Raw genomic sequence first — 72,089 nt, 5'->3', positions numbered from 1 at the left:
CTGGTCGTGCTTTCTTTCTACACTCTCAGGGTAACGCATTACCTGGAGACAGAAGAGAAATGGAGAATAGATGTATTCAGGCATTCTGTGTTCACTTGTACCTCTCCCAAAGACTTATTGATCTGCTATTTCTTTGTATGTGTGAACCAGAGATTCCCAAAACACAACAATCTCACCTGCAGCAGGGTGGCTACCCCTTCCAAAGCTTGTCGATCTGCATCCTCATTGTCGGCATAACGCACAAATATAAGACCAAGCCCCTCCCAGAAATCTGCCAGAAGCTCTTGAAAGACATCTCGGCTGTCTGTAGCTTCCTCTTCACCCTGCAGGCCTGCCCTTTTCTCCCAGGAAACAAGCATTTCAGTGACCGAAAAGAAAAGAGGCCCATTTTGAAGGGAGGGATTTCCGAGAGCCTTTTCCAGCAGAGGAAGCAGCTATAAAAAAAAACAGACAAAAAACAATGTAAGACAGGTAGAAGACATAAGTAGATCGGAAATGATGGGAATATATATGTAACTCTATGATCCCACCTGCTGTGAAATAAGTATTGTTCGTATTTTTTTCTGCTCCTCCTCTTCTTCTGCATTTTGCAGTATGCAGTACCTCAAACACTCAACAACAGAGGTCACGATGACTGCACTTTCCGACGGGCTTGTTGCTGCGCGCTCACTAGACAGACTGAGAAACAGACACCGGGTTATAGTAGGATATAGAAAATATAGTTAAAAACAAGTGTATTCAAATGTATACTTTTAAATCTAAATCTCCTACACAGGGTCTATGCAGGAATCCTGAAGTCAAATTGAATACCTTTCAAGACCTTTTTTAAGACCTCATCGCCACTTGGAGTTTTAACCGGTTACCTTGGCGACACACTTTACCTCACATTGACTATATACAGTATTGATTGTCCTTCCTCCTCATCTTCCAACCATTTGGACGCTAACTTGCATTTCCCCATAACGATGTTGCTTAACAACCGGCGTAAACGGACCTTCGCACTATCAAGCAGTGAGCGTGCGATGTCCTGTTCAGATGACGTCACATCCAACGGGGTGCCATAAATAACCTACACAGAATCTCACTACACACCTACGCAGTGATTACATTCAGGCAGACTGTGGAATACAACCTCTTTGGACCATTTATATACTTATTGAAAACAAGCTACAAAATGTAATGCCTTGGAAAATGCTGTTTAATACTTTTTAATAGCCTTAATTTTCACTAAATTGATTTATCAACTTTTAATACTTTTTAAGACCCCGCGGACACCCTGCTACAAGATAATCAAATACTGCTCTTTGTGAAAAACTGTGTTCCACTGCTGGAAAAATTGTCTAATGAGTAAATTATATATATAAATAATTTTCTTAGAATATACATTTGCAAAGAATCATTGATTTGATGAACATCATTGTCTAAAATGATTGCAATATATGTGCATCATCTACAGAAAGATTCCATTTCAATTTTTTTTTTTTTTTTTTTTTTTAAAGAACATTTATTTATCAACTATCCAGAGCATAAAATAAAAACGAATTACCCTTGTATTAATGAGGAGAAGAAGGTGGTGAGAAAGTCCAAGGTCGGATCGGTGACCTGTTGGGGCAGTTTGCTGAGGAGTGGCATTAGATTAGGGTGGAGGGATTTAGCCATTCCCTTGCCCCCTTCTTTTAATAGTGCCCAAAGTTTAGGTAAGAAGCCCTTCTTAGCGTTCACGTGTGTCCAGCAATCCTGAAATGGGAGCAGGAAAATTGACAATGTGATAAATTGGCACCACAACAAAATAAAACATCTCCACATTGGTATTACTGTAATAATGGAGGATAGAAAACCCTATAGAACACCTAACAATATAACAGCAGTAGCAAAAGCTTACAGGGATGGTAGACACCACATGAAGAACAGCCTCCCACACAGGGGGCAGCACTATGGGGTCCGTGTCGTCGATGCTGAGGAGAACAGCGGGGCAGAGTCGAGCGGCTTCAGCCTGCACCAAATCTGGAGTGTACTCACACAGAGCACACACCATCTCAAAAAAGGCCCCTCGCACCTGTGGAGCAACACATAGGAGTTAGGGCTGCACGATATATTGTGTCGTGACGATAATCGCGATATTCACATCGCAGGACGTGCGATTTAAAACATTTTTTAAATTATTATTTTTTTCTTCTTTTTTTAGGACTTGCGATATTAAGTAGGCAAATTAACTCAAACACGTCCCGTTACAATTATTTTTCTGCTTGCTACAAAATGAAAACTTGCGCGGCTCTCATGTCAGGGGTACTTGAGTGAGTGACATGCAGGCTCTGCATGCACAGCAAACCACCAATCACAATCAAACCTCCAAAGCAAACGGACCAGGTGATTAAAGGTAAAAACACTGAATAAAGTCGTTTCATGTGTTTCTCCAGGGCAGTTCGGCGCTGCTAACCGAGCTAGCTCAGCTTGTTGCTCTGATAACTTAAGATCCAGACGTCCGTGACTAAAATCCTTCATCATCCGGTTAAATATACCAATTGTATCATTAAAGTTCAAGAAAGGATGGTTTGCGGGGAAAAAAACTTTTCTTCAATTCCTGTATGTTTTCATATCGCAATATATATCGCAGGGGGGGGGAAATCGCAATGTCAGTTTTTTCCAATATCGTGCAGCCCTAATGGGAGTGATTATTCTCCAAAACAGATCATCACAGGTGTCATTTGAAAGCACACACAGATGTAATTCAGCATCTCTCGGTTTTATCGTTAACAAAATATAAACTAAAAAGATACATTTATCTTTGAAGGATAGAGCATATCTACATAATCTGTGTTTAATGAGAAAGACGTTTTTATCCAGAACATGTAAACATAGCTACATTCATGTAATAATAACACCTTTTATTAAACAAAAGATACACTCAGATATGTATCCCACTTTAACTCAACTCCAATGGGTGCAAGGAATAATAGTGAACTTGGTGGCTTAGGAAAAATAGGGTTATGCACTGGGATGTGGCATATTATCCTGTACACATTTTCACAAGTTCACTCAAGGTCTTATGATGAATATATGAAATTCAAGTGAAACATTCCTTATAGTAGTTATGTGAAAGGACATTATGTGCAGTGCATACTAGGTCAACAAATGCATCAGTCTTACTCAATGCCAGTACCTGAGGTGTCTTGTGTTTGCCGTACTTCCAGAACTTCCCAGAGTTGAGAAGATGTGTTAGTCTCTCCTCCAGGGCCGTCCTGTCGCTCGGCAGCAGCAGCGAGAGCAATCTCTTCACCCCCAACAGAGAGCTGGTCAGCATGCGCACATATTTGCCTTCTCTCTCCTCCTCTGTCACACTTCTGGAGAACAAAAGGAACCAGGGCCTCAGTAAATAATAATAATTTGTCCATTTATTATCATTGTGCCAACATAATTGAGACAAATGGAGAACATAACATAAAGCAAATAATGAGCTAAACTTACTGTGGATCGCTCAGCGTGTCTGCCGTTTCCTTTAACAAAACATCTTGAAGTACCTGTAATACAAAAATAACCTTTTTACGTTAATTTCAGTTCATTAGATTACAAAACCCCTCGTTCCCCCTCCAACCACTACTCACGTTTAGCATCTCATCCTTGCAGAAGCTGAGAGCCTCGGGCTGTTTGCTGGGGGAGAACGCAGCCTGGAAGGCCTGGCACGCCGCAGAGGCTGCAGGTGTGTAAGTGTCACACTGGGACAGGATCCAGTGGCCCATCAAGCTCTTCAGAAAGGGGGCCAAGCTGCGGCGCACTTTCAGCACCAGCTGCTCAAAGGCCTGCTGGGTGGCCTCCCTGATCCGCCGATCATGGTCCTGATAGACATGACGATCAAGACCAAATTATCTTAATGTACACACCCCGAACACTTGCACAAATTAAAGTCTCATTTAAATGAAATCTGTAGTTTGAGTGTGCTTCCATCCAGCCTGAGTTATTCCCAATCATTTGAAATGGGATGCCTTCAATGGCAGGATGGATTTCATTGATCAAAATGTATAATAGTAGCTTGAGTGCTTAGTTTTGCGTTAAACATGCATCGTTTCCAGAATGTGAAAAATTATTTGATAAAGATACAGAAAGGGATATTTTATGAATGTGTGTTGAAGGACCATCTCACCACTGATATCTTGCAGTAAATCCTCGGCCAGTACGGCAGGACGCCTTTCACCTCTTCAGCATCCCGTTCCTGGCACATGGATCCAAAGTCCTGCACAGCCTGAGGTAAGCATAAAGCATTAAAGGTCACCTATTGTGCAAAATCCACCTTTTCATGTATTTTATACATAAACATGTGTCCCCTTTGTGTAAAGACATTCTGAAAGTTTCAGGAAAAAAGATTAGCTCACTTTTTGTCCTGATCCATTTATATAAAATCCTGTCTGAAAATGTCGGATTTTGGCCACTTTATGATGTCATAACGATTTTTCGGCTTGTGTAAACATTAGCCAATCACCAACACCCTAACCCTAACCTTATCACCTGAATCTCCTCCTAGAGCACCATTGAGTTCTTTTGAACCAAATCTCTCTCAGAGGGGCGTGGGGAGGGGCTCCTTATTTTCATCTAAAGTAACAGACACAGAATCAGCACATTTGAAACAGGGCTGAAACCGAGGGGTTTATGGGATGCTACAATGATCTGTTTGGTATTTAGAGCCAAACACTTCAGAGACATGTTTTGTATGAGATCTAAAATATATTGATGAAAAACAGTATATTAGGGGACCTTTAAGACACACACCTGGACCAACAAGCCCCTGAAGTGATATCCCAAGGAGTGTTTTCAACGTGTGTGTACTGTGTTTTAAGTTACATAAAGTGGTATGTTGTAGAATTCTATAAACTGAAATGGATGTTATATGCGACCAGAAAGTTAGTAACAGTTTAAACTCACTTTCAGTCTGGTAACAACATCCCTCTTTGACAGTTTCCTGAGCACCAGGCGGAAATCTGCATCCACCAGGTTGTCTATCTCCTCCGCCCCGTGGACAGCGGGGACATAACTCAGCTCCGAGTTGACCGTCGTGTCGAAGCCCACAAAGCCCGGGATGACGCCTCCCTCCCGGGTAAGTGCCTCCGCAGCTCGGCCGCTACTGGACGGCTAGTAAAGGCAGGGGGAAATGGGCGTATAGAACATTAATCATCTCATTAAACATTAGCTAGAAGAAAACGTGGTGGCCGTAAAACAGCTGGGACACACGTAGCCTAAACTAGCTGTGAATGTGAAGTTTACATTAGCTTGTGCTCGTGTTGACAGCTAGCAATCTCACTTTAACACTGTAACGTTAGCTAAGGGTAGACAATACAGTACTATACAGATATTGGTACTTACCCGGACATTTCCTTTGGTTCGTTGTTTATTCTTACCCCCCATTGATACGCATTAATGTTAAACGTATCCAATGGTACAGAGCGGAAAGACACTGGTGGTGTTCATGTGACGGAACTGACGACTTCCCGTCCTGATCTTTCAAAATAAAGTGGCATCCACAGACTTCATGAATAATATCTGACTGTACTGATAAAACGCAGCTTTCCCCTATGCATTTCCCAGTCAGCTATAAATATACACCAACATTTTCCATATCATGTGATCCAAAAATGACAAAACTAACAAGGACTACAAATTAAGAATATTTAAATGTATACAAAATAATTCATAAAAATGTGTTATGAGTTTAATTATAATTCCGTACAACATAAGTACAGTCCTAAATATCATTAATCATGCATTTTTCACTGTACTTTGTAAATCATGGCTTGTGTTATTGCAGTGTCATTTGAGATGAGCATAGATAACATGAACTCCAAAAATATCCACTATGGCATTGTCTGCAGAACAACTTGGACTATTTATCACTTATTAAAAATGTTAATGCATACTTTCCAGATAACATGAAATGTTTAAAACTCAACACTTGTTTTTTTCAAATATCCTCATCTTTCAGCAACAAAAATCAGAACCAAAGCAGATTTGAGCTCTGTGCTTTTTATTCACAGAAACAGATTCCTTACTGTACTTTCATACAAACACTTCAATGTGGCTCCAAATTCCGAAGTTAACCATTTTTTAATCAAAGTGGAAGTTAAGCTATTGGGTTCATCTTGAAGCTGACAGTGAGTATTAATTTAAATGCAAACAGCCAACTGCATTTTTAATAGATATTTTATAAGCTCATATGAAACAACTAAATCATTCATTTGAACCAGTTTGATTCTGTGTTTGGTCTGTATTAGTGAATATTAAATATTCAGCCATATAGATCAGACTGTTCTTACCCAAACACCAGCTGAAAATGAAATAAAAAAGGATCAGGTTGACTTTGGTGATGATTTTTTGAATAATAATTTGCTAATGTTATTACATGAGGCTTGAGGAATTATGAATCTATCAAATAAGTCTCCCCTGCAAAGCAAGTTATCACATTACAAAGTATTGGCCTATTTAAGATGTTTTAATTAAAGCAAATATAGAAGTGTATTGCCATTCACTTCCAATGTATATGCCTTTACGATGAAATTAATGGTTATTTCTTAATTCGTTTATTTTGATACAACCTAACCACAGGTTTCAAAATATTCTCCATAAATGTAATATCCAACTTTTCCAAGGTCCTTGCTGCTTCATTTAAGCTAACTTTAAAGTGTTAGTGACTCGATGACATTTGAAAAAAAACAAAATTGCAATTTTAAAAAAAAATCACCAAAAACAAGATCAATTTAAGTAACTGGTTAAAAATAGTGATTTTCCACCTCTTTGTTTCAAATCATAGAACACAATCTAAATACATCTCTCTTTGTATAATATTTGATAAGGCTACACAACAATACACACTCAATTGCATCCATTAAAAGGTGCACATTTAGAAATGATCAGAGAGTTATGATTACAAATTCTTTCACCTCTTAAATCAGGTATCACGGTGCCTATTTCAAAAAAGATTAGTTGGTGATTTTCGCCCTGTCCTGAAAGCAATCAGACAGGTAACCAGAGTTCAGTCAATAAAACTTAAAAGGTGACTTTCAAAATTAAGAAACATTTGGACCAAAGGAATGCTGTTGAAGCCAAACTGAATTCATCTTTTACAATAAACCATGTTTTTGGTTATCTGTAGTTTTGGTAAACACACCATATAAAGGTTGATACCTTACTATTACCATCCATAATCTGCAGAACAGTTTAGTATTACAATTAAATGTAAAATGTTTCAATTGCTTTATTATTATTAAAGGTCACCTATTATGCATAATCCACTTTTTCCATGTCTTTTCTACATAAACATGTGTCCCCTCTGTGTAAAGACATTCTGAAAGTTTCAGGAAAAAAGATTCTCTCTTTTTGTCCTGATCCAACAACCTGTCTGAAAATGAGCCGATCAGATTTTGCTCACTTTATGATGTCATAACGATTTTTTTGGCTTGTGTAACCATTAGCCAATCACCAATCAAGGTAACCCCCCCCCCCCCTCCCCTTATCACCTGAATCTCCTCCTAGAACACCATTATGTTCTTTTTAACCAAATATCTCGCAGAATCTGACCCAGAATCAGCACTTTTGAAACAGAGGGGATTATGGGATGCTACAATGACATGTTTGTATATATCTGGGACCTATAATATATTGATGAAAAACTGTATAATAGGGGACCTTTAATGTGTAAAGGGTTTTTAAGTGTAAAAATGTTTCATATATATTTTGCAAGTCACCTGTTTCACACAACCCCAGGCTGTGAACGTGTGCAGCATCATGCTTGACACTCATGACGTCCTGCTTTGGACACATCTAGGGCCCGACATCTTCTAAAGCATTACCCCATCTAATAACACGACTTCACAACTCCTGAGCTGTTATAACACCTTAAAAAAGATCCTTCAGTTACTCAGAAATAACAGCCACACTGTCCATTGAGGTAACCCCTAACATCCCCTCCCACAGCCTGATCCCAGGTCAGCCCAGTAGGATGTCGGCTCCTGGTGGAAGCACTGTGGTGAAACGAGGGTCCAGCTTGGGCACAAAGCCTTTAAAGTCCCTGGAGGCTTGAGTCCCAAACACATCTAGCAAATGCCGGTTCATCAGCCCAAATCTAGGAAAGGAGACAGACAGATTAAACTTAACATGGACAGAAAAACGATGATAAGATTGTTAAAGCATAGTTTGACCGCTGTACTCTTACCTGCCCTTAGTCAAACGCAGCAGGAACTTCCAGTATGTAGGCCTGAGGTTCTGCACTTCCATCACAGCCTGTGTAAAAGTAACAAGTCATGCATTAATCCATTACTCAGCAGACAAAACAAAAATTAAATAATACCTCTGTGAGCAGGTCTGTGGGTTGTTGTTTGTGTCACTTACGGCTTGGAAACAGATTGCCGTGGAGATGGCATAGATGACCGTGTCTGCATGAGGAAAGTAAGGGAACCGTCCGGACTCGATGCCCTTAAAGTAAACGGTCTAAAAGCAGAAATGAAAGCGTGTGCTGTTAATGTTTACCGGTCCAATGCAGATACATTTTCAGATAGGCAGACGCATAAAGTAAAATGTTATTAAATGCTTATCTGGCCTTATGTTAACTACCATGTCATTAAAATGTATACAGGGGCTTTATAGTATAAGACTGTAGACTTCCCCTCAGACAAAGTTGGAAAAAGGAACCCCCTCCCATAGTTTGCTTTGTTTCACTAATTCCTAAAGGATCATGATTATGTTATTTGATCCCATAGATTCCCTTGCAGGAAACCGACCAGCGTCCGTTTAGTTGTTTACAAGTAAATGTATTTTTGCGAAAAATTAATACTTAATTTTCTCATACAGTGCAAAACTAAACTATAGCTGACATACATGAAATAAGGGAAGTTATCAATAAACCTGTACATTGATATGTTACAAATTGTTTCCTGTTTATTTATTATTTGAGAAACTATTTGCTATGATATTTAGAAAATACTGTTAGTCTATATTTTCAATTATTGGTTCTCAAAAATGTTATTTCTCTTTTTACTGTCACTTGAGATATTATTTTACCTCCACGAGCTTTGAGAAGAGATACATGGATATCGACGTGCTCTTGTAGAAGAACATCGAGGTACCAGCCAGGAAGCCTTGAAAGATGGGATACAGAAAAAGAGAAATTGTCAGATAATATAAGATGAGACAATCTTTAGGAAGATAATATTTGTGAACAGTTTACACCATAATGTCTCACCAGCTATCAGTGCATGGAGTTCATCATCAATGTTGCGCAGCCAGCGCAGCAAGCAGCTTGTTCCCTGATTAGAACAAAAACAGTGTTCCCAACATAACTACATTGTACCAGTATTGGTAGCTGACGGGGTAATGGGACTTTGGACTGTTGGAGGGCAAGGGGGGGTTGTTTATATGACAACACAAGACATGCTGAGAAAGGGAAAAGGTTAAAATGTAAGAACTATGCGTGTGAGGATATGAGAGACAGAAATCAGAGATTAGCAATCAAATAGTTCTAAAAGGAGATGATGCCTCCGTTTGTATTGTTAACCTAAAAGCAAGAATTGCACAACATGAAGGTAAATGAAACAAAAGAAGCTCTCACAGAAAAAACCACCAGGATGAAATGTACCTTGTAGATGCTGACGAAGGATCCTAGAAAGGCCCCTAGCTGGAAGTTCTCCTTGTTGTAGAAGAGTGACGGGAGGCGTGAGGGTTTAGTAAACATGTGTCTGAACGCTGAAGGCACCTTAAGACAACACTGAATCAGGTAGCCAACACTGAACATCCTGACAAATCCCTGGACGATGAAAAAAGAGAAAAAGTAATAAATATTGTGTTATTATTATTATTATGTATGGGTGTATAATAAAACCATAATCATAACTGAAGTGTCTTACTTTCACACAGTAGGAAATGCAGTTGTCTTGGTAGTGTTTGCAACATCTGTGTCTTGGACCCTTTTTGCATCTGGATTGTTAAAAAAAAAAGTCAGTAATTTACATTTGAAATCTTTGTGTCAGTGTAAAAGTTGTGTATCCTCTCACATCGATTCTATCAGCTCCCTGGTGTAGGCTAGCAGAGTTTTCCTGCTGGAGTCGGGTCTTTCTGCTGACGCCTGTGAAGGCTCAGACTCTATAGCAGCTGTCCTCTCGAGGGGTCTGATCTGTTCTGACGCTACAGAGTGAGTTGGAATCTCTTCTTTCCCGATGATGAACCTGTCACAGGGAATTCACACTTAAGCTTTGTGAGCTTTACCAAATAACTCTCAGTCAATCTGAATCAAGACATCACAAACAGAGATGACTTACTTTAATGCAGAGAAGGTAAACCCCTTGAGACCATCTTTCCTCCTGTGGCATAAACACAAAATGTAATTTAAACACCTTTGTTTTTAGTACCTAATTAACCAATGTTTCACATTTCACTTTAGGTGTCTGACCTGAAGAGGAACGTGTAGAGAGATGCCGTTATGCAGAACAAAAGCACCTAAGGGGAAACGCAGACGGAAAGAGATCATCCAGGTCTTCTGGGCCCAGGAGTTCAAAACTTTTAATCTCTATCTGATCAGATCAGATTTTGAAATCCCATTTTTTGTGATCCAGGATCAGACAAGTCGGCCAAATGTTGTCCCTGGAGTTCAAAGCAATTCAGGATAGGATCACCCTGATCCAGATTACGATTTTTCAAGATGACTATCTTGAATATCAGTGCTTTAATCCTACCGATCGCTATCTAGTGGACATGAAAAAGAATACAAGGAAGACAAGAGACCACATTGCAGAGACATCTATTGTCCGCAATTACATTTGAAAGGTGACGACAGATGATGGACTTTTTTTTTGTTGAAGATATTTTTTCTTTAATCTAAATTATATTTGTGATTGACAATATTTGTTGTGATACTTTTATGAGCATAAACATTTATGTCATCAACATTTGGTTGAAAACAAAATAGGCCACCAAAAACGTGACCAGAAAATGAAAAATAAAATTGATTTGCCATGAAGGCTAAAAATGGTGTATTATTTCAGTTAACACACTTTGCCCTCTTATTTATATTGAAACATATTTTTAAATAAATGGTACAGTACATTTTGCTCTGGTAATCCACTGGAAATCCACCCCTCCGGTGGGATCAGGATAATCTAGTTTTTTGGGATCAAACTGATCCCAATCCTGTGTTGTCGGTTTGAACTACCCGTTTTGAAGATTTGATCCAGATTAAAGCTTGGATTGGATTTCCTGATCTGATCGGATATCAAAGTGATCCTAATCCTGTTTTTTTGGTTTTGAACTCCCCAAAATCTAAATCTGATCTGATACGGATTAAACATTTTGAACTCTTGGGCCCTGGTTAGCATCGGGTCATGGGACTTATTTCACAACTATGAAGGGTAAATAAATAAAATGGCTCTCTATTTAAGCAAGTGGGCACAAGGTGATAAGTTCTGTTTGTATTCTGAGCTGGGGTCATTTAACATTTAAAACAGTAAACTGCTAAAAATGTAAAGCACCCCTTTAATGTTTTAAGGTAATGCCCTTTGGTGCCCACCAAGCATTTGTTTTAATACTCTACACTTATTAAGTCACAAAGCCCCCATATAAAGCTCTATCTATCCCCCTTGTTGTCTTACCTCGCCGTGCTTGATGGGTTTAACGATCCCTCGTGTCACTGCCATACGGAACAAAGTCTCAGTGGCCTAAAAACAAGATGACACTGTCACATATACACTGTGTGGCGAAGACAGAAATTTATTTTTATATAAATTATGTAAAATAATTGTTAAGGTACAGAGTATCTCTTACAATATTTGTCATGTATATTGTCAGCATCCCTCTCCTGGTGGGGGGAGGAAATGGAGAGACACATTAATAGTCAGTTAACATAACTAATACTCACAGGGCCATGTCTGATACTTGAGATGCATCCATTAACTTTATTTAAGTCTCTTACCTTTTCTTGCGCTCCAGGAGGATGGCGATATAGGAGGCAGGCAGCGCCGAGCCAAACCCGGCAGACCAGGGGTAGAACCCTCCAAGCAGTTTCCTTAAGTTGGAAATAAACACAACTATATTTCAATATCTTTTTACTTTAGAGTGGACTCTGTAACGCTGTCAGAACAAGTTATCTTTAAAGAAGCAATTGTTTGGCCAAATCTTTCTTTAACCTTTTTAAATCAAGATAGATAGATAGATAGATAGATAGATAGATAGATAGATAGATAGATAGATAGATAGATAGATAGATAGATAGATAGATAGATAGATAGATAGATAGATAGATAGATACTTTGTTGATCCCAATTTGGGAAATTCTGTCGTCACAGAAGCAGAAGTGTGTACAATACTTGAAATACTTTAAAAAATAGAAAAGAGAATTAACAATTAAAAGTCAAATAAAAAATATAACAAATAAACAATATAAACAAAACAATATAAAATATTCTTGATAATAAAAGTAAAAGATAAGACTTTATTCATCCCGAAGGAAATTGTTGTGCCAGAGTAACAAAATACAATAAATACAAACAACACAGCAGCAAAACTGTACACTAAAAGTGCAGTAGTAAAAAATACTACAGGATCCAAAATACAGGTCTTTTATAAGAAAGGAGAAACTCAAACTATATCAAAAGGGGAAATGTGATTTAAATGGCATATTTTAAATAACTGTCAGTATTTGGCAAGTGTACTTTAGTAATGTGCAGAACTTTAAGCTTAAATGTTACGTTGTGGGATCAATAAACACTTATCTTATCTTTACAAGAGGCAAAGGGCAAACTAAACTCTGAAAACTTTGAAAAAACAACACTATGATATAATGAAAAACCATTCAAAACTACACTGAGATAAAAACAATAACAATTAAAAAAAAACACACATTCACCTGATTTGTAGGCTGTGTATCTGTGGGACATATTTTTGAACACTGACCTGAGAATGCAGAAGAAAACAATGTAGAGCCCTCCATTGGCAGTGAGGAAAGAGGTAGACCACAGGATCTCTGGGAGAAGCCTTTTTAAATAGTAATCCTTCTTCCTTCTCCTTAGCACTGCTGCTATCTGTAATAATTAGAGAAGAGTGGCACTCACTGTTGTTGGTGTTCACATTTGGATAGTTGCATGAGATTTGAGAAAACTTTAAAAAATGTTGTGCAATTGAATAACACTTTCCCTTTGCAGCTGATGATGGTTTGTATGATGCTTGCAATGGACCAAACACTGGAGCAACAACAATTCGTCGGACGGCTTTAACTTATCACAGGGTGTGTTGTACTTGACTATCGTTACTGTTTATTTGCCTGCCTGCCTGTCTGTCTGTCACTCATGCAATGTATTTGCTCTATCACCCAGTATGTGCATATGCAGGAACTTGACCTCAGTCCTCAAGTGCAAACGAGCGAAGTTCAAGCTAGTCTTACTCTTTACGATGTTTTCTCAAAACTACAGTAGAGCCCTACTTGGTTAGCTAGCTAACTTTAGCTTCAGAGTCAACGTTTTGCAGGCAAAACAGCAAAACTTACCAGGTAAAGAGGGGCGTATATTTTGAAGGACACCTCCAAAGCACCTCTTGCTACATCCAATGCAGACTGCACACACGAAGGGTCCCAGGTATGCCCGATCTCGTAGCAGCTGTGTGGTAATTTACTGAGAGCGGCCATGTCTGTACGGTCTGTACTCTGACAACCAGAGTTATGAGGCGGCGACCCGCAGCGCGTTCACTGTGAGGGGAGCGCGGTCAGGCGCTTTGAACGTGCACGCGCTGAAGGGACTGGCACATTTTTATTGGAGATAGTGATTGTTGTTCGTGTCCAGTTCTCTACAGTAGAGCACTTGCTCATCCCCTCAGATTTTGTAGGTGATTGTGTATGAATTAACATTGATATAAATATTTACTTAATCACCATTCATCAATTCATTCATCCAAAGTTACAGTAAAATAAAAAAGACCCTGACTCGGACAATACACAATCCAACATGTCCAACAGAAGAGAATCAGTTATATTGTTTGTACACATGGTACTTTACATATATATATATCTGTTTGTTTAAGGTGTCCAGGTGATGCAGACAGGCTGGACCAGAGAGTGAGAGACAGAACTGGACTCCTCACAGCAGTGAACTTCAGCACAGGTACAAAGACTCTTTTTTTCTTACTGTACAAAGAATCAAGAAAGATATTTAAATGAATGTTTAAATGAATGAAGTATTGACTTGAATACACTGATATATATTCCAATAAACAATACTAAATACCAGATCACCTACACATCAGTTAAGTTGAGGGGTTTTTCCATGCAAAAAGTTACATTTAGATATTTAGCAATATGACTTTGTCAGCTTTCTAATGTAATGTATTGAAGGCAAAGATGTATCTCTCAATATTGTCTGTAAAAAACGTGGTAAAAGTTATTCTTTCAGTGAGACAACAGAGCAAGCTTCTACAGTTGCACTACGTTTTGATAACAGTTACATATTATTTTGATAATAACATATATTTCAATGTTGATGAATTTCATACTGTTCATTCATAATCTGATTGTCTTTGTAGCTCATTGTTTAAATAAAAAAAAAACATTACAATTACAAAATAATTATATCTACAGCCCCTAAACACACAAACACACCACTTTCATAAATAACACACTTGTTCTGCAATAATATGTTTTATGTTTCCTGTCATTTTTGTTAGGAAAGGACATGCCTGAAAGACACGACATGTTCTCCTTCTCTGAGGGTCAAGAAGAACATCCAAGAGGATCATTAAAAGCTGATACTATGAGATGTTAAGACCAGTACAGGACATTCACTATAAACAACTTTTATTGTAAAAACAGTCAGCTGATCGAATGCAGCTATTTCCACATCTACACTCCATCAGCTGATTATTTCTATTTGCCTCACTTTATGAGCTTCACATCACTTGTGCCTTGTACCGCAGAGTTTGCAACGTCACAAATAAATGGGGCCAAGCTTCAGTTAGATGTGAATGTGTAATCTAACATGTTTAGTAAGAATAATGGACAAAAGGAATGCAAATACAAATACAGTTTATTGAAATGTGAACCAAAAGTTAATCAAATGTTTTAAATAAAAAGCACATATGGACAGAAGGTGTAAACCTATTACATGTATAAGTAAACACATTTAGTCAAATAACGTGACAGACTAGGCCTGTGCAGTTGGTATCAGTTTTGCCCAGCATGGGCTCCTTCATCAGCCCTGGTCCTCCTCGCTGAGGAAAGACCCTCAGTCCTCTCCAAACCAACAGACAGGACGTCCATCACACGGAGGTTTCTCCCTGAAGTCTCTGCAGCCCTCTGGACACCAGGCTGTCTCAATCCGTCCACACTGAATATGAGAGGGGGGAAATGAAAATAATAAATGCTTTAGACAATAAGAAACATAAAGTTGACTGTTGAGTTGCTCAGTTTTTTTAGATTGTCAATACTATTACTGTATAACTAATATCTCAGGTTAAGAGGCCCCTTCAAATAAAGATTGGTCTTTAAATACATTTTGTCTTTTGAATTGTTTGTCTAAAGTCAAGGATCTAGAACTGGTATTTATTTTTAATGATACAGTCTGGTTATTATGCTGTTGGCCTCACAGGTAAGAGCACTAACTAGCTACCATTACATGTACCTTAGCTTGACTTAAATGTATTAAACGTATGGTTAAGTGATATCAAAATATAAATAACTAATGTCATGCAAACATATTAAAATTTGCTTGATTCCAGAGTTGAATTTAGCACAATTGCATACAAACGTTAAGGGGTTTTAAGATTCTGAAATATTATGCTAAAAACTCAATAACTTAGATTATTATTTATAGTTTTGCTGAATAGTTTCATGGCCGCTTACCTTAGAAACGTAAAATGCGACGGCAGTGTGCAGATGGGGAGCATGTTAGCTTAGCTTGGTAGCTTCAGCTAGCTCTGGAAATTCCAGCTGGGTGGCAGCAGGTCCCGCCTCTTTGCCCTTATTTGGAGCAGGCTGGAGAAGGCGGGAGTTGAACTCTGATGTCACTGTTGAGCCGTTAGTGGCCGACTCCGCCTACTAAGGGCTTCACGGCAACTCTGCAGAATCCTATGGGTGACGTCACGGACCCTACGTCCATTTATATATACAGTCTATGATCACTACACACAAGATGCACGATGAGAAAAAGACTGAGAACAGGTAATAGGCTCTGATTTATCACCACCATCAGGCCTTTTCATTTCCATTTCCGTTTTGTTGTCCATTTACACTTTAATACTCGTTTATTTTGTAGTTGGTATGTATATTTAATTCATAAATCTGCTGCTTATGTTGTTTTTTTTGTTATAGCATTTTATAAATGATAATATTGGTGTTAATGTTCACTTTATTTTCATTTAAGAGGTCATGTATATTTAAGTTATATTTATTTTGATTTTTGAATGTTCCCTTCAAAAATGTTATTAAAAAGGCATGTACACCATAAAAGATTACTATTGAGGTCTATTGTCAGGAATGTTAGTGTTATATCAAATAGTGAATTCTACTGCAGCAGAATGTTGCAGTAGAATTTGCAGTCTGCACAGTGTTATATTTTCACAGCTCAGTGTCAGTAAATATTGTGCAGTTAGTATTGGACTACACGATAGATGCAAGCCTGTACAGGTAGAGTTATTTAAAGCATAAATTAGTCAGTTGGGTTCTGGAGGTGTGGTTACAGCATTGTGCTTGGTTGGCGTGGCCTGGGCCTGGTGGTGGGGCCCAATGTGATATATTTTCATGGGGCCCAAAATCCCTGGCGGCGCCCCTAGGTGTTGCTGTTTGTGTACTTCAAATGTTTCATGCATTTACTTTGAAGAGGCAGAGCGATCAGACCTCAGTGTGGTTGTACTGCAGTTGGTCAGCAGGTGTCAGGCTCCCTCCTTTGAGGTATGTGCTACAAAGCCTCAGGTTGAAAGATGCAGGGGTGTGGACATGGTTAAGGGGAAAGTGCATTATCAGGATGCTCTGAATCTTAAAATGTGGTTGGACATTATTTCTGCAACTAAATCACAACACAACTTTATTTAATGTGCTGACATAACTAAACAGCTATGTTAGAAGACTTCATGCAGATTTTAAATGTTGTTTAAGAAGGAGTATCTTTACACTACTTTTTGCATGTTTAATACATGATTGTATAAGGCATTATAGATCAGTTTTAAGTGATAAGGAAAAACGCTGTTGTGTGAGAAATGTCCAAAATGCACTTGCTATTGTCATATGAAACCTACGAATGTGCATCATTTGATGAATTATAAATGTGTCGTTTTTTTCTGAGAAACACAGAAATGATGTGATAACAGCTACCAAGTATCACATAATATTCAAATCACACTTTTCCCACCATCAAAGTGAGAGGAAAAACATTGGTGTAGTCAGATATCCTGTTAAACCCTGAACCTGTTTTTCAGGTCTCAGGCTCAAAAATTACATTCCCAGAACAAATGACCATATCTTCCCTTCTAAAAGGATTAAATTAATAAGGTTACATCTGTGAGTTGGATGTAGAAGTGTCAGAATCAATATAGATGTTTATATCTTACAGTAAATTCAGATTGAACATATAGTACAAAAATGTAAATTGTGTCCGTCCAAAATTTATGTTTTACTTATAGTGAAAACCACCCTTGAATGATGGGATGGTAGACTAAAAGCTTTAGGAATCCAAACTACAACATATAATAAATACCCTGTATCAAGATTGATGCAAAACAAGTAAAATGTGACCTTTTTAGAGAGATTTAGCAAAAGAAAACACTTCTGGGGTCATTTGGGTGGATTTTCCATATCTCTGGCCCCCCTTGGTCGATTTTGATGATTGACATCTCTTTTTAATCGCTAGAGCCAATAGAATTGAGGGGAACTCCCACATACACACACACGTTACCAAATAAGGAGCTAGAGTGACGCGTAGCCAAAACCGGAAGCTGCGATAACTCTGGTGGCTACCATTAGCAGCACATTTTTATTCTCCGATTTTTTTACATAGAAATGGAATTATGGATTATAAATAATTTGTTCAAAGTGACAGACACATTAGATTAACCTATGGATTAACCCTCAGCAGCGTTTTTATCATTTTAATGCCATTGAACACGACTTTTGATCAGAATAACAGCTAAAATGAGACGATGTCCCGTTTTTGCTCCGTAATGCTATACGTGTTGTGATGTCTGTGTTTGCTTCCCCTGTCGTGAGTTCGCTCAGTGATGATACTATCAGTTTAGGGGTCATTTAGACGCTTCTTATGAGACTTGTGTTTTGTTTTGGTAAAAATGGTTCGTATTGTCAGTTAGTTGAGATTCTTCCCGTTAATCTGGTATAACACATTAATAGGTTTTTAAATATTAAGAAGCCCTGAGACACAGTTTAGTGAAAAAAACTACCCGCCAGACCCGGATTAGGGTCCTCTCGGGTTTAACAGGATATAACCTGAGTCTCAGGTTTGGGAAGGCTAAATAACTTTTTATTACCTGACGCTGTCCGCCTCCGGCGTCTATAGAAAAGAGATCAACTCAGTGAAAGCACCACCTGCTGACCAATCAGAGCAAGCCATATTACAAGATAAAGGAAATACAGTTTAAACTGCAGTATGCAGAGAAGACGCCAACGTGTCATACTTATCATTCATATCACATCATCAATCAGATCATCGATCATATAATATCATAATATAGCCTATCATATATTTCCTTATCTGAGTCAGCTTCTCGAGCCGTATCTGGCCGTGCAACACTTACATTGTCACATATACTGTATGCAGACGTATTATTTTAAGCCTCACATTAAGTTGAGGAAACACTCAACTAAAATGTAATTAAAGTCAGATCCACTCGTGTTTTAGATGGGGCAGTATCAGGGGCGTCGCCTGGACCTGAAAACATTCAGGGCTTAGCCCACAGTGGCGCTACAGTGGAAATGTCTACTGCAACACTCCCCACACGCACACACACTACACACGATTGTTACAATGAAGGCTCGATAATCAGCTCACGGCATATAGGCAGAGGTAAAGTGCTAATTCTTATGAGTGGGGGGCAGACCTCACCTCCTCTAGGAGGGTCTGGGGGGGAAATTTGTTTTGAATATTGAAGTCAAAAGCATCAATCTGGTGCACTTTGAGAGCAACATGGAGAGATCTATGGATACATCTCTCAACACATTACATTTCATTTTAGCTGATGCTTTTATCCAAAGCGACTTACAATTACCAATTACAGGGACATTCTCCCTGGAGCAACTAAGGGCTAAGTGCCTTACTCAAGGGCACACTAGTGGTGGTGTTCCAGACGGGAACACCCTATGAAACAGAACTGTAAACAGATTTTCTTTTTATTTATGGATATTTTACAAATCACTCTCCTTTTAAACTCTATTCTTGTTTTACTGCATAGTAGATTTCATAACTGTTTTTCCTTTATTCTCTTTTGTTTTTTTAACTATAATGATCATATGAAGGTGTGCCGTGGAGATAATCTTTTGAATAATTTGTGACCAAAGCGTTTGAGACCCACTGAGATAACTTAGACTAAAGTTAACTATCTAAACACTCAGAGAGTCCTTTGTTTAGCTCACTGAGCCTCTCAGTCTGAGAGGAGAGCTCTCCTCCAGCTTGTTGTGGAAACAGCTCCTTATGTTGGTTAGTGCAGCTAGCTAACCAGATGCTAACAACACGGTCCCTGCTGGCACCGGTCCCCCTCTCTCCCTCTCTCCCTATCACACTAAATGCGCTATCGCTACACACACGGGCCGTTTCTCAATCGCAAGTAAAACTGCTGCAGAGCAACTATTTCAATACGTCATCGAGTGGCGCCGAAGGACTGTTTAAATGCATGTTAAATGCCCAGCATTCTGTGCCACTTTATGATGTAATATACTTGAAATAGTTGCTCTGCAGCATGTGTACTCGCGATTGAGAAATGGCTACAAAGAGCCGAGCTTGAATGACACAAGCACACGTTTATTTCCATTCAACTCTCTGATTGGTATCTGTTGCATTCGCTGAACACAGGAAATTAAAATTCTGCTGTCCTATCTTGTGTCATGATGAGGTTCACGTAAAGCATGGTTAATGTATTATATTACTGAGGGAGAATTGTCCGGGGCTAAAGCCCCGAATGCCCAGGCCAGGCGACGCCCCTGGGCAGTATCATAAAACTGCTGTACGCTTTCAAACACTCGGTAGTTTATTTATTTTTTAACCAGTTGTTCTGTATTCTCCTTGCCGGTGCAACTATGTGGCTTGTATCCTGGATTATATGTTTAAGTCATGGATGTTTAAAGTTCATATTTGTCTAATATTAGTTTACTTTTCATTAATGAAGTATGACGCTGCGCTGTCAGTACACTTGTCCCTGTTTGTGATTGGTCAAATGTAGCTAACCCCGCCCCTTTCACGTGAACGCGCTCTCAGCTGGAGAGAGAAACCCTGGCTTGATTCACGGAGTTGATAACCAGCGTCGTAGGACCGCTTAGCGAGATCTCGTTTGTTAGGGTTAGTTAAGATAACTCAAACATATCCAGGGTCTGTTGAACTAGCTTCGTAGTACAGTTTACTGGTGGCTGCATAGCAGCGCTAATGTCAAAGACACAAACATTATACATTATATTTTACCAGGATGCAGTGACACAAATATTTGGGAAAGCTTAGCCTTCCCTAGCCTACAATACCCGCTGCCCCTGGATATAGTTAAGTGGCATCACTTACATCACTTAAATATTCCATGCGCAGCAACACAGCAGGGTAATAAGGAGTAGAGACACTACAGTGTACCTGCAACAGAAAAACAAGTTAACTCACAACGCCTTCTTATAGTCAGGATTGGAAAGAGCAATGATCAAATCAAGGAATTGTATTAGTCAACTAAGGAATGCAAGTTTAAAACACAGATTAAGACATAGATGCAGTTATTGACTTCATTGTGGCTGTAACATCACATCTCGAAATTTGACACCCTATTACCTTACTGCATGAGTTTGCATTCTGAGCATAAGTGGAACAATTACATTGATTTCCCTGCTGGCACTTTTAAGAACATTTGACAATAATGAACGCGAGAACTAGGGCTGAATAGTGCTGCGTACCTGGACTCACATTCAGGTTCAGGTCCGAACTCAAGTCCAGAGGTTCAGGTCCGGACCTGAAGCCATGGCTTGTGTCAAGTTGTGTGAGTAACTAAAGTGAGCTTATTGTGAGCTAATTATCAATTGAAAATAAACTCATAATCAACTCAAATTCAAACTCATAATTCCATTTTTATGTAAAAATCGGAGCACAAAAGTTAGCAGCTAATGGTAGCTAATGGTATGCAGCTTCCGGTTTTGGCTACGCGTCACTCTCACTCCTTATTTGTTCATGTGTTGGTGTGTGTAGAACTTCCCCTCGATTTCATTGGCTCTAGCGGTTATAAAGAGATTTCATTCGTCAAAATCGACCAAGGGGGGCCAGAGATATGGAAAATCCACCCAAATGACCCCAGAAGTGTTTTTTTTGCTAAATCTCTCTAAAAAGGTCAAATGTCACTTGTTTTGCATCAATCTTGATACAGGGTACTTATTATATGTTGTACTTTGGATTCCTAAAGCTTTTAGTCTACTAACCCAGTGATTCTCAAACTTTTTTCAGTAATGTACCCCCTTTGAAACATTTACTCAGCCAAGTACCCCCTGACCGACCCCGAACATTTTTGATCGAAAAAGCCTATATAAATAATAATTACAATATAGTGATTTTCCCTCAGTGTGTGATTTATTAACTCCTTCGTGCATGAATTACAACAAACTAAGGATATTTTCCTTTTATGCATGAAAAAAAATAACGTTTTTATGAAACAGATTTTTCCAAGGAGTTTTTCAACTGAAGTAATATATGTTTAACAAACTAATGAACAAAATGATATATTGTGAAAAACTATAAAATACAATACACACATTTGACATGTTTATATGAGGACCCCCTTGGTGGTTCTAGGAATATTTTATATAAAATTATGTTTTCTATTTAACTTATTGTACTAAGATTATTTTTGTAATCATGCATGGGTTTTTATTAACCTTTTGTTCTTTTTCTTTTTTTAAATCTCATGTACCCCCTGCAGTACCCCAACGTACCCCTAGGGGTCCGCCTATCCCCATTTGAGAATCACTGTACTAACCCATCATCCAAGGTTAGTTTTTTTTTAGTTTTTCACTATCACTATCACTTCAAGTAAAAAAGAATTTTTGGACGGACACTATAATTTACAGTTTTTTACTATGTTCAATCTGAATTTTCTTTAAAATAAAAAACATCTATATTGAATCTGACTTTTCTACATCCAACTCACAGATTTATCATTACTTTGAGAGAAAAGATTATTAATTTAACCCTTTTAGAAGGGAAGATATGGTCATTTGTTCTGGGAATGTAATTTTCGAGTCTGAGACCTGAAAAACAGGCTCAGTAGGTGAATTAACTCAAACACATCATGTTACAATTATTTTGTTGCTTGCTACAAAAGGAAAACTTGCGAAGCTCTCATATCAGGGGTACTTGAGTGAGTGACATGCAGGCTCTGCATGCACAGCAAACCACCAATCACAATCTTTCTTGATCAGATCACAGCAGGCCCCACCCCGCTAGTTTGCAGACCATCAAAACACTGGTAAAAAATGAGCGAGGCACAGGAGGACAATACCTTCATCCGGTTAAATATAGTTAAAAAAAACGCAATATATATCGCAGGGGGGGGGGGAAATCGCAATGTCAGTTTTTTTCAATATCGTGCAGCCCTAGCGAGAACACTGAGGGTTATTATCCCTGTACTCTGATACCATTGGAGGCGGTAACACCGGGCTCGCTCTGTGGCTGAATAGGCCAACTGTTTTCCTTTGCCCGGTTTCATAAGTACCGCAGCCCCACAGCGCACACTGTTAATGTGCGCCTGCATGGGAGAGTCAACGAAGGGTTTTCACTTGTTGCTTCTGTAATATATGTTGGATTCGCTCAGGTGTGGCAGGAAACACTACCACTTTGTCAGAACCTTCCATTAAATACAGAGACAGCTATGTACAAAATATAGGATAATCTTTATTATAATAACAGTTCATTGATAAGAGGAGAGAGCAAGAGAGGAAGCGAATCCATGGGACACAAGGAACCCCCGCTAACTGTGGAGCCCACTTTATACACTTCAAACAGGGCTAGTTTAATAGCTTTAGCACGGCATACCACACAAAGAACACGGCACGTAAACACCCTCTACCGGAGGCACACAACTCGGCAATTGTAAATACAGATGGCACACACACATGCACTTAACCAACCCACAATTTAGGGCGAGAGCTCCGACTCGTGGTAGCCTCTCCCCCTGCTGCTCTCCCTCCATACTCTAAAATACACCTAAAAAACCCTCCCCCGGGCTCTACGCTTAGGACGCCTTCCAACTCCCCGGGGATTGGCTTTGCTGGACGACGTGAACTGAGTCACTACAGCTAGTGTCTGTGTTGCTTTGGTACCGGCGTGCGTAAGGAGGGATCGCGGCTCGCCCTCACTAAATCACTAAATCCCTGCATTTAAGACTCTGCGGTTTTAAAATCCCCACAATGCTTTGCGCACGGACCAATTTCCCCAAATCTGTGGCGGAAATCCCTGACTATCTATAGGAGGTAGAAGACCTCCCGCACCTGACACTCGAACGTCTATCCTGCGCTGGCTGTCTTCGTCGCCGGCAGCTCTTTCCGCTGTGAACAACACCCTCACACCCAAAAGAGTGCAGAGTCACATACTGGGTGTTTCTCAATGTCGAGTACGCTTGCTTGGTAGCACATGTCTTCCGAGTCACTTGCTTCAGAAGCGAGGCAAGAATACTTCCTGGCATTAGGAAAATGAAGAGTGGAACAGGCGAGCAAGTGTGCAGGTGTGCGTCACATATTTCCCGCCACAGATTTGGAGAAATTCGTCCGTGCGCAAAGCATTGTGGGGATTTTAAGTCTACACATGTGGCGTTTCTCAATGTCGAGTAAAGCTGCTCCAGAGCCACTATTTCAAGCATACTACGTCATCGAGTGCCGCCGAAGGACTGTTCCAATGTCCAGCATACTTGGAATTCTACCGAGCACAGCGTACTTCGTAGCGAGAAATTTCGAGGCTGCATATGTGTAGACTCTGCGGTCTTAAAATCCCCACAATGCTTTGCGCATGGACCTGTTTCCCCAAATCTGTGGCGGAAAATGTAAGGCGGGGCCTCTCATATGATGCACACCTGCACACTTGCTCGCCTGTTCCACTCTTCGTTTTCCGAATGCCAGGAAGTATTCTTGCCACAATTCCAAGTACGCTGGACATTGGAACAGTCCTTCGGCGGCACTCGATGACGTAGTATGCTTGAAATAGTGGCTCTGGAGCAGCTTTACTCGAGATTGAGAAACACCCTGAGAAACACACGTAGCGTCCTCAAACCTCGATTCATCTTCTTCTTCTTTGGTGTTTATTGGCGGTTGGCAAACCAACTTGTAGGTGCATTACCGCCACCAACTGGACTGGAGTGCGGACAAGAGACTATGCAGAAAACAATAAACAAAAGAAATAAAATAAAAGAACCAAAACTCTAGATTATTTTAAATGTATCAATTTATCTTAAAAACGTAATAATCTCACAATACATATTGCCTGATGTTTTCCCTAACAGCCCTGATAGAAGTCATGACATTTTGCTTTCTTCAGTGTCTGGAAAAGCACATTTCTCTGAGTACTATATGTCCTGCAATGCAGTAAAACATGCTCAACAGTTTCTGGCAGGCTACAGTGTATACACTTTCCGGTTGGATGCTTTCCAAATTATACTTAATGTATGATTGAGACCTGTATGACCTATTCTCATCCGAGAAATTACATTTTCCTCCCTTCTTTTAAACCCCACCTTCCTTCCATCCCCCACATACCATTGCATTTTATAAAGATGTCTTCCTGTATCACTAATGTCCTAATGTTCTTGCCATGTTGTTTGTGTATATTTCTGTATGAATGTTTTAACCTCCGCTTTGCTAAGTGGAACTTCTATGTCTGTGTTCGTACTTCTGAGTGTTTGTTTGGCCAGAATATCCACCTGTTCCTTACCTTCCACACGAACATGAGCAGGAACCCAGATGAAACAAGTTGGTATGCCTTTGATTTGCATTTTATATAAAATTAGAAATATTTCATTTATTATGTCCATTCTAAATGAAGATCTGCCTGATCACTCGATAATGCTGAAAAGCTGTCAGATGCAATTACACTATTATGTATTTCTTTCTCCTCTATCCATTTAAATGACAACACCAATGCCAACAACTCTGTGGTGTATACTGACACATGCTCTGTTACTGTTACCCTTTTCTGTATATGTGTATTACTCACTGGGATATAAACTGCTGCCCCTGCACACCCTATCTCTGGATCTTTAGAGCCATCTGTAAATATGATTGTTGAGTCTGAGTGATATCTTGCAAAATAATTCTGGACTATGCGCCATACTGGCAGTAGTTCTTTCTTTTCCTTCAAATATTTTTGTATATTGAGGTCTACCCTTGGCATTGGGAATAACCAGGGTGGAATGAGTCTCTCAGCTGTGAGTCTCTCAGCTGATTAACACACCTGTTCCAAATCGAATCAATCAGTGCCCATGCAGGCGGCCCCCATCACACTTCTATACAACCCGGTAAACCTCGAGGACCTGATTCTAACGGAGTGAACAGTTGATCATGTCTCGGACTTTGTGGCTGTTTGTTGTTTCTTCTCACCGTGGGTGCAGAAGGGAAGCGCAGCAGGGAGAGAGTTTACTATGTGGGGATAATTGAGGACTCTTGGGATTACGCACCAAGTGGAAAAAACCTGCTTAACGGACAAGACGTGGAAAAGGATGAGTGAGTTTTGTTTTAGAAATTATGTACAGATTGAGTATACATTTCATCACATGATCTATCACATCATATTCCAACATGGGCTGTTGAGATTACCAACTGATGTTATTTGTAATAAATGCTATGGCAAACTTCAAATTAAAAACGGTAAGGTCAATAGTGCTCCAGTAGCATTTGTCATCGCGTCAGTATGTGACAATGTCTAGACCTGGGTAGTGTTGCTTATTTTTGGCAGTCTGGCAGATGCACAGGAAAGATGATGGTATTTAGTGTCTAACAGTGAATGAGTGTCTGCTTTCATGAGATTGGTGGCTTCCTGGTTCAGTTACACTGACCAAAATAAAGCCAAAAAACTCAGATGCTGCTTGAATGACAATTGAGTAGTTGCATCACACCACCAGTGATCTTCTATATATATATATATATATATATATATGGTAAGGTTGCTGTGTTTTTACAATATCAGAAATATGTAAACGTCTGAGAATGTTATGGAGGATTTAAGTGTTGGATAGTTGAGTCTACAATGCCTGATTTCATCTCTTCATATAAGACAGTTTAGTAACTCTTATAAAATGCTGGACTCTCCTCCTGACCTTTCCTCATCAGCCAGCTGTCTTACCCAACAGTCTCTAACCAATACACAATACATTCAAGGCCAGAAAAATCAGTCAAGCTCTTTTAGTATATATATTAAACAATTATTCTTACCCTGTACATTTTTGCTTCAGTTTTCCCATTTACAGGCTCCATTGACAGGTAGCTTACTGAATTAACCTTATATATTTGGTCGACCTCGAAACGTCTTAATTTTATTATAACTGTGATTCATGAGCATGGCATTTAAATAAAAAGGGAGTGGATCTTACAGTGAAACCCGTTTTTATGAGAATTGTCAGAATATCTGCTTTTTAAATCCAGTAAACCATAATAATGTTCATCCTCTCTGTTGCTACGTAATCAAAACCAAGTTGACAATGGTTTAAAATAATCCAAAAAATTAATTTTAATATAAAATATATATATATTGTACAGATAACGCTATATCGCCTTCCCACAATATTTTCACTTTTTATACTGGTGATACTTCTTTGTTTCTCTTACAAAATATATAGTTGTATAACTAGCTAATACATTCTTTGGCAATAATTAGGCAGCTGCACAGTTGTCGCGGTGGTGTCATGGTGTTTGCGTAATTAATGGTGTGTTCTCCCATGTGTATTTATGGACTAGATCACAAGTATTTTTTCTTCTTTTTAACTAAAATTAATCACGCCTCTTAATGCTTTTTTATTTTTCGCAAAACCTTGTATTTACCATGTTAAGGAGATAAAGTTGTGCAATTATATATTGTATAATATAACAACGATTCCCATAATTCCATCTGTTTTAACATTTGTCTTTCTCTACTCCTATCCCAGGCATGCATCTGTATTCCTGGAGAGAGGACCCCACCGTATTGGCAGTGTTTATAAGAAAGCCATGTTCAGACAGTATACAGATGCCACATACAGCGTCTTGGCCCCTCGACCGGCCTGGTTGGGCTTCCTGGGGCCGATACTGCGAGCTGAGGTTGATGAAGTTATTGTCGTCCACCTGAATAACTTTGCAACCAGGAGCTACACCATGCATCCTCATGGAGTTTTCTATGAGAAGAACTCAGAGGGTATAGTGCTGCATAATACATAAGCATATAGCGTGAGACACACATGCAGAATTCACACACAGAAATATCATCTGTGATTTCCCTCTTCTTAATGCAAAACCCAGTAGTTGCTGTAATAATAAGTAGACTGACAATATTAGTTTCCTTTTCAAATCAACAGAAGTGTGTGCAATAATGTGATACACAAACAACAATCACTTCTCAGCACCTTTCAACACAAGGCAATTCAAAGTGCTTTACAAAAATTAAAGACATTAAGAAAATGGCATTTAAAAACAGTCATTAAAAAGCAAAGGTAATAAAATAAACATTAAAAGAAAAAATACATGAATAAAAGTTACAGTGCAGTTTAAGATATTAATAGTTCAATTAAAAGTAGCGGCAAAAAGAAAAGTCTTCAGCCTGGATTTAAAAGTAGTAAGAGTTGCAGAGGACCTGCAGGTTTCTGGGAGTTTGTTCCAGATATTTGGAGCAGAACAACTGAATGCTGCTTTACCATGTTTAGTTCTGACTCTGGGGACAGCCTAAACCATTCAAAGATTTATAAACCAGCAGCAGTATTTTTGAAATAAATTATTTGACACTTAGGAAGCCAGTGTAAAGACATCAGAACTGGAGTGATGTGATCCACTTTCTTAGTGTTAGTGAGGACTCGAGCAGCGGCATTCTGAATTAGCTGCAGCTTTATAACATATTTCTTTAGTGAGACCTGTGAAGACACCATTACAATAGTCGAGTCTGCTGAAGATCAAAGCAAGAACATGTTTTTCCAAATCCTGCTGTGACATTTGTCAGCTAAAATCTCACCTAGGGCAGCAAATTGGTTAGAACCGGCCCTGGTAACTTATTTTGTTATTTTGTTGTTTTTCATTATCTGAGCCAGTGGTATGTAGATGTTAAAGAGAAGGGGCCCCAAGATGGAGCCTTGAGGAACCCCACATTTGTCAACTCAGATGTGTATTTACCTATAGAAACAAAGATTTTTCTGTCCTTTAAGTAGGATTCAAAACAATTTAGAACTGTTGCTAAATGTCCCACCCAGTTTTCCAGTCGGTCTAGTAATATGTTGTGGTCAAGAGTGTCAACGCAGCGCTGAGATCTAATAATACTAACACTGAAGTTCTGCCACTGTCTTTGTTTAAGTGGATGTCATTGAAGACCTCAACAAGAGCATTCTCAGTGCTGTGGTTTGGTCGAAAGCCAGACTGGAACACATTGAAACAGTTATTTAAATGCAAGAAATTACTCAACTGTTGAAAAACAACTTTTTCAATGATTTTACCTAGAAATGGCAGGTTTGATATGGGCCTGTAATTGTTCATTACTGAAGCATCTAGATTATTCTTTTTTAAGAGCAGTTTAATGACTGCAGATTTCAGGGCCTGTGGAAAAACACCCGAGTGAAAAGACTTGTTTACTATAGGAAGTAGATCTGAGGCCATGCAATGAAAAACATTTTTGAAAAATCCTGTTGGAATAATATCAAGGCAGCAGGAGGAGGATTGCAGATGTTGTATAATGTCCTCTCAGATTTTTATCATTAATCTGATGGAATTGTGTCATGGTATTTCAATTGATTTTAGGTGGACACAGGGACACCTGAAACAAAATTTTTTTTAACAGTTATGGCAAATTGACCTCGTTAATACCATAGCATTTTTACCGACTTAATGTAAGACTCAAATGCTTACTGAACTTCAGAGTAAGCACATTGATCTTAGCATAAACATTTCGTATTTGTCTACCAGGGGCGCTCTATCCAGATGGGACATCAAACAAGCTGAAGGAGGATGACTCTGTTCCTCCGGGGGGGCACTACACTTACCGTTGGGAGGTCAGACCAGAATTTGCCCCCACAGATGACGATGCCAACTGCCTGACCTGGGTCTACCACTCACACTTTGACGCCCCCAGGGACATCGCCTCTGGACTGATCGGTGCGCTGCTCACCTGCAAGAAAGGTCTGAAGATATGTGATCATATGCTTTATCAGAAGTACAGATGTATTTTTATTGCCCATCTGCATTATATGTATTCCAAATGCCAGTTATTTTTATGTCCCTTCATCGTAGTTATAGTATTCATTTTATTTGTATTTCAAGTTGCACACAACTTATTTAATATAATCCAGAAAATAAGATAATAGATAATATCTATTTAAGGAATGAACAAAAGAAATTAAAACTAAGCTAATTTAATCTAAAAAAAGACAAAAAAGAACCATACAAAATGAGCAAACAAACTAACCATTCCATAGACAACAATCCAATTAAACCAATTTGCAATAATTAATTTTTATAAAAGGAAACTCAAGCTCTTGAACTAACCCTATGTATGTATTTGACATTTCATATCCGTACTCAACAATATCTTAAGTCTCAACAAGGTCTCCACACCCTTGCTTATAAGGTCAATTACAACAACATTCCCTAACCTTAAGCCTTTTATGACTATAGTAAAACATTTCCAAATAGAGAATGCTTCATAAGAAAAACAAATGTAGTGGGAAACCACAGGGAGAGTTACTCTAGTTTCCAGCCTATCGTGCATTCAGTCGATACTGAGATGGAGGGAAAACAAAGATTACATCTTTCTTTATCTGTGCTTGGCAACATAAATATGCAACAATTTAACCCTATCATGCATATTTCTCTCTTTGTCTGACAGGAATCTTAAAAGACACTAACAATCCAGCCCAAGGACCGACGAAGCCAGGGTCTGTTGTAGAGTCAGCCAGGAATCATGTGGACCAGGACGTCTTCCTGATGTTCAACGTCGTGGACGAAAAACTGAGTTGGTACCTGGAGGACAACATTAAGAACTTGTCTGATCCAGCTGGAGTCCACCAAGAGGACCCCGACTTTGTGGAGTCAAACCTGATGCATGGTAATATAGAGCTCTCAAACTAAGACAGCTGCACACACATAAAGTTGGTTGACAACAGAATGTAAGAAATGTAAAAGGACATTTTCACTAAATCAAAACATTTTGTAGTGTAAAAATGATTCGATTTCCTCTTCCCCTCTACATTCTTAAATGTACCATGTTATGTGAGTTACTCGTCACTCTAAATGACTTTTCCCTTTAACAAAGTGTATAAAAGAAAGTTTGAAGGACACATGTGTTCCCGTTAGGGCTGCTCAATTAATCGTATTTTAATCGCAATTACGATTTTGGCTTGCAACGATTATGAAAACAACATAATCGAAATAAAACTTTTTTTTTTTTTATTGGTTTTTCAGTTGAATTATACTTAAAGTTCAGGGTAATCGACTGTTAAAAACAATAATTTTTTTCAATAAATGGATGTTTTCAATAATCGTCATATCAATTATTGACCCAAATAATCGACATTAGTTCCCGTTATCCTTTACTCTAACACCTATCTGTTTTTCTCTGTGTGACAGCAATTAATGGGTACATGTTTGGAAACCTGCCTGGAATCAAGCTATGCCAGCACCGTGCAGTGGCCTGGCATTTGTTTGGCATGGGTAACGAGGTGGACATTCACTCTGCCTTCTTCCATGGGAACACACTGCTGGACCGCGGCCACCGCAACGACGTCCTCAGCCTGTTCCCCGCCACGTTCGCTACAGCTGAGATGGTCCCGAAAGCAACAGGAAAGTGGTTGCTGACCTGCCAGGTCAATGACCACCTGCAGGGTAGGTCACGTCACCTGACCTTCAACTTCTGTGTGACCTTTGACCTCTCTGTTTTGAGACTGTTGAGTTGCTGACAGAGAGGAATGTCTTTTTGTGATCCCTGTATTTTAGTCAAAGCATGATGTTAGATGTTTTCTAACAGCAGAGCTTGTGGTTCTACTGTTAACACGGCAGGACTTGTGTATTTTAAGGCTGTCCAAAGTCCATTGTACTTAGAACTGAATGGGCCATACTTAATCAAGTATGACAAATGCTTACTCTGAAATACCTTTCCTTTATGTCATACCGGACTTTCCATAATAGCCTAATCGTGTCACTCGGCCTTTAAAGAAACATACGCTAGTATATTTTCGAATCACATGTTTTGGAATTGTACAGGTTCTGTTTCCTCAGTGTTGGGTGTGTTAAAGGAAAAGATAAGGAAGTTCAAAGTGTTAACAGAAACCCTGGAATTGTTATTATTTTATAGACTATTCAATATGAACCTTTAGACTTTATTTTCAGCTATTGAGATTTCCTGAGAAACTGAAGGTCTAGTTTCACCTTCATTTTTGTGGGTAATTGTCTGTGTAATGATTGTGTTTACTTTTCCTTATTCAAGCTGGGATGCAGGCCTTTTATGAGGTGAAGTCATGTGGCAGTGAAGCCGTCTCAGCGATGGGCGGCGTTGAGAGGAATTATTACCTGGCAGCAAGCAAAGTCATGTGGAGCTACGGTCCCTTAGGAAGGGCAATGTTTTGTGCTTAATGTCCTTCTGCCCACACCACCCACCTTTTCCTCTCATAGTGCATCAGAGGTGTTTTTTGGCACAGATGGCGAGAGGATTGGAGGTGAATACCTTAAAGTTATATACGAGCAATACACAGACGATACGTTCACCACGTTGAAACCAACACCTGAGTCTCTACACTTAGGAATCTTAGGTAAGGTCTCTTTCTTTTTAGTAAATCCAGTTTGTTATTTAATGGTACACTTGTGTCTTGCTTTACAAATCCCATCTGCTTAGTCAAAATGTTCTTCTGTATTTGTCCAGGTCCAGTCCTAAGGGCAGAGGAAGGAGACACTCTCAGAGTAACCTTCATGAATAAAGCTGATAGGAACTTCAGCATCCAGCCTCATGGCCTGCACTACGATAAACACTTCCAGGGAACAAGCTATGAGGACGGTGAGGAAGCATTGCACACAGATACTGGCTGCACCTTACCTGCTATAACATCTTTACATTGTTTAATTTACTTGAGTAGCAAAAAGAAGATTATTTTTTTATTCAGCTTTTCACATGTATAGACAATAGACAATACAATATTCTCTGTAAGCCTTCTGTAGTTAACAGTGAGATCACGAATCGAACATCTATATTTTTTGGATAATACAGAGGCAGGCCTCACTGACCTTCAAAAAAAAACAACATAAAAATCCCTTCTAGACAAATGATGGTCGTATTGGTGTAACAACAAAAAGATTCCCTGTTGTAGTCTCAATGCAAGGGTTACCCTTTCCGGGAAGAAGATTTTTTTAAGCAATATCCGATGATTAACAGTTCAGATTGACTGAGGCATTTGTTTGCATGAATAATGCTTCCAGACTGGAGAATACATCCCTGCCTGAACAACTGTTTAAAGGTTAAGACATAAAGGGATGCAAATATCTGCACCTTCAAAAATAAGACTTAAAAAATAAAAGTCATGCCAAGTGAAGTGAAGGATTTTCATGCAAAAGGAAAAAACAGTTCTCATTCATAACACTCCGTTCGATGTCTCACTATGGATGCGCCTCATCGCGGAGCAAACAGAAGCATCAATCTCATTACGCCAATCCTGATTGGCTGGTGATCTTGACGTCAGGGGAAATCACCCCCTATAAGTAGCTTGCGCCACGACGCATGCGTCATTCAAACACCTCTTCTCGCTTCAGAGCACATCTCTAATAGTAGCCGGGCTAGCTTAACAGTCCACAGACTGAACCAAAGCTAATTTCGGTCGAGGGGCGTTAGCCGGCTACCCTATTCTGCCTCGCAGAAGAGTACGATACTAACACACCAGTTAGTATTATAGTCAACCTCGCCGTTCTTCCTCTGGAGTTAAGGTAAGGTTTTGACTTCAAGTTAGCAACACACCAGTTGCTAGCTTGTGTTTTTTCCCCTCACTGCCGACACCACGGTAGCGAGGACGCTTTTTTCTTCTCTCTTCCGCGGAGGAGAAAAGGATTACAGGAATATTACCATACCAGGTAATATTCTTTGAGAGAAAAAGACCCACGCTGTCCTTTTTTCCCCGGATTAAAGACAGATCGGTAAACACTTTTTTCTCGACGTACCTGTTAAGAGCGGGTCCTCTCCACACCTCACGGCTAACGAGATGGACGCCTCTCTCCCTCACACCAGAGGAGTCAGGAATTCGGAGGCTCGGCGCTGCGGTTGCGGGTTGAAAGTGTCAGGCACAGACTCACACCAGATCTGTTCGTCCTGCCTCGGGCTGGAACATGCCCAGGAGGCCATTGACAACCCCGGCTCGTGCGGACATTGTGCCCGCCTCACCGTGAAGAGCCTCCACCGAAGGTTAGCACAACAAGCTAGCCTGTCGGGACGGGACCCCCTCATGTCCACTGATCTGCCGACCGGCAATCAAGACACGGGGGCTTCTGCCGCAGAGATGGAGCCCCTCACTGCGGTCTGGGGCTCAGTGGCACCAGCAGAACCGGAATCCCGCGCCATATCAGGCCGAGATCCGGTGGCGGCAAGAAACGCGGGAACGGGGCCCCACGCTATACCAAGCTGGGGCCTCACCATGGTTTCACCCGCGGAAGATGTCCTGGAGTTAGACTACATGGAGGACGAAGAGTACACCTCTGAGTTCCTCCTGTCTGACTCGGATGAGCAGGAAGACGACATCTTCATGTCATCGGCTCAGGCTGCAAAGCCGGGAGCGATGGCTGCGCTCCCGGGCGATAGCACACCAGCTTCGCCCTGTCTCAGTATGGACCTACAAGCCGTGTGTCAACGCGCTGCGGCCAGACATCCCATGGCCCGAAGTGGCCAAGGAGACCTCCAGGTCCCGTTACGAGGGGAAACTTTTTTTCCCAAACAAAGAGGCAACTCCTTCCGGTCTTCCCGGAGATGTTGGATGAGGTGTCTGTCTCGTGGAGAGACCGGCCCTTTAGCAACAAGGCCCCAATCCAGGGTGCCTACTCCCTTGACTGTGACGGTATGGAGAGGCTCGGCCTGCTCCACATACCACCTATGGAACCGCTGGTAGCAGCCCACCTCCTACCGAGGATGGGCCAGCCACCAAGCAGGAACCCCACGCTGCCAGCAAAAACGGACCGATTCCAGTCTACCATGACGGAACGGGCCTACAGAGCCGCAGCATTGTCCGCCAGGGCTCTGAACGTTTCCTCGATGCTAACCGCGTACCAAGCGGAGCTCTGTGAGGATATGTCGAGCAATCCTGGACCGGCAACTCTGGACGAGATAGCCGCGGTCACAGACATTTGTCTCCGTGTCCAACGCTGCGCCGTCCAGGCCACGGGCAAGGTGATGGGGATCATGGTGGTGCAGGAAAGAGCTAGATGGCTCAACCTCACCAACCTCCCAGACCGGGAAAGGGAAGATGTGCTTGACATGCCCATCGTTCCCGAGGGGATTTTCGGCTCCGCTCTTGCTTCCATGCAGAGGAAGTGCGAGTCGAAAAAGAAGGAAGACGAGGCCCTCCACCTCTGTCTCCCTCGAAGGGTCCAGCCGCTGCCTTCGCAACGGCGGCCCTTCGCCCAAGCTGCACCGAGCTCTGCTAGGTTCAAAGTACCAGGACAGCAGAGGTCGCAGCCCGCCCCGAGTCCCCAGCCCAGGCAGGAGATAAGGGCGAGTTGGCCTAGAAAATCTCCGGTTCCGGCTGCAGCCAACCAAGAATTTCGGCCAGCAGTCGAGGAAGAAGAAGCGAGCGGCCTGACAGCCCCTCCGTCGCCCCTCCGTCTCCCCTCCGTGACAGAGCTGGAAGTTCTTTCCCCGGCTCTAAATGTGTCCCCGCCGCCTCGAGAGATGCCTCAACGTCATCCTCAAGTCCGCATAAAACACATGTCACATCTTTCTTGTCTGAATAAACCATTTTCCGCTGACGCATCCAGGCTCCGGCCAAGGGCGCAGCTCAAAAAAATGAAAAGAAAGACAATAAACAGTCCGTTAACTATAAATCCCCTTCTGAGAGAAGCTACGGCCTCTCTCAAAAGGCGGATAATAAACGGGTCTGTGAAGGCACCACCGCCACACGCATGTGCAGTGCCGGTTGGGGCTTTAAGGGCACTACCGTCACGCGCATGCGCAGTGCCGGCTAGAGCTATAATGGACAGCCCGCCAATTCTCCCCCTTTTAAGAGCAGCTACGGCACCTCTCAAAGGACGGATTATTGACAGGTCCGTGAAGCCACCGCCACACGCATGCGCAGTGCCGGCTGGGGCTTTAAGGGCACCACCGGCACGCGCAGGCGCAGTGCCGACTGGAGCCGTGAGGGCACCACCGGCACACACATGCGCAGTGCCGGCTGGAGCTGTAAAGGCACCTCCGTCACGCACATGCGCAGTGCCGGCCGGAGCCGTAAGAGTGACATCCCAGCTGGCTCTAAGGAGCATACAGCAGGAGATACTCACGACGTCTGCCTGGGCTTCTCAAAACAGTTATAATTTATCTGTTTTCACAAACCCAGAGAGAGTCAACCCATATTCTGGAGAGAGAGGTTCTCTTCCAGCGGGCACACGTAAACTACCCGGAGCTTTTAGCGGTGTTCCCCACCCAAAAACGCTTCCTGCCTTCTCTCAGAGGACATCATGTCCTCGTGAGGACAGACAACACGATATCGTGTATGAACTGCCAGGGGAGGTTGCGTTGTCTCCAGTCACACACACTGGCACACAAACTGATCCCTTGGAGCGGCAGACGTCTCCTCTCTCTGAGAGCGACACAGGTACCGGGAGTTATGCACCTAGGGACAGAATTACTGTCCAGAGGTGCACCACTCTATGCAGACTGGACTCCTCATCCAAGGATCGGGAGTCCGCTGTGGGTGCGTTACGGCGGAGCCGCGTTAAGTCTGTTCGCAAGAGGAGAAAATGCTCAATGACAGCTGTTCTCTTTAATGCACGATTTAAACGCACCGTTAGGCGGGGACGCACTCGTACACGATTGACCTCCGGGTCCTCTGTACACGTTCCCACCCCTGGCTCTGTTACCCCCAACTCTGGCCAGAGTGAAGGAGCAACGCCACACACTTACTCTGATGTTTCCACCCTAGCCCGCCATATACGGGCTGGCGGAGATATATCAGCTGTTGTGCGGGCAGCCATGGCAGCCCCCACCACGCAGGGACAGATTGTCTCAGGCGGAGAGGGCGATCCTTCACCCACGCCCAGAGCACGGGGCACTATGGGCCTGACCCGTGAGTGGTACAATCTGAATACAGTGGGACTCCCTCAGAAGGTGATAAACACTATTCAGAGTGCGAGAGCTTCCTCCACCAGGTCTCTTTACGATTGTAAGTGGAGGGTGTTTGAGGAGTGGTGCCTTCAAGAAGGGCACATCTCTTTTCAATGTCCTGTCGGGGTGATTTTATCATTCCTACAGGACTTGATCGATAAACACAGAGCTTTCTCCACGATCAAGGTGTACCTGGCTGCTATTGCTGCATGCCATGTGGGCTTTGAGGGTAAGACGGCTAGCCAACATCCTTTGGTTTGCCGTTTTATGAAGGGAGCGCGCAGGCTCCTCCCTGTCTCCAGGTCGCTGGTGCCCTCATGGGACCTGGCAGTGGTTTTAAATGGGCTCAAAATAACCCCATTTGAACCCCTGGAAGGAGCTGACATGAAACATCTGTCACTCAAGACAGTGCTGTTACTGGCCCTGGCATCCGCTAAACGGGTCAGTGATATCCATTAGGGCTGTGCATCTTCACTGGTCTCACGATTCGATTCGATGATTATCCTGTCTTCGATTCGGTTCGATATCCCAGTGCATCCCGGTGCATCACGATTCATACCAATGCGTTGCATCCTCAATTTTCTATATTACTGCACATGGCTTATTTTTCATCAATGCATACATGCACTAAATACATATGAACTCTCTTTTTATTATTTAGAAAGTGCTTCAGAAATCAATAACATAAATGTCTTGACATTCATTTATAAACCAAAATAAATGAATTGTATAGGTCTAGTCTCCGTGTGTGAAGTTGTTCCATCCTCAAAAACAAAAAGCTAATGCTTCTGCAGTCTAGCTGCAGCTTCTAGCCACGGTCTTCTGTTAAAGAAAGGACACTGAAGGTCCTGAATGTGGCATCACACACAGGACTTGAGTCTGAACACAGCAGACAACAGGAGTATGTACAATAGCATATATACAAACAAAAATACTGCATGTGGGTGCACACTTACATTCTCTGTCTTACTGTTACATAAATCCCATGAATGTATGAGATTAAATTAGCTTCATTATATCTCAGTGATTAAGTGAATAATAAAGTTTCTATCGGGTCACTATCAGCCTGTCACTCATTATTTTCAGGGAGGGGGCGGGGCTTGGAGGAACGGAGAGGAGACGGTGATCGCGGAAGCTTTTTTCCTCCTGCCTTCACAAACTTTACACACGTATATATCGTCTGAAAATTGCTAGAGGACATTCATACTTTGCAATCCAAGACTTAATTAAATCCACCAAAAACCTGACATGATTGTAACGCGATTATTTTTGAAAAACATAAATCCCTGTCTGTGTCTCTGAGCCGCAGCGACACGGAGTGATTCGGAGCGGGTCCTTCTGCTGTGGGTTCTGGACTGGTGGTGTTGTGTTGGTGGATAAAGCAGACTGCTCGGTGTTCGGTGCCGCTGTGCCGCTGTCGTATGTTCCCTGATCTCTGCGTCACCGACCGATTTGAAATTAAAGTGACAGAAAAAACGTTATAGTAAAGCCGCGGCCGGAAAATCAGGAAGCAACGTTACTACTCTATAACCGATTATCTTCCGTCACTGCATCGAGACCGAATAGTCCACGTCCGCATCGCAATGCATCGTAGAAATGATTATTTTCAACACCCCTAATATCCATGCACTGTCTGTACATCCCTCATGCACTCAGTTCGCCCCAGGGCAAACGAGAGTGTTGTTGAAACCCAACCCTGCCTTTACACCAAAGGTGGTTGGTTCGTGTACCCCGATTGACATTGAGGCATTTCCTCCGCAGCTGGTTTCCTCCGGGGAGCAGCAGCAGGATCTATTGTGTCCAGTCCGGGCTTTACACACATATGTGGACAGATCAAAAGAGCTTCGTCTTAATGACCAACTCTTCGTGTCCTGGGCTAAACCTCACAAGGGTAAGCCTGTTACTAAGCAACGACTATCCCACTGGATCGTGGAGGCGATTGCTTTGGCCTATACGAGTCAGAATCTGCAAGCACCTTCGGGTCTGCGGGCTCACTCGACTCGGGGCCTGGCTACATCCTGGGCTTTGTTCAAGGGTGTTTCCATCCAAGACATCTGTGCAGCGGCAAGCTGGTCTTCGCCGCTCACTTTTTTGTCCGCTTTTACAGGCTAGACGTCTCCGCTCCAAGCGTGGCCCGTGCAGTGCTGGGCACCTTGTTGAGTCGGGACTCCACCTGTTAAATTCTGGTGGATCGGTGATCTTCGAGATAAGCTCGTCTGGCAATACGGGAGCTACAATATCCCATAGTGAGACATCGAACAGAGTGTTATGAATGAGAACTATACACAGCAAAATCAAGTGTTATATTTTCAGTGTTGGAGTTGGAAATTTAAATATCGAGTTGTTTCAACTCATTTTAAGTGTCATTCAACTCCAAGATAGTTATTATTCAAAACGAGTTGGTGTTGAAACAGGGAGTCAATTGTTGAATTCTCCAAACAACTCTAGAGTGTTGATTTAGCCACGGGTTTTTAGCTCCACGTGTTAGCATGTTCAGCTCCACATGTCAGTAATACTGCTATCGTTAGCCACTGGTGTTGAGCTCCACTGTTAGCATTTTGCTAAATTATTTCAACGACACTTAAATGCATAATTATATTTTTGTAGCAACAGGTCTGTTAGATATTTCTGTAATATGTTTGCTAATACATTTGTATTCTTATAGGACACCATGTTGGTGAAAGTAAGATATGGCGAAAGCCAGAAATATGTGAAAGTGGCTGAGACTGAAGAAGGCTATGAAAGCTACAGTACATTTCTTCAGAAAGGTATGGATAACTTGAATACATATCACTGATTGTTTGAGTCTAACAAATGAATCTTGTTTTAGTTAAACGTACCAATATTGTCAGGTGGTACATTTCAATTAGGGCATTTCAATATGGCCTAAAAATAAAATCTCGATTTTTTTTTTTCTAACTAATGGACAATTTTCTAATGGACAATTTTCGACATTTTTTTCTAAACAAACCAGACCAAAGCAATATTTCAATACATATTTTCTTTAATAACACAATAAAAATAAATGAGATTACCAAGTAGTCTAGGCCTATGTGAACAAATCAGTTGTTCAAGAATAAAAAAAATAAAATAAAAACAGCACCACGGCACTTGGCTGTCATTAATGTGCAAAGATTTTTTTTAAATCAAACTGAAAAAAAATCTCTTGTAGGCCATCCCTGAAAAAACTTGTAAAATGCAACAAATAATAAATAATGATAATGAAATGAATAATAAAAAAATACCCTCAAACAAAATAACATCCCTTTAACTTTCTAGGAAGTTGTTTTTCTACAGACCTTACACAGAACAGTTGTTTGTTCTATGTATGACCGCTTGTACCCGAACCACTTCCATACAACTGAAGTAGCACCTTTTTTAGGAATGAGTTCTTCATCTGTGTTCGTGGACATTTTTATGGTACATCTGTCAGTGAAGCGGTGAATGTGATTGTAGTAGGCTATGTGACTACCCGATCTGCAGCTCTGCACATGCGCACAGTGTTATAAATTAAAATCAATGTTTTTGATGGCATAAAGTACCTTAATCATACCGTCAGTTTAAATGCTGTTTTATACTGAAAAACCAGAAGTTCTCGTGCGCAGTTGTTAAGCTTTTATTCTGAAAATCCTTCATCTCCGGTTAGCATTTAGCATGTGGCTAATATACCATTTACTATAGAGGTGAATTTAGTAGCGATATGACACGGAGTGTTGCACACCGAAACCTACTGATTTCAACACTACAACTAGTATTGATTACAGCGTTCAAAACCATATTAAATGAAAAGTCATGAAAGAGATAAGGAGGAGAAAAGGCGTGTTTAGTTATATATGTAATGTACAATGTCTGAGTCCTCTGTTATGCTCAACAACGAACACAGCATAACAACAGCAGATCGGGCAGAGCTGCAGAGTTTTGTGCGCGTTCTGGAAAGTGAGGGAGTAAGCTACTACGGAGTCCCTTAAAGCAAAACAAATCTGCGGAGTCTAGAAATGTTTTAAAATTGCGATTTTTCGGTTCAGCCATTTCACAAACCGTAGGAAAGTAAAAATGCAAATTAATCGTGAAAACCGAAAAAATCGCCCAGCCCTAATTTCAATATTCTCTCTCGGTCATAGAAAAGTTAGGTTTACCACTACAGAGTGAGCTGCACTTGACTGATGAATCAGGGACAGAGGTGGATGCAGATGTCTTTGAAGAGCTTTTACAAGCAGGGAACCTTACAGTCAAAGTGTCCACAGGACAGTCTTCAGGTAAGATTCAGATGGAAAATCAGGGACCCATCCCTACTGAGTTTTTGCTGAGATTACCCTGTAACATCGTTTGGAGGGCTGAAAGTATGTTTTTTTTCTTCTTTCATTGAGTATGTCATTCTTTTATCTATCTTGCAGTTGTGCTTCAAAATGTATCGCACACTTTGCTGGAGTCGGACCTTTCAGACACCTCATTCTCCGTGACCAATGCTTCATCCTCTGCGGTGTCTGATTCATCAGATGCAAGAATAGTTCTTGAGAGAGACAGTGGAGTGAAAAGAGTCCACGCTGATCGGGAATCAGCCAAAGAGGTACAGGGGACTACACTTTTGCAATTTACTCAGTTCTTTATTAATCATTAAACATGGATATATTGGGCAGATAACCTATGATTTGTATGGAATGCCCAAGATAATGACTTCCCATATGATTCTTCTTTATCTTCTAGATGGTCAGCGATGTTCTCCAGTCTAAGCTAGGGGGAGAAAAAAGCTTGCAAGAGTATGCGACAACTAAAACATTGATGGATGGTACACGACGACAGATGGTAAACCTACTGGTGGCTGACATGATCGAAGTTCATGGGTAAGGACTGAATATTCCCTTTTGGTGTTAATCATGTTTTCACAGATAGTGCTAAGTAATGTACATTTTGGAAACAGCTGCTCACATGTTAAAACAATCTAAAGCTGTAAGGCATTTATACTTTTAAGATAAAATATATATATATTTTTTTAAAGGAGGATCCCGCCAACACATGTGCGAGAAAAGTGTGCTCTCGACATCATCACTCTATTTCCATGTCTAAGAGATCCATACTCAAAGAATGGATACGTAAGTCTATGAATGAATGACCTGTATTCGAATTTGTGAAAAGGAAGTGTGTTCATTCTTAACTTTTTGAACAACCTTCCTGTAATGCTATCACTTCTGTGTTCTCAGTTTTGATTTATTTTTGGATGTTACAGGAACACTACTATGATGCAGATGGTGGATCTGGCTACTTGGCATGGAGGATAAAGACGGTTCAGCGCAACACTGCGGTTCAGTCCCGGAGGTGCTACCCCAGCACTACCTATCAAGATGGTCCAAAGAGCAAGAGGGATTTTCTCTTGACTTGTGAGCAACTGACTGGCGAGGAATGCAGAGAGGCAATATCCTTCATAAAGCATTCAGCTGACGAATCAGTTGTCAAAGAGAAGATGAAGGCAACATTTCAGTGTCGGATGACTCGGGACCAGCAAGCCTCTTCAACAGTCCTGGATGTGTTTCCTCGACATCCCTGGCTTGGTAAGAACAACATGTCATATTTTGTTTATTATTTGGATGGTCTGAGGGGTTGCCATGACTCATGGTGTTTCTCCTGTAGGTTGACCAAGATTTCACAATGATGTTTGGAGAAGAGATTTCTGGAAAAATGTTGGCGAGATGGCCCACTTTCTTCAAACCTAGGATCTTGGCAGACTGCAAGAACCTACACTCTAATGTTCATGTTGATGACCTCTTGTCTGCACAACAAAACTCAAATGAGTCAGGCAAGTATTTTCTCTTGCAGATTTTGTTTACTGAAAATCTTGAGACCTTTCAATGTTATCGGTTGCATAACCTTGATTTAAGACTATTTTCAGCTTTAAACGACTGACTGTTATATTTGCATATTTTTTGCCCCTAGGATGGGACAGTGACCTGTCAAGCATTCTACTCTTGGTTCATCTACTCCCCCCAACCTCAAAAGGCCATAAGAAGAGTGCTAAAATTAGCTCGTATCAAGCTGTCAGCCATGTTGTGAGATATCTCAAGGTAGGCATTATTTTAGTTTTTGTATGCAGTTGTTATATCACTGGCACTCCTTGAGTTGGGACAATTTTGTTTTAAGTAGCTTAGTATGCCATTAAAACTTCTCTGTCTCTCTACGTTTTTGAAGATTGGAGCCAGTGTTGAGACCTTCCTTTCGAGTTTGGAACCAGGGCAGCCCTTCCTGCTGTGTGTTGGTGAACAGAAGAACAACATTCAACGGTTCTACGTCATCGTTGACCACAAGGCCATCCCTTGCAAGGGGCAGACATCCATGGCAGCCTTCGATGAACTCTTCAAAGCTCACTTCATCTTCAGTGTCAACTACCATGAATCCCTCACCAGCTTCTACACTTTCATACAAACCACGGTATTTAGCATTGATATTGGAAGTGCCAAGGAAAGTCCCAGAGTCAAAGAACTCAGAGCAAGGCTTCTGCACACTGATATCTGAAGTTATTTACATCACTGGATGCAAATATGCTGATTTGTTTTATCTGTAAGGGACACCACAAAAGTTCTGCATTGCTTTGTCAGCATTTGAAATTTCACCATGGTTTATATCCTGGAAAGTCATTACGTTTGAAATGTGGCCAGCCGGGATGTTCTTTATCCTTTTGTACTTATTCAGGGTTCAAAAAGCACCTCTTCAGTCTGCACAGGGACACTGGTTCAACTAGTACTATGGACAATGTGGACACTCAACGAGAAACTGATGAATCTTCAAGTTCTCAGGCAGTTTGTACTGACACTTCCGTAACCTCCCAGGTTACTTTTGATAAACAGCACGTGTTAAACATGTGTGGTTCTGTTGTAGCCCAGTTACAAGCATCTGGTGTTGCTGAGAGCACTGTCCAAGCAATGGTGGGGTCCATGGAAGAGCTTGTAAATGATATTCATAGACAAGCAAGAGATGCAGTTCTCAACTGCAGTTCAGAGGTCCAAGGCACTGATTTGGGTAAAAAGTTGGAAAATAGTTTTGATCAGCTAGAGAATCCTTTCACATCCTTTAATACAGGATCCAAACGACAAAGGTTCTTTGAAGAAAAGTGGGAGATTGTTGAACCTGTTGAGTATGTTCTTGGGGTCAGATTTGATTTACGCAGAGATCGAACAACAGGAGTTTACAATCAGATACCTGTAACAGATACATTTGTGTATGTACCCTTGTTGGGAACCCTTAAGTCCATATTTAAGAACAGTGAACTATGTGAATTATTCCTGCAGGCAAAACAACAAGAAGAAGGTACTTATAAAGACATAAGTGATGGTTCATATTTCAAAAGCAATGATTTGTTTTCCAAGCAAAAACACGCTCTACAGGTTCAACTCTATGACGATTTTGAGACAGCAAATCCCTTAGGTTCAAAGAAGGGTATACACAAACTTGGTTGTATTTACTTCATATTGAGGAACCTACCCCCAACATGTAATTCTGTGCTGATGAATATTCATGTCGTGGCACTTTTTCATGCACAAGACCTGAAAAAAATATGGATTTGATGCAATACTAAAGCCTCTCACTGATGATCTTAAAATACTCGAAATGCAAGGGATAGAGGTGCCTTTCTCTGACTCACCATTGCTAGGATCTGTTATTCAAGTAACAGGTGATAATCTGGGTTTACACGGGCTGTTTTGGTTTTGTTTCAGTGTTTCAGCGCAACATATTGTTGTAGATTTTGTTTAACTACCAAAGGAGATTTACAGTCCGTCTTCACTGAAGATGACCCTGGTATGGTTTTTCGTACTAAAGAAATCCATGCAGAACATTGTGCAGCTCTACAGGAAAATCCTATTTTAGGGTCAACATGTGGTGTCAAGAAGACATGCTTGCTCAATACACTAACATTTTTCCACACCTCTGATAACTACGCGGTGGACATCATGCACGATTTGCTTGAAGGTGTAGTGCAGTACGAACTGAAACTTGTATTTCAGTACCTTGTCAATCAGAAGTGTCTATCTCTGGAAACACTGTCAATGAGGATCCAAAGTTTCAACTACGGATATACTGAGAGACGGAACAGGCCAAGTGGTTTAAAAATGGATGAGAGCAAAAATCTTGGATTGAATGCAATTCAGTCATGGTGTCTCTTGCGAAATGCTCCCCTTATTCTTGGTGATGTTGTTGAAAGAAACAACAATTGTTGGAATCTGCTCCTCCTCTTGATTCAGATTGTGAATATTGTTTTTTCACCAATTATTACAAATGGTATGACATATTATTTGAAGCATTTAATCATTGATCACCACAAGCTGTTCAAATCTTTGTTTCCTGACAGAAGACTTATTCCAAAGCATCATTTTATGATACATTATCCAAGGTGTATTCGAAAAATAGGTCCACTCCTCCATGTATGGTGCATGAGATTTGAGGCCAAACATAATTTTTTTAAAAGATCAGTGAAGAATTTCAAAAACATTACAACAAGCTTAGTAAAACAACACCAAAGACATTTGGCTTATCACTGGGAGAATTTTAATTTTCAGAGGTTCGAGTTTGGTCCAGTCAGGAAGGAAATTATCGACAGTTTGGAGGGTGGTGAGGCTTTAAGTGCTGCATTTAAGGTGAATGCATACTGCGACGTGTCAACTACTAACTGGGTAAAGAACTATGGAACTGATTATCAAATTGGAATGTTTGTTTCCATAAGAACTGATAAAGAAACTCCTGTTTTTGGAAAAATCAATAATATCATTCTAAATGAAGATCGAGCTTTCATTTTGATTTGCAAAGTGGACACACTGTATTTTGATGAACACTATAGTTCATACTGTATTGAGGAGACGATTGATTCATTTTCTGTTATTTCTATTGATGATTTACGTTATTATAGACCCTATGACAAACAGTTTTCTAATGAGATGGATGGAAAAACATACATAGTGCCACATTGTCATATTGTGTAACCTGTGCTGTTAAGGACTGCATGGACGTACTGTGGAATGTTAATGTAAGACTATGTTGTATGTGTTGTTTTCACACAAATACAGTTACATGTTAACTGCAAACTTTGAAACTTGGCTTGTGTCTTTCTTTTATATCATTTTTATTAATAATGTTGCATTGTGTGTAGGTGAAATTATAAATTGACACCCTACAGTGCTTATGAATCAACTCTAAAGAGTTAAATATTGAGTTACATTTTATATCCTTAATAGTGTTAATATGACTTTAACTCTATTTAGTGTTAAAAATGTACACTTGTGGTGTTAACTTTTGACACTGCAAGCTAGTGTTGCGTACATTTAACACTGACCGGTGTTGACCAGAGTTACATTTTAACTATAGAGAGAGTTGCTGGAACTCTGTCCTAGTGTAAACCTTTTAACACTTTCAAAAGTGTAGTTTTAACTCAACAGTGTGGACCTATAGACACTTTAAAAGTGTTGGATTTGACTCTATAAGAGTTAAATTAGCACTGCTGATTTTGCTGTGTAGGTTACTTACGTAACCCCAGTCTCAGAGTAACATGAAGTGAGATGTCTCACCAGACGGCCCTCCTTGCTATGGTGAAGCGAGAAGAGGTGCTTATTTTGAATGACGCATGCGTCGTGGCGCAAGCTACTTATAGGGGGTGATTTCCCCTGACGTTGACGTCAAGATCACCAGCCAATCAGGATTGGCGTAATGAAATGGATGCTTCTGTTTGCTCCGCGATGAGGCGCATCCCATAGTGAGACATCTCACTTCATGTTACTCTGAACCCTGGGGTTACGTAAGTAACCTATAGATTTTGACTGAAGAAATTTCAAACCGTCAGTTCTCTGTGTGAAATGCTTTAGGTGTTGATAAGCCAGGCTCTCACGTGGCTCCAGGGCAAAACTTCACCTACACCTGGCAGGTGATAGAGGGTCCTTCTCCATCTGATTCTGCGTGCATCTCCTACCTGTACTACTCTGCCACCGATCCCATCAGGGACACCAGCTCTGGATTGGTGGGACCTCTCCTCGTGTGCAAGAAGGGAACGCTGGGGGAGAACGGGACCCAGGTGAATTTAAATAGATGAATTAAAAGCCACAGCTCTGTTGTGATTAGGTGATTGAAGGATCTTTGTTGGGAAATTTGGCCATTGCCTATAAGATGAGAACAAAATAAAAGTGTTCATGCCGTTGACTGCAATGAAGTGCATCCCGACTCATCATTACTCTAGCTGTGTTCGTTTTTTTTTTACAGAAGGGTGTGGATAAGGAGTTTTTCCTTCTGTTTTCTGTCATGGATGAAAAATTGAGCTGGTACATCGACGAGAACATCGAGAAGTTTGGCAGCAACGAGACATGTTGAAGACGAAGACTTTAAGGAGAGCAATTTGATGCATGGTAAAGAACGAGTAGCAGAACCACATTTTGTCTTTAATTGAATTAATTAATTGATTGTAGGTCATGTAACATAACACTATGAGTTCTAATCCTGATACTTCTTCAGGATTTTCTTACTTGTCTCTGCATTTTTTGTTCTAATCGTCCTTTCCATGTTAGCTGTCAACGGAAGCATGTATGGGAACCTTCAGGGACTGCAGATGTGCGCCGGGGACAAAGTTGTGTGGTACACGTTTGGGCTAGGTACAGAAGCGGACATCCACGGTATTTATTTCGAGGGGAACACCTTCAAGAAGCAGAGCACGACACGAGACACTCAACCTGTTCCCTCACACAACTACTACTGCCATCATCGAACACTCCTGGTTAGTCATATCACACACATGGTCAAAAACACACACTGTTCTGCCACTTAAAAACACAATTCCTTTCCTCAAATAGATTCTAAGAGTTCATCCATATTTTAGGTTTTGTTTGAAAGACAGATTTGTTTTTTACAAACATCCTTAGAGGACCCTCTGTGAATGTTTTCCTGACGTGTACACAACTCCCAACACTTCACAGCAGGAAACATTAATATCTAGAATACAAGGAGGAATTTCAGTGCTCCAATTTCAAGGACAATTCCACAGTACTTTGCAAGTCTAAACTACTTTAAGTAGTAATAAATATATAATTGGGGAAAAAAATTGTTTCTCAAAAAGTCTTTCACCAGAATAGGTAAATAAAGTTTGATATACAGTGGCGAGTCGACGGGGCCCTCTAGGCCCTCTGCGAGGGCCTAACATATTCTAAAAAATTATATTTGAAAGCATTAAGCATTTTTTTGTTGTTAAATGTTTCATTAGTTTTACCTAAATAACTTGATTTAATTGTATTTAAAATAACATTTCCAAAGAAATAAATCCTTTGAATCTGCCTGTTCAGTTTCTGTTGGAATGTGAAGGGTTACATGCCGTCCCTGCGAGTTATGTGAAGACGGGAGAGCTTGTTGACCAGCTATAGTAACTCAACGAGAGTAATGTCAAATGACAGTACAATTGACCAATCATATCTTCCCTCTAAATGGGTGGGCTTTATGACAAGTTCCGCCCGCTGTGAGGTTTATACCTTTATATATAGAGGCCGTTTCTCAATCTCGAGGATACTGGCTTCCAAGCCAATATTTCAAGGATACTACGTCATCGAGTGCATCAAGTACTGTTCCAATCTCCAGCATACTTGGAATTCCACGAGGCCGCGTCCTTGGTTTGGGGGAAATTTCGAGGCTGCACATGGGTAGACTTCGCGTCCTTAAAATCTCCACAATGCTTTGCGCACGGACCAATTTCAAGAGAATGATCGGAGAATGGCTGAACCAACGCAACACACATTTAAATGTAATAGGCCTATGTAGTGGCGTAGAACATGTGTTGGTAAATATGTTACTTTGTTACATTTGTTTGTTATCACCAAAAAGGTGTTCCGTGAAAGTAAAGGAAGTTCATAATTAGATAGACATTGTGAGGTATTTATTTTCGGTACAGTTTATGTTGAAACCGTTATAGAGTGGCACACTTGTTCGCCTGTTCCATTCTTCTTCGTTTTCCGAAGCCGTGGCTTGGAAGTATACTTGCTTAGTTTCTGAAGGAAGTGACTTGAAAGTACGCGACTACCAAATCAGCATCCTCGAGATTGAGAAACGGCCACAGTCTATGGTTTATACATGTGGTGCAGTGACGCGTAAACCCGGAAATAAGCTGCGCTCGGATTCCCTCGACCAAAAAGCAATGGGATTTCTCCATAGGATTTTGGAAAATAGCTGGAAATAAGGTCTGTGGAAAACGAACCTTTTAGATAAATGCACGTTTGTTCAGCCCGATAATATCCACATGTCTACCCTACTTTTATTATTTTCGAATAAATTCGTTCATGATGGCTCACTTCAGTGATGGTGATGACATCGTTGCGAAATTATTAACAGTCATTTTCAAGATTGAGTTACAATGATAAACTGGAGTGGCAAAGGATCAGCTGCATGACCCCGCCATCAAGTGCTTCATCCAAAAGGACAGGAGGATGGACTTTACACACCTTACACCTATTAGCTTCAGTGAGCGGAAGGAGGAACCTATTGCGGTGAGCACGTTGCACGTTGTAACTTCCGGTTGTTGTTGTTTTCATCTCCGGGTATCCCGTGTGCCTGTTCTGTTGCTGATAGCTTATTAACTTAAACTTAATCGATCGTTTTAAAACTCTTGATCACGGCAACTGCCTGACGTTGTAATCACACGTTACTACAGCTTAAGCACTCACAACTCTCCTTCTCTTAGCGACTGTAACTCCACAGTTGCCTACACTCTTTTCGGGTTTGCTAACGGTAGCTACTTTAGCTTGATAGCTAGCCATGGCTCTTTCCCCACCTTCTGGTGCTATTTCCTGCTCTTCCTGTCTCATGTTTGGTTACTTCCCGGCCTCCCTTACTGGTAAGGATACATGTGTTAAATGTAGTATAGTTGTTAGGTTGGAGGCGGGAATCATAGCCATAGAAGCCCGGCTCCGCATCTTAGAAAGTAACTCAGTTAAAGTAAAGCCCATGTTAGCATGTGCGGACCGGCAAAATGTAGCTCCTCTTAGCCGTCCCCCGGCAACTCCCGAGCAGCAGGGAGGCTGGGTGACTGTTCAGAAGGGGCATAACGCGAAACCCGCAGGTCCCCACCAACCCGTTCACGTATCTAACAGATATTCCCCACTCAGCGAGACACCCGCTGAGAAGCCAACTCTGGTTATTGGTAGCTCTATTATGAGACACGTGAATTTAGAGACCGAAGCCTCCACAGTCACATGCATTCCGGGGGCCAGAGCGGGCGACGTTGAGGCGCATCTTAAACTGCTGGCTAAAGATAAACGTAAATACAGTAGGATTGTTATTCACGTCGGTGGTAATGATGTTCGTTTACGCCAATCAGAATGCACAAAACTTAATGTGGAGTCGGTGTGTAGTTATGCTAAAACAATGTCGGACACCGTAATCTTCTCTGGTCCCCTCCCCAATCTGATCAATGATGACATGTATAGCCGCATGTCATCATTTCAGCGCTGGTTGTCTTGGTGGTGCCCAGCAAACAATGTGGGCTTCGTAAATAATTGGACAGCCTTCTGGGGAAAACCTGGTCTGATTAAGAGAGACGGCATTCACCCTACTTTGAAAGGTGCAGATCTCATTTCGGCAAACATTTCAGGGCTTTGTGGACGTAATCCATGACAAACTGGAGTTGAGACCAGGAGGCAGAGTCGCAGTCTTACACGCTTCTCTGCGCTCTCTCCTAGGCAGTCACCCATAGGAATCCCGAACCCAATAAAATACCCAATATTAGCGGTGTGTGTGTCTGCCCAAGGACAATTTAATGTAAAACCTAATAGAGGTGTCATACATAATAACCTAATAAAAGTAAATGTAACAACTACTACAGTGCAACAAAACAGGAAGATTAAATGTGGTCTCTTAAACATAAGATCTCTAGCATCTAAAGCAATATTGGTAAATGATTTAATATCAGATTATAATATTGATATATGCTGTCTCACTGAAACTTGGTTGAGACATGAAGAATATGTCAGCATAAATGAGGCCACTCCACCCAGCCATGTCAACACTCATATTGCTCGAGGCACGGGCCGAGGAGGTGGAGTTGCAGCAATCTTTGACTCAAGTTTACTTATCAATACTAAACCAAAATGTAATTATACCTCTTTTGAAAGCCTCGTTTTTAGTCTTACGCATCCGACCTGGAAAACTTTGCAGCCAATCTTATTTGTTACAGTGTATCGTGCACCAGGTCCTTATTCAGAATTCTTATCAGAATTCTCTGAGTTTTTATCAACTTTGGTTCTTAAAACAGACAAAGTAATTATCGTAGGTGACTTTAATATTCATGTTGACGACGATAAAAATAGCCTTACTGTTGCATTTAACTCTATATTAGATTCTGTTGGTTTCTGTCAGAGTGTAAATAAACCAACCCACTGTTATAATCACACTCTCGACCTTGTTCTGATTTATGGTATTGAAATTGAGCAACTATTAGTCGAACCGCATAATCCTGCTTTATCCGACCATTTCTTAGTAACTTTTGAAGTACTGTTACTAGACTACAAAGCATTAGTCAAAAGCTCTTGCAGCAGAAACCTATCTGTTAGTGCTATAGCCACATTTAAGGAAGAGATTCAACCAATACTTAACTCGATAGCATGTCTGCATGTAGGGGAGGAAACTTATACAAAATGTACACCACCCCAAATTGATCATGTTGTTGATAGTGCTATAGATGCGCTGCGAATAAAATTAGATTATGTTGCTCCTTTGAAAAAGAAGAAAATAAAACAACATAGATTAGCTCCATGGCATAATGCCGAAACCCGCAAAATAAAGCAAAAGTCTAGACAACTTGAAAGGATATGGCGTTCCACTAAACTTGAAGAATCTCGTTTAATTTGGCATATTACTCTCAATGAATATAAGAAAGCACTGCGTAAAGCGAGAGCAGCCTACTACTCTTCATTAATAGATGAGAATAAGAATAATGCAAGATTTCTTTTCAGCACTGTAGCCAGGCTGACAGAGAGCCACAGCTCGATTGAGCCTTCTATTCCCTTAGCACTCAGTAGTAATGATTTTATGTGCTTTTTTAACGATAAAATTGTTACTCTTAGAAACAAAATTAATGACCTCTTGCCTTCGACCAGTATAGTGTTATCAACAGCTCCCGAAATCGTAAGTTCTAATATTACACTAGATAGTAAACTAGAATGCTTTTCAGCCATTAACCTTGAACAATTACATTCAATGATTCTCTCTTCTAAACCATCAACGTGTATGTTAGACCCAATTCCAACTAAGCTGTTGAAGGAAGTTTTCCCATTAATTAGCACTTCTTTATTAAATATTATGAATATGTCTTTATTATCAGGCTATGTTCCACAATCATTCAAAGTAGCAGTGATAAAACCGCTTCTTAAAAAGCACAACCTCGATCCAGAGGTTTTAGCCAACTATAGACCTATTTCTAATCTTCCGTTCCTCTCAAAAATTCTTGAGAAAGCGGTCGCAAAACAGTTGTGTGATTACTTAAAAAACAATGATTTATTTGAAGATTTTCAGTCTGGCTTTAGAACACATCATAGCACAGAGACAGCTCTGGTTAAAGTCACAAATGATATTCTAATAGCCTCAGACAAGGGACTTGTCTCTATTCTTGTTTTGCTCGATCTTAGTGCTGCATTTGATACTATCGACCATGATATCCTATTGCAAAGACTAGAGCACTTAGTTGGCATACAGGGAACTGCTTTAGGCTGGTTTAGGTCCTATCTATCTGAACGCTCTCAGTTTGTACGTGTTAACGATGAATCTTCCACGCAAACCAAAGTTAGCCATGGAGTGCCACAGGGCTCAGTGCTCGGACCTATTTTGTTCACATTATATATGCTTCCGTTAGGCAATATTATAAGGAATCATTCTGTAAACTTTCATTGTTATGCGGATGATACTCAACTATATTTATCAATCAAGCCTGATGAAATTAATCATCTAAATAAAATTCAAGACTGCCTCAAGGACTTAAAAACGTGGATGACCTTAAACTTTTTGATGTTAAACACGACCAAAACTGAAGTTATTGTACTTGGCCCGAAGAATCTACGAAACAAATTATCTAAAGACATACTAACTATGGATGGCATTAATTTGGCCTCCAGTGAGACTGTAAGGAATCTTGGTGTTATATTTGATCAGGATTTATCCTTTAACGCCCACATAAAATCAATTTCAAGGACCGCCTACTTCCATCTACGTAACATTGCAAAAATCAGGCATATCTTGCCTCAAAACGATGCAGAGAAACTAGTCCATGCATTTGTTACTTCTAGGCTGGATTATTGTAACTCTTTATTATCAGGGAGTACCAAGAAGTCAATCAAGTCGCTTCAGCTGATTCAAAATGCTGCGGCTCGTGTACTAACCAGAGTTAGGAAAAGGGACCACATTACTCCTGTTCTGGCTGCCTTACACTGGCTCCCTATAGAACACAGGATAGAATTTAAAATTCTTCTTCTCGCCTACAAAGCCCTTAATGGGCAGGCGCCATCTTACCTTAAAGAACTCATTATACCCTACTGTCCTACTAGGGCATTGCGTTCCAAGAATGCAGGGTTGTTGGTTGTTCCTAGAATCTTTAAAAGTACAATGGGAGCCAGAGCCTTTTCTTATCAAGCTCCACATTTGTGGAATCAGCTTCCAGTTTGTGTTCGGGCGGCAGACACCCTATCCGTTTTTAAGAGTGCGCTTAAGACCTTCCTTTTTGATAAAGCTTATAGTTAGGGCTGATTAGATTCAGCCCCTAGTTTTGCTGATATAGGCTTAGTTTGTCGGGGGACATCTTACTTCTTCCTTCTCTCTGTCTATACCCGTGTACACTCATGTTCCGATTAACCCAGCTTCCCCAAATGTCTTTCTTTTTGGTGTCTATATACGCTGGGATCCGGAGTCATGGATGATCCTGCGGTCCTGTGTCCTGGATCGCGAGCGCTGGATCTTGAGTCGTGGCTGTGGTCCTGGATCATAGGTCCTGGATGGATATCCTCGTGGATTCATCTTCCTATTATACACACATGCATTTGGACTACCTATGTTGCAAATGTATTATCTTTTCAATTTACACACGGCATCTATTGCACGTCTGTCCGTCCTGGGAGAGGGATCCCTCCTCTGTTGCTCTCCCTGAGGTTTCTCCCATTTTTCCCTTTAAACTGGGTTTTCTTTGGAAGTTTTTCCTTGTACGATGTGAGGGTCTAAGGACAGAGGGTGTCGTATTGTCATACTGATATTCTGTACACACTGTGAAGACCACTGAGACAAATGTAACATTTGTGATATTGGGCTATATAAATAAACATTGATTGATTGATTGATTGACTTTGTGTTTAAGTGATTTGATAATCAAAGGTAGGCCCAAGTCATTTTCAATGTGGGCCGCCGTGCCGACTTAATTCATTTGTAATTGTTACTTGGCTTTGGGTGCCCTGTCATGATAGGTGTTTATATAAATTGTGTTGTTTTGTGTGGTAGAGGGTCGCTGTCATTGATGCGTTTTGCACCCCGGGCCGCTGTTTTGATATTCCGCTGAAGTATATGCTGAGACGTAGTAACTCTTGTTTTTTTTTCAGGGGGGGATGAGAGGGCCTAGGTATAAAAGTCACAGCTCGCCACCGTTAGTATGATAATAATATGACTTGTACTGTTACCACCGCCAATACAAATTGTGCATTTGACGTTAAGATATTGTATGCTAATTTATACAATAGAAAGTTGAGAATGGAGTCCAAAGATCAATAAGGTTAAAATTATAGGCCATATTGAATGTTGAAGTCACCTTTTAAAATCCTCGTCATGTTTTTCTTAGGCATGACTAATATATTCTGAAAAGAATAATAATGTCTGTCTGATGTGTTTTTTCTTTAAAGGGTTAAATCAACAAATGAATAGGCTAAATAAATCAGACTCTATGAAAATAAAAAATATTTATTTTCAAACAAACATAATTCTGCACACTTAAGCTTAAACCTTAACGATGAATGAAACTCATTTTTAAATGGATGGTGACTTCAAGACTGCCCAAATAGCACAGAACACTTTAATATTGTGTAGTTAAGTATTTTTTTCTGGTATCAGTATCAAAACAGGCTGGTTACTTTCGTTTTTTAATCTGTGTTTGGTGGCGTGATCATTATTAGTCATCGCGTGCCTATTTATTTTTTAACACGATCCGTGTATCCATCATTTCCTGGTCTTCTCTAAAGAAGAGGGACCAATGACAACTCTGTCATTTTGCCGTTGTTCAGCATCAACACATTAATTAGCTAACAATGTCTTTATTGTTCTATTAATATAAAGTGAGGTCAGTTACTCTTTAAAACAGTTGTTAGTTATGGGTACTTTTGACTTAAGTACATTTTGAAGCCCTTCTTTACTTTTACTTTGGTAAAAGTAGAAGTACTGACTAAACTTCTTTACTTGAGTATTTTTAAACACGATTATCTATACTTCTACTTGAGTAAAGGATATGTGTACTTTTGCCATCTCTGATCCCCTTTATTCATTCTCAGGTGTGCACGAGGTGAGCTGCAGCGTGACGGACCACTTCTCAGCCGGCATGAGGCAGCAGTACAGAGTGGACCTCTGTCCCCGACACAAACTAGAGCTCACATACAAAGGAGGAGGGCCGACCAAGATTGTGCAGTATTTTATAAGTGCTGATGAAATAGTGTGGGACTTCTCACCCAACAGAGACTGGGAGATGGAGATACACCACGGCACATTAGAAGACAGGTATGTCGTAAGATAATTGTAGGATGATGTATTTCAGAGTGGATGCTGGAGCCTGTGATTAGTGGTGTGACGTATTACTGTTTATTAATGGAAGAAAATTGTTACATGTCTCCCAGTCCAGGCAATATGTTTGTTGAGAGGGGGGGAAACAAAATTGGCTCTCGCTATAAGAAGGTGGTGTACAGAGAATACACCGATGAAAGCTTAACTGTTAAGAAGAAACGACAGCCAGAACAACAACACTTGGGAATTATGGGTAAGCTTAGCTGTTCTTCATGCCTTTTTTTTCAACCAAAGAAACGACCGTAGGAGACACAGATTTTCTCTTCCCCTGTAGGTCCAATAATCAAAGCAGAGGTAGGAGAGCAGATCGTGATCACTTTCAAGAACAACGCAAGCAGGCCGTACTCGATAAGTGCACATGGAGTGAAGGCCAGCGGTGCACACATTCCTGTCAAACCTGGTGAGTCACATTTGACAAGAAAACTACAATGTTTGCTGCTGCTCTCAAACTAAAGGGTGGAAACACTGGCCTTTTCTCAGAAGTAATGATTTGTCTGGTTTTATGTCTTCCTTTGCCTCTAGGTAATATATTGGTGCTGACATGGGATGTTCCTAACAGCTCTGGTCCAGGGGTCTCCGATCCTAACTGTATATCTTATGCATACTACTCCAATGTGGACTTCATTAAGGTACATACTTCCTGTATACATTCACATGGAAGCAAATAAGTCACTGTTTGTGTGTTTTAATGGACATTTTGAAGAGTGGAAGATGTTTCTGACAGGGCAGATTCCTCTGTTTATCTTCAGGATCTGTACAGTGGTCTTCTGGGGCCTCTGGTGATCTGCAGGCCGGGGACTCTGCAGCGAGGCGAGGGGCCCGACAGACAGAGGGATGACGTGGAGAAGGAGTTCGCTCTGCTCTTTATGGTGCATGACGAAAACCAGTCCTGGTACTTGGACGAGAACATCAAAACATACCTCGGTGCTGACCCCGATACCTTAACACGAGATGAAGACTTTCAGGAGAGCAACAAGATGCACGGTAAGAGATAAGAAGAGAGGCACGGAGAGTAAAAGTGTCTTAAACAGTCGTTAAAGAATTTCAGAGGGCTTCACAAGTCAACAAACACAATTGGCAATGTAAAAACAACAAACGTATCTTACAAGATCAATGTGAAAATACCAATTTAAAAAGCAACATGACACAAATGCAAGAGTACGCTGTACTAAAAATGAAAGTCTTTAACCTCCTCTTAAATGTGTGGACACTGTCTGCCTGCCTAATCGCCACTGGAAGTTGATTCCAGAGGAACGGGGCTTGGTAGCCGAAAGCTCTAGCACCTGACCTTTTTTTGTGGACGCTGGGAACCACCAACAGACCTGCACTCTGTCATCTTAATGCCCTAAAGGGGCAATAGGAGATTAAAAGATCCTGTAGGTAGGATGGTCCCTGACCATTTAGCTCTTTGTATGTGAGTAAAAGTATTTTAAAATCAATCCTGGACTTAACTGGTAGCCAGTGCAATGCTGCTAAAACAGGAGTGATGTGGTCCATCTTTTTCGTTCCTGTTAAAACTCGTGCTGCAGCATTTTGTATGAATTGAAGGGTCTTTAATGATGAGTTCGGACAGCCTGATAAAAGGGAATTGCAATATCGCCTGGAGGTGATAAAAGCATGGATTAGTGTTTCTGAATCGTTGTGATTTAGGATGTGCCTGATTTTTGCAATATTCCGTAGATGGAAGTAGGCAGTCCTTGAAATTTGCTTTATATGGGATTTAAAAGACAAATCCTCGTCAAAAATAACACCGAGATTTTTTACCGTGGTGCTGGAGGTCATGGTAATACAATTCGAAGAAATTATGTTGTTGGACAGTTCGTTCGGAAGGTGTTTTGTCGGAGTTTAATAATAGAAAGTTGCTGGTCATCCATGTCTTTATGTCTGTGAGGCATTCTTGCAGTTTTACTAATGGAAATTGTACATCTGGTTTAATTGATAGATACAATTGTGTATCATCTGCATAACAATGAAAATTGATGGAGTTATGCTGCGTTCACACCGGACGCGATGCGAATATTCGCTTCGCTCTAATCCCTCCTATCGCATCGCTCTAGTCTAATGCTGCGTTCACACCGGATGCGAATATTCGCTTCGCTCTAATCCCTCCTATCGCATCGCTCTAGTCCAGGGATCACCAACTACATTTGTCCAAGGGCCGAAATGTAACCAATAGACACTATCGCGGGCCAGCAAATTTTATATAGCCCAGAAGTTTATAAATAGTATTCAGATTACTTTTGGAATACTTTCTTTTTCCATAACAGATGGGTATGTTTTGGTGCACAGGAGACACTTATTTTACTGTTTTCATGGCTTATCAAGAACTCAAACACAAAATCTTGGTGTCATTCTCAACAGCTCTCTCATCTGCGCCCCACATAAAAAACATCACCCGGACTGCATTCTTTGTACTGTCTTAAAACCTTTCCTTGGAATATGTTATGAATTGTAAGGTGTCCTTGGGTGCTTTGAAAGGCGCCCCTAAATAGAATGAATTATTATTTATTATCTGAAACGATGTAATCACTTTTAAAACTTTTTCCAGTCACTTGCCCCATGCATTCAGCAGCAGCAGGCCATTCACTTTGATTTCATCCCGTTATGAAATGTCATCATTTCGACAATAAAGAAATGCTACATAAACGTTATCTTGCACATTTTATCTAACCATCTCCGTTTCTAACTTTCAATATATTTTAAAAGAGATCTCTCTCTCTCATCTGCATGCGGGGGCGGGGCCTCACAGACACACTGCATCTCTCTCGCTCACAGACATGCTGCAGCAGTGCAGTGTGCACACAGTTCTGCCGGTAATGAATATTACATTTTGTGAGGAAACTTTTCCACCAATAATTCCAATAAGTATTCCAAAATGTATTCACTTCAGGTTACGAAAGTAACTGTAATCAGATTACTCGTATTTCAAATGTAACGCCAGCTGAATACAGTTAGCCTACTTGATTTTTGTATTCTGATTACGTAACGCCGTTATGTATTCCGTTACAACCATAGACTGTATATATATATTACAACCCAACCCTGCTTCTAGGCTACTGTCCCGCAGCTCCCTCCTCTCTGTTGGACTCTGTCGCAGCGGGGCTACTGCTGTGGTGCGGAGCGCATTAACCAGACTCTTCACAACGAAGGATCACTTCTTCTTCAGGGGAGGGAAGGTTTCGCAGTACGCAGTCTACTGTCCCGCAGCCGCTGCCTCTCTGTTGGACTCCGGTACTGCACCTTACTCACGAGACGTTTTAAACAAAGAAATGGGTGGGGGGCGAACGCAGTAACCACTCCGCCAACGCCACAGTCACCCCCGTCGTGCGGGCCGGATGAGAATGTCTGGCGGGCCGGATGTGGCCGGCGGGCCGCCAGTTGGTGGTCACTGCTCTAGTCTAATGCTGCGTTCACACCGGATGCGATGCGAATATTCGCTTCGCATTCCAATGGCTCAAGTTTCACCGCGGCTTGCAGTTTCACCGCGGCTTGCAGTTTCACCGCGGCTTGCAGTTTCACCGCGGCTTGCAGTTTGTTTTATCGTGTCATTCAAAACAGACATACCGTTGACAGCCACAACGATCATCTCTTCCATCTTTACAACTGATCAACAGCAGCACGTCAGAGGGAATCCCAACGCTGATTGGCTTCCGCGAGAACGCGTCACGTGAATGTGACGCTTGAGCTGAAAAAATTGAACTCTCGCGTTTGACGCGGCACCGTTCAATCGCGTGATTCGCGCCACGTCCACCGCTTCATGCTCGCCGTCGGAGCGAATTCGCGTCTGTCTGCGTCTCTGCATTGACTTTAATCTGTGGAACCTCAGCTTTAATCGGGTATCTTGTATGTGCAGCTACGATAAGTAATAAGGGTACTTTTATCTTGAGTTCTGTGCCAAAGTCCGTTAGCATTTTTCGCTCAGGGGTCATTTAGATGCTTCTTATGAGACTTGTGTTTTGGTAAAAATGGTTTGTATCGTCAATTAGCTGAGATTATTTCCGTTAATCTGGTATAACACATTAATAGGTTCTTAAATATTAAGATCCCCTGAGACAGTGTCGTGAAAAAAAAAGTAAAGTACCCGCCGGGACCTTAACAGGTTAAAAAAAACGCAATATATATCGCAGGGGAACAAAAAACCGCAATGTCAGTTTTTTTCCAATATCGTGCAGCCCTAAGTCATCATATTTAATACAGGTTAGGGATGTTCCGATCACCTTTTTTTGCTTCAGATCATTTGATTTTGACAATCTGCCGATACCGATTTTTCCCAATCCGATCTTTATGCAATGCATTAAGAGAAAAAAGGTAACAGATAACGGCTCGTCATCCAACGCAATGAATTCAGCTATCTTGGCTGTTATTTCTTTGGCTTTTTCACTGTTCTGGGGCAGTTTCTCTGAAAGTGTGGGTTGTTTCAGTGCCGTTACCTGAGTGGCCGCTGTGTACTCGTCGTGTTGTTGTTGGTGTTTGTTTCTCAGGTGGCGTATTCGATTGGTCGTGTTGAACGTAGCTCTGTTCTTTCCACCACGCGGAACCTCCGCCTTGCAAACATTGCATCTGGCTGTTACACTGCCTTCGCTTTCAATTTTATAATACTTCCAAACTCCTGGCATTTTCTCTGTCCCGACTCCCGAGTCACCAGCTGAACGTAGCCTCTCGTTAGCTTACTGCTACTATTACGGCCTGTCTACACTACAGGCATCGAAAAATGCTTTCAACGCTTCGCCCATTCATTTGAATGGGGTGACTTAGAAGATTTTTAAACTTCGCCGAACTGCATTGTGGGGAGCATGGCTTTCCAAGCATCACGAGCATCTATCGGCATCAAAAGTTGAACAATGTTCAACTTTTGATGCTCGATGCTTGGCATCAGCCAATCAAATCCCGCGTATGCAAATCTGACAGTACAAGCGCTAGCCAATCAAACCGCGTGTATGCTGGGAGAGACTACGCAGGTCATTTCCTCATATTCAAAAAATGGAGGGAAAATTCATTATAGCGCTAGTGAATCACCCGGTGCTGTATGATCGGTCTCTGTTCATCTACCGGGATACAAACCGGAGGAGCGAGGCATGGAGGGAGGTGGCAGAGACAGTGGGTGAAACTGGTAGGTTTTCGCCTGTTTGGGGATTTTATATCCAGTTTACTTCGTTTTAACATTGCTATTGCTTTGTATGCCGGGGGCGGGCGAGAGATTCCCGATTGGTTGTTTGTCGCCTTGGGCGCGAGAAATCGCCAAGCCTCAGACACGCCCAGCTTCAAGATTTGTTGATGCCTGTAGTGTAGACGGGCCGTTAGACACTGCGCCCACTCTGTTGCCAGATTTGAGAGAAATAAGCAACCAGGTCTATGAAAACAAGCCTAAAAGAAGCAACACATACATGATGTTGTGTAACTTTAAACCAAAACTATGGCCTCAGGATGACTTTAAGACGTGAACATGGTCATTTTTGTTTTATAAAATTATAAAAATATTTTATAAAAGAAAAAAATTCCCGATCCCCAATTTTTTTCTTCCGATCTTTTGAAAATCACGTGATCGGCTCCGATCCCCATCAGGTGATCGGATCGGGACATCTCTAATACAGGTGTATTAATTAGGGGTGCAATTTCCTTGAACAGCTTGGATGGAACAGGGTCTAAGATACAGGTAGATGCTTGAGAGCAGTGATTCTCAAACTTTTTTCAATAATGTACCCCCTTTGAAAAAGAAATTCAGCCAAGTACCCCCTGATCAGCAATGCCTATATAAAGAGGTACAGTGCTGCACCATTGGTGTCTGATTTATTAAAACAAGAACCTTGTAACTGAGAAACACTTAAATGCTACATTTCAAATGTTTACAATCATCACTAAATTCATGGCAAACCAATTTTAACATCATGCAATAACACTAAGACGACATAAGTTGTACTTACAATTTAGTGAGAAACATGGGCTTGTGCTTCACTGAGGATCTTTGTTATTCTCAGTGACGGGAAGGCCACTGCAGTTATTAAACTTCGCGTTTTGAAATATGTGTAACTCTGTTAATATAAAACCTACACTGCTCAAACTTCCTTACTTTTTTTTTTCATTAACATAAAATAAATCTCACGTACCCCCTGCAGTACTCCAACATACCCATAGGGGTTCGCGTACCCCCATTTGAGAACCACTGCTTTAGAGGATGTAATAATTGAATTTAGTTGGTTTTGGTCTATAGGAGAGAAGCACTCTAAGTATATGTCCGGTGTTAAGGGTGATTCAGTGCTGGCTAAGGGTACAGGTGTAGGTGGTGGTTTATTTTGTCCCTGAGTTATAATTGTATCATTTAAAGAAGTTCATAAAGTCATTACTACTGATGGATGTAGGAATAGAAGACTCAATGGAGCTGACTCTCGGTCAGCCTGGCTACTGTACTAAAAAGAAACCCGGCATTGTTTTTATTTTCTTCTATTAGGGAGGAATAATAAGCTGCTCTGGCAGTGCATAGTGCCTTCTTATATTTTTTAAGGTTATCAAGCCAGAGTAACCGAAATTCTTCATGCTTGGTGGAGCGCCATTTCCTTTCAAGTTGCCTTGTCCTCTGCTTTATTATGCGTGTTTCATTGTTATGCCATGGAGCTAGTCTTCTTAGTTTAATTTTAAAAGGGGCAATAGAGTCCAGTGTAATTTGTAGCGCCCCTGTAACACTATCAATCATATGATCTATTTGGGGGGGCATAAGGTTAGTAAAGGAGTCCTCCCTTGGACTGTGAGATGCTAATGAGCTAAGCACTGATGGAATTTTTTCCATAAATGTTGCTACAGCAGAATCTGAGATTTATTTTGTAGGCATTCTTATGCAGTGGCTTATAGTCTAATAACAGAACACCAAAAGTTATTAAGTAGTGATCAGATAAAACAGGGTTATGAGTACTGACTGATAGATGCTCGATTTGAATACCATATGTTAGGACAAGGTCAAGGGTGTGGTTGAAACAGTGGGTTGGTTGATGTACATTCTGTATAAAACCAATTGAATCTACTAATGAGGTAAAAACAATATTGAGGCTATTATTCTCAACATGAATATTAAAGTCACCCACAATAATGACTTTATTGGTTTTAAGGACTAAACTTGATAACAATTCTGACAATTCAGATCTGAATTCAGAATAAGGGCCCGATACACTGTGACAATTAATATTGGCTGAATTGTTTTCCAAGTTGGGTGCAAAAGACTAGGAATCAGTCTTTCGAAAGAGTTATAGTTTTGTTTTGATTTTGTATTTATGAGAAGACTTGAGTCGTAGATGGCTGCGACTCCACCTCCTCGACCAGTGACTCTAGCAACATGAGTATTTATGACTGGGTGGAGTGGCTTCATTTATGTGTCACATATTCTTCATGTCGCAACCAGGTTTCAGTGAGGCAACATAAGTCAATCTGTCTGTTATTAGGTCATTAACTAATGCAGCCTTAGATGACAAATATCTGATGTTTAACAGTGCACAATTAATTGTCTTGTTGCATTCATGTACTTTTGGTGTTCACTTTTTATGAGGTTTTTGTGTAGAATTCCTCTTTGTATTTGCCTTGTTGGCACTGGGTAGAGCTGGCGAGCAGGATTGGGAGTGTCTGTGGCGGAAAAATAGAGATGATGCATTCAGGGTCAGTGACCGTTGTGACTAGCGCTGGGGTGGGGTTACTTGTTAGACGCTTTTATCCAAAGCGACTTACATACTCAACACTGTGGGCAATCCCCACAGGAGCAATTTGGGGTGAAGTGTCATGCCCAGGGACACAACGACATGCTGACTGTAGTGGGGGTTTGAACCTGTGACCATCTGACCCCAGACCAAGGCTCTATCCACTGCGCCACACGCCTCGTGTATTTTCAAATTCTAGCGATCTCGAGCCGGTTTCTCAAACTTACTACCTTTAATAGTCAGGCACGAGGAATTATGCCAACCAAGGCTGTGTATTTAAAAGTAATACAATATTTGATCCAATTTAAATAATTTATTATGAAATTTGCCTCTGAATTGTTTCAAATTCATGACGAGGGTTTTCCTAAACTAAGAAGTCTAAATTACAATTTTCCTATTACACTTTTCTGCATGTCTCTCTGATTCTATACGATGAAAAAGATTATATTTAACGTGAGGGAAATGTTGATGGTCTCTATCTCTATTTGTCACTGTGTCTACTGAAGGGATCAATGGCCTGGTGTACGGTAATCTCCATGGACTGGTGATGACCCGCGGCCAGAAAGTAGACTGGTATCTGCTGGGCATGGGCACCGAAGTGGACATGCACACTGTGCACTTCCACGCTGAGACTTTCACCTACAAGGTAACCACCAACATCACAACATATGATCATATATTTACTCTAAATTAAAACGCTACCAGAACAATTATGTCTCTGTAAATGTTGGACACACAATATATACTGCTCTGGTTTAAATCCAATAATGAAAGGATGATAGTGTGTTGTTGTTTTTGGGTTTAACACTTCTACATGCCCAGACAGAAAGTGTGTGTTTGTGTGTGTATATATAGACGGACCATGTGCATCGTGCAGACGTCTTCGATCTCTTCCCCGGAACTTTCCAGACAGTGGAGATGGTTGCTGGGAACCCGGGGACTTGGTTACTTCACTGTCACGTGACTGACCACATCCACGCTGGCATGGAGACCACCTTCACCATCAAGGGTATGTAGAGCATGCATTGTGTCTAAATGGTGGCACACATGCTTGTGCATTAAGATAATTGAATCATGTACATTGAAATCCGGAGAATTTGTGAAATCTCACTTTTGTATGTATATCTTCAAGATCTTTCCAGAAAATTCCAGAAAACTCATCGCATGGTAAGATGTATCCTTATTTCAATACAAATATTCAGTCTAATATTTAATATTCCATCTGTCACATACTTATGTAAATATAATACCTTGCTTTATATCTTGTTATGTATATTTTCTACTTGTTTATTTCTTGTCTTTTAATTTGTATGTACAATGCCACGTCTTTTTATGCTGCTGCAACGCAAACATTTCCCAAATTAGGATCAATAACGTTCTGTTTTACAAGAGAATACAAAAATATTATAATTTCATATCAAAATAAAAATAAATCAATGGCGGTCTGGAACTGTTGACAATATACAGTACTATCTACATTTCCCATACGCAATAGAATGGCTAGTTACACATTTTGTTTTGATGACATGAGTAGTAAAAAGGCAAAAACATGCACACAACTGGGATAGTCTTTAAAGAATATTAGATACTGTATATAGTCAAGACTTTAGCAAAACCATTACATTCTCTTGTCTAGTTCAACGTAGAAAAGGGGAACAGCATGTGACAGGCTTTTCTGGCTTCCTGTTTAACTTAAGTTCTGTTTCTTGTTGCAGCGATAGGAACTGAAGGCTCCTTAAGGACACTGCTGCTCTCGCTGGCTCTCTGCCTCATGGCTGTAGGTGGACTGCAATAATGAAGGGACTCAACCCGCGGGGTCTTAAAAAGTCTTACATTTGATAATCTGAATGTATGGCCTTAAAAAGGTCTTAATGACCAAAAAAATAAGGAAGGTCTTAAAAATGATCGGATTTGAAAGGTACTTCTGTGTAGCGAACGCGTCTAAATATGTTTTGGGGGAAATGTCCGGGCTGCAAAGTAACCAGTACGGTAAAAGCCTTTCAGTTCCCCCCCAACAATTTGTATTGAAATAAATCAACATGGAACCAGTAATCACTAACTTTGTTTCCCCCGGCCCCTTATTGGAGAACACCCAGCTAGTAACCCAGCCAGCGCCATATAGACTCTGGACTATATCAGCGCCATATATATGGCTCTCTGGACTATATCTATATGGCGCTGAACCCAGCAATCAAGCTTCAGCTAGCGGCAGTCGTATCTTCAAATCTACTTATAAATATGGGGAAGTGTAAGTTCCACCGCATTTGGTTGGAAAACATCGAATTTAGTGCTTGGTTGAAACCAGTGGAGGGAACGTGTTTGAAGCCCGCTGCACCTTTTGCAAAAATAAATTAGCGCTTGTTTTGCTAATGTAACTTCTGTTAGACAGCTATAGGCCTATGCCATACATTTTTGCATACATTCACAGTAAATATGTATTCAGTATGATAGCTGTCTAACAGAAGTTAAATCCATGTCTCACTTATTCTGACAATGTACTTAACCCCATATAAAAGAACCCAATAAAGAGTTGTTAAATAATAGTGAAGTCACGTTGTAATAACAATAACTGTCAAGTTTCCTGGGTTTGTTGGGTGTATTCCCCACTTGAAAAGGGATGAGGCGTCTACCGGACTTTGGGAACAGAATTTCACTCCAGTGACAAAGCTTATTTTCAATATTTTTTATTTTGATGTAGAAGTTCACTTTATGCAATGTAAATAAAGCGGATTCTCTTAACTTGACTTTTCTGGAAATGTTGACAAATCAAGTTAATTATTATTTTTAAACTAGAAACTATTATTTCCCCGTCTTTCACAGAGGTATTCAATGAATAAAATAAGACTTTACTATTTACGCTTCTAAATCAAATGGATTCTTTAGAAGACATTTACTACTTCTAAACAAGAAAGCTTCCTTCTAAGCTAAATAAACAGTGCGTCTAAACTCTCTCTGCCGCACCATTAACGCAGCACATTTAAACCACACAAACAATGCTGCGCTGCGCCGCTCGCGCTCTAACAAGACACGTGCATACACGCAAACAATTCAACAGAACATTCGCCAGCGGCTCTGTGGAGCTCTCACAGCATGATGGATGTTCTTACCGGCTGCCTGTCCTGACTCAGTAGAGGTGCCTTCCGTCTACTAGGATCGCACACAGCTACTATTTAAACCCTCCTTGAGGATGCAGCACTGGGCTCTGTAATTAGGGTGATTACACCCAGCTTGCCAGAGGAGGCAGGACTGCCTGCGATCATTACACCTGTTGTCTATCCTATTAATTGGTGGTTTTGTCTTTAAATTAAACATATTTGTAGCGTTTATGATTTAAATTCTGAATAAAGTTAAGATATTTTGTTATTCTATGTATCCATATCTATTAATATTCGACTACTTCTAATCTGTTTTTTATTTTATATTTATTAAAGCCCTAGGCTCTGTTTGACTTTACAATAACTCATCTCTCTCTCGTTTTATTTTTGAGCTTTGTCAAAAGCCACTGTGTCAATGTTGTCCTACTTGGGTTGCCGTCCGGAGTTGTCCAATATGGCGGACCATCTCGCACATGCGCACTGCAGATCGGGCAGATCGGGTAGTGACAGTAGCCTAGCAGAGTGGACAAATTGCTGTTAGCTGACAGTGAGGCATGTCCATCAAAGTGACCACGCCCTAATTTATGCAAAAACTTTAAGACCTAATATAAATAAAAGGGTCGTGTTAGAAAACAATTCACTCACAGATTCATAATCATGAAGGTGGAATCTAACTATCGATAATAATATGTATTGCATCCATGGGTAGAAACATGTTTTTTTTCTGCTGTAAAGTTGGGCATTTTAACATGGGTCTATGGAAATTGCTCCTTTCTGCAGCCAGTCCCTAGCGGCCCATGTATGAACTGCAATGTGTGGCACTTCCGTATTGGCGTCCCGGCTGTTCCCCAGAGTTTGCCGCTTGCATGTAACATGCAAGTCAGTTGAAACAATCTTAAATTGGCATGACGTTGAAGTTGTGCGACCCTGCTGCTGTACTGGCTTGTAGTTCGTTTATAGCATAACGTTAGCATTTTGCGACTAGATTTAAGATAAAAAAATTATAAAAGAAGGGTAGACATGTGGAGATTATCCTGCTGAACAAAACGTGATCCCTCTCTTAAATGTGTGTCAACCACAGACCTTATTTCGAGATATTTTCCAAAATCCTATGGAGAATTTGCATTGGTTTTTCACGAAGGAACCGGAAGAAGTTTACTTCCGGGTTTTACGACGCGTCACTGCGGTCACTGACACATCCAGTCATTAATTTGTTCAATGCACTTACTCAGTATTTGAATTGGAGCATCGTCTCCTGGTGAAATGGTTACGTAAATGTGCGTCATCTGCATAGCTATGGTAACTTATTTTGTTGTTCTTCATTATCTGAGTAGCATGTATAGACGTTAAAGAGAAGAGGCCCCAAGATTACAAATATTACACACCAGAAAACACAGAAATAAACATACAGTAGGCTATAAACAATTAAAGGGATAATTGGGAAGGCATTACAAATGTAAATATATTTTAAATAATAAAACAATCACAGGTATCTAGGGAAGAGGGACTTCTCTCCACAAAATGTGAATGCCCATGTGGAGAATGGAAATGCAGTCATGCGGCTGCATTAGCCATCTTTGCCATCCACACTTTCAGCTGCACTGACACCCCCTGTCAGTGGAAGAAGCCAAAGGCAGCTAAACGTACGCATTCAGTGGAGGAGCTATTTCCTCCAACCAATAAGTCATTCAACCCGCTGACAAGAGAGCCCACCTCCGAAGATCGTGACTGGCTGAGGGGCAGACTCGGGGGCAGGTTCTCAGGAATTTCATGGCTTCTCTCCCCCGAGCCAGAAGAGGAACACTACAGCTTGGAAACACTTACTGTTCCTGAAATTCTCAAATCTGTTGGGCATCAGGGACCTGAGTCAATTGTGGCAAGCATGGCATTGTCTGAGGAGCAACAGAGGGCAATTCAGGTGGTTACCACTGGTCAGCGAACCAACCCAAACTGGCATTTGTTCAGGAAAGGAAGGTTGACTGGCAGCAACGTTGGAGCTGTCCTGAGGTCAAAGAGTGTGACTGCTTCCCTTATTGCCAGGGTGCTAGGGCAACAACAGGCCCTTGATGGTGTTTTGTCTGTACAGTGGGGGACTGAATGAATGTGAGGGCGTCAGGGCATTCATCACTGCAACCCAGATGCAGGTCCATGAGTCAGGTTTGTGGCTCTCCCAATCAGGAGTGTTGGGGGCATCTCCAGATGGTCTGGTAGGGTCTTTTGCTGTGCTGGAGGTAAAGTGTCCCTACAGAGCCAGGGAAATGACAATTAGTGAAGCATTGCAAATCAAGGGCTTCTGTGTCAGTAAGGAGGGAGAAACTTTCAGCCTGCGTGAGGAACATCCTTACTGGCACCAAGTGCAAGGTCAGCTTCACCTCACTGCAAGAAAGAAGAAATTAAAAAATTGTGAATCGTTTTTAATTTACATTTACTCGCCTTTGCAATGTTGTGGTTGTTAGAGTGTTAGGCTTTCTGTCAGCTCGTTTGTTGGGAAGATATAAAATATTAGTGTCATGGAAGTCACACCGTCACATATAAGAGCATTAAGACATACAGTACATAGGCTAAAACAAAACATCTAAAGATATAACCTTGCACTTTGTCTCGTGAACATTTTCACTATTTTGACATTTTTATAGATGAAAATTGAACTAAAGAAATAAATGGTAGATTAATCCATATTGAAAATAGGTGTCAGCTGCTACACTAAGTATAATAGTTATATTCATTAATTAATTAAGATATTACTGTATTGATCCCAATTTGGGAAATGTTTGTGTTGCAGCAGCATAACAAGAAAAACAAAATATAATTAAGCAATAGCTCACGACAGGCCGTGGTATATGCTCATTATATCACAGCTAAGGGGCGTGGTTCGGCCCGACGTGAAGCTAAACTAACGGTCATAATTTTTCTGCTTTGTTTTAAGACCCGCATCAGAAAGCTTTTGAATGGTGCTACTTTTCCAGTTGGTCTACCTGCTCTTCACGTAGCTCTGCATGTCGTCGTTTAGGTGCTTTTTTTTCTGGAGATAGGCACTCCTCAATCCACTCTTCCATAGTAAGACCTCCCCGGAGGTCGAAGTTAATCTTAAATGTTTCCATCTTATGCTTTGTAAATTTGTTCCGTAACGGAAGAAATGTAAATATATTTATAAAACTGACAAGTCAAATCAAGCAATCTGATTGGCCGATATTGTTTTTGCGGACCTCTTTGATTACAGATTTGAAAACATCGTTGCTTGCTTTAAAAGTAGCACAATTTATTATGTCAAACCTTGGAATGTATCTAGATATCCCTGCCCTAATGCCAAAGGAACTGCACACTGAATATGTTTTGCCGTTTGATGTCTATGTCTGGACCGCTGCGTAAAAAGGAGGGTTTCTGCCCCGTTACTTCTCCGCTGCTTTCTTGTTCCAGTATGTTTCAGCCCAACGGTATACTGTTTTTCTCAGAGGCGGAGGGATACTGACTTGTTGTGAAAAGTAACTTACAATTCTACCCGTGGTATACGCTCAGTATATCACGGCTAAGAACCAATCAGATTGCTTGATTTGACTTGTCCGTTTTATAAGTTATTAATAAAAAGTGTATACTTTTGTATATATAATAACTTATTATATATACAAAAGTATGTGAGGGATGGAATATTAAATTGAATATAAATGTACATGTGATTTTACGCTATGGAGCAGAGTTCTCTGCCAGCCAGAGGTGATTTGTTATTAGTTCAATATGTCAAACTGATTTCCCTGACTACAATCTTTAGTTACATGGTGAAACGTTATGCTGCTTGTACTAATTAGACTTATCATATAAGCCACACAGGTTTTAATAGGATGTATTAATTATCTTTACTTATGTTGCGGTCTTTTCAGCAGCGCCATCTCTAAAACGGCGATACAGTCACTACCCATCATTTACATTTCACCGTGACATGGACAAAAATGTAACGTCAGCTTACCTCATCCTCATCACGAATCCAGACTTTCCTTTTGAAAACATTGGCCGGGAAACGATAGAACGAGCACGTTTCATGCGAAGACCTGTGGCTGCAACCCGGAGCAAAGCAACAAACCATTGCGTAGCTAACTAGTAGCGCTAGCTTTAGCTAACGTTAGCTAACGAAACGAACTGCCGAGTAAACTTGGAAAACACAGGTAATTAATTATTCTATAATTTGTAAAACTACGGTGTTAAAAACGACAATTTCAAAAATACAGATTCTAATGGTCAGATATAGATATACAGATACTAAAGATAGGCAGGTACTTACTTTCAAGCAGAACACAGGGGAAAACAAACTTAGTGGGAGTGTTTACGTGTTAGGCGTAATGACGTACAACGGCCTCGACAATTTCTGTAGTCCTATTCAGCCACTCGGTAACAACCATCGTTTTTCAGACACGTAAACTCTTCAAAAATCACCAGTGGGGTCACTGCTGATGTATTTATTGTCGTAGAACAAAACGTGATTTATCTCTTAAATTTGTGTCAACTACAGACCTGATTTCCAGCTATTTTCCAAAACCCTATGGAGAAAATGCATTGCTTTTTGACGAAGGAACTGGAAGTGCTAAAAATGCTAACTTACTTCCGGGTTTTACGACGCGTCACTGCGGTTCTCTATTGCGTGTGGACGGAAGACTTAAAAAGAACACACATTCACCTGATTTGTAGGCTGTGTGTATCTGTGGGACATATTTTTTGAATATACTGACCTGAGAAAGCAGAAGAAAACAATGTAGAGCCCTCCATTGGTAGTGAGGAAAGAGGTAGACCACAGGACCTCTGGGAGAAGCCTTTTTAAATAGTAATCCTTCTTCCTTCTCCTTAGCACTGCTGCTATAATAATTAGAAAAGAGTGGCAAGAGTGGTTAACCCTAACCCTACACGGTGTTCACATTTGGATAGTTGCATGAGAGTTGAGAAAACTTTAAAAAATGTTGTGCAATTGAATAACACTTTCCCTTTGCAGCTGATGATGGTTTGTATAATGCTTACAATGGACCAAACACTGTATCAACAACAATTCGTCGGACGGCTTTAATTTATCAAAGGTTGTTTTGTACTTGACTATCGTTACTGTTCATTAGCCTGTCTGTCACTCATGAGAGTATCATGGTGTGTTTTCTAAACGACACTGAAGTTGGCTTCCGATTCAGAGCATCCGATTCGGCAGTTAAGGGGAAAGTTAAGGGATATTTAATTTACAGCGCTGAGCGAACAATCCTCCGTGTTTGAACCTCTTAAATGGCTGCATAGCAGATTTATTTGGACTGGATTATCCCAGAGTCTGAAGATTCTTTATAACACAGTTTGAGATCTGTGAAACCTTTATTCTATTTGTGAAAATTAAAAAAGGGAGATTTCAGTGCTTTTTTCGCATCCTGGCCACATTAGACCAGGTCCTGATCTAAAACCACTAGACCTAGACTCATCAAATCTGGACTGGATTATCCCAGAGAGTCTAAAGATTCTTTATAACACAGTTTCAGATTTGTGAAATCTTTATTCTATTTGTGAAAATACAAACACAGGTGGAAGGCTGAGGTTGCTGCAGCAGGACAGGATCAGGATCATAAAGTGAACCTTCCAGCTGGGCAAGGCTTTATGCCTTCTTGAGGCTCCGCCTCTAGATGGGCGGGCACAAACAGGACGACACTCCCAGTACCTGCCAGAGGACAGCAAGGCAGGGAGCACAGACAGGCAGAAGGGGGGAGGGGTCGTCACAACATGTTCTTTTGTTTTGTTTTATTGTTCTGTCTTTTTATTTATTTAAGTATTCCAGTAATGTATGTTGCATGTTTTAATTTGATTGTATTTACTTGTTTAAATTA

General features: G+C 40.9%; 3 protein-coding genes and 1 long non-coding RNA gene across 4 annotated transcripts in view; 2 read left to right on the top strand and 2 right to left on the bottom strand.

Moving 5' to 3' along the window:
• The window catches only part of ltn1 (listerin E3 ubiquitin protein ligase 1), a 13,724-nt gene extending 8,251 nt beyond the window's left edge, over positions 1–5,473 (bottom strand). Inside the window, exons 1-11 of the mRNA XM_034099901.2 lie at positions 5,353–5,473; positions 4,915–5,121; positions 4,139–4,237; positions 3,603–3,833; positions 3,466–3,518; positions 3,161–3,341; positions 1,883–2,056; positions 1,547–1,737; positions 531–678; positions 177–434; positions 1–42 (exon numbers count right to left, since the gene is read on the bottom strand). The exon at positions 1–42 is cut by the window's left edge and continues 267 nt beyond it. Of these exons, the coding sequence (XP_033955792.1) occupies positions 1–42; positions 177–434; positions 531–678; positions 1,547–1,737; positions 1,883–2,056; positions 3,161–3,341; positions 3,466–3,518; positions 3,603–3,833; positions 4,139–4,237; positions 4,915–5,121; positions 5,353–5,394 (1,626 nt within the window). The 5' untranslated portion in view covers positions 5,395–5,473. The remainder of the gene's footprint in view (positions 43–176; positions 435–530; positions 679–1,546; positions 1,738–1,882; positions 2,057–3,160; positions 3,342–3,465; positions 3,519–3,602; positions 3,834–4,138; positions 4,238–4,914; positions 5,122–5,352) is intronic.
• Positions 5,010–15,501, top strand: LOC139435120 (uncharacterized). Its single transcript, XR_011644394.1, has 3 exons — positions 5,010–5,086; positions 14,038–14,117; positions 14,677–15,501. It is a non-coding gene; the product is annotated as an uncharacterized lncRNA (long non-coding RNA).
• Positions 5,994–13,696, bottom strand: tmem135 (transmembrane protein 135). The gene is made up of 15 exons (XM_034099902.2): positions 13,508–13,696; positions 12,919–13,046; positions 11,939–12,031; positions 11,791–11,824; positions 11,619–11,684; positions 10,424–10,470; positions 10,293–10,334; positions 10,029–10,199; positions 9,882–9,951; positions 9,614–9,781; positions 9,221–9,284; positions 9,040–9,116; positions 8,371–8,469; positions 8,195–8,262; positions 5,994–8,104 (listed from the first exon to the last, which is right to left on the bottom strand). The coding sequence occupies exons 1-15, from the start codon at positions 13,643–13,645 to the stop codon at positions 7,969–7,971; spliced, it is 1,401 nt and encodes a 466-aa protein (XP_033955793.1). The 5' UTR covers positions 13,646–13,696; the 3' UTR covers positions 5,994–7,968.
• Positions 15,502–25,119: 9,618 nt separating the features above from the next.
• LOC117458709 (ferroxidase HEPHL1-like) lies at positions 25,120–64,961 on the top strand. Its single transcript, XM_071205358.1, is given in 24 exon segments — positions 25,120–25,144; positions 25,783–25,894; positions 27,313–27,557; positions 29,306–29,518; positions 30,225–30,443; positions 30,965–31,219; positions 31,821–31,942; positions 31,944–32,142; positions 32,253–32,384; positions 46,520–46,725; positions 46,911–47,011; positions 47,013–47,053; positions 47,213–47,357; positions 47,359–47,418; positions 47,521–47,525; positions 55,196–55,418; positions 55,535–55,674; positions 55,756–55,881; positions 56,004–56,110; positions 56,231–56,465; positions 63,664–63,803; positions 64,013–64,166; positions 64,290–64,324; positions 64,873–64,961. Coding segments are annotated over 24 exon segments (3,246 nt in total). The 3' UTR covers positions 64,879–64,961.
• The last annotated feature ends 7,128 nt before the right edge of the window (positions 64,962–72,089 follow it).

The sequence above is a fragment of the Pseudochaenichthys georgianus genome, chromosome 14 (genome assembly GCF_902827115.2).
Source record: "Pseudochaenichthys georgianus chromosome 14, fPseGeo1.2, whole genome shotgun sequence".
Classification (NCBI taxonomy): Eukaryota; Metazoa; Chordata; class Actinopteri; order Perciformes; family Channichthyidae; genus Pseudochaenichthys; species Pseudochaenichthys georgianus.
Note: the sequence above shows the minus strand (reverse complement) of the source record. Positions and strands in the feature narration are given on the sequence as shown.

Bases quoted from the DNA above. Each gene is read 5' to 3' on its own strand.
- tmem135 (XM_034099902.2), bottom strand. From the start codon at position 13,645: ATGGCCGCTCTCAGTAAATTACCACACAGCTGCTACGAGATCGGGCAT. The intron at 10,335-10,423 runs GTCAGACACCTA...TTTATGCCACAG, and splicing joins CTCTACACGTTCCTCTTCAG to GAGGAAAGATGGTCTCAAGG. The intron at 9,952-10,028 runs GTGAGAGGATAC...TTAACAATCCAG, and splicing joins AGGGAGCTGATAGAATCGAT to ATGCAAAAAGGGTCCAAGAC.